The sequence below is a fragment of the Rhineura floridana genome, chromosome 5 (genome assembly GCF_030035675.1).
Source record: "Rhineura floridana isolate rRhiFlo1 chromosome 5, rRhiFlo1.hap2, whole genome shotgun sequence".
NCBI lineage: Eukaryota > Metazoa > Chordata > Lepidosauria > Squamata > Rhineuridae > Rhineura > Rhineura floridana.
This window is the reverse complement of record NC_084484.1, coordinates 184,073,922-184,145,539: the sequence shown is the minus strand read 5'-3', so window position 1 is coordinate 184,145,539 and position 71,618 is coordinate 184,073,922. Positions and strand designations below refer to the sequence as shown.

General features: G+C 44.6%; 1 protein-coding gene and 1 non-coding gene across 3 annotated transcripts; one reads left to right on the top strand and one right to left on the bottom strand.

Annotated features, from left to right (window-relative positions):
• Positions 1-8,124: 8,124 nt before the first annotated feature.
• LOC133386373 (5S ribosomal RNA) lies at positions 8,125-8,243 on the bottom strand. Its single transcript, XR_009763121.1, has one exon. It is a non-coding gene; the product is annotated as a 5S ribosomal RNA (ribosomal RNA).
• Positions 8,244-23,987: 15,744 nt separating this feature from the next.
• On the top strand, positions 23,988-65,690 carry POLD3 (DNA polymerase delta 3, accessory subunit). Of its 2 annotated transcripts, XM_061629120.1 has the most exons (12): positions 23,988-24,354; positions 26,229-26,284; positions 27,353-27,455; positions 34,127-34,166; positions 41,742-41,874; positions 42,400-42,673; positions 44,294-44,366; positions 45,221-45,371; positions 49,638-49,732; positions 59,003-59,097; positions 61,408-61,486; positions 62,876-65,690. In XM_061629120.1, the coding sequence occupies exons 1-12, from the start codon at positions 24,295-24,297 to the stop codon at positions 63,076-63,078; spliced, it is 1,362 nt and encodes a 453-aa protein (XP_061485104.1). In that variant the 5' UTR covers positions 23,988-24,294; the 3' UTR covers positions 63,079-65,690. The 2 variants fall into 2 exon arrangements, with proteins under 2 accessions (XP_061485104.1, XP_061485105.1); XM_061629121.1 differs by lacking the exons at positions 23,988-24,354; positions 26,229-26,284; positions 27,353-27,455 and having other exon boundaries at positions 34,144-34,213.
• Positions 65,691-71,618: the final 5,928 nt, after the last annotated feature.

Below are 71,618 nucleotides of genomic sequence, written 5' to 3'. Positions count from 1 at the left end.
AAAGAAGCAAAGTTTCTAGATATTCTAAATGACTATTCCCTAGACCAGTTGGTCATGGAACCGACCAGAGGGACGGCAACCCTGGACTTAATCCTCAGTGGGGACCGGGACCTGGTGCGAGATGTAAGTGTTGTTGAACCGATTGGGAGCAGTGACCACAGTTCTATTAAATTAAACATACATGTAACTGGCCAATTGCCAAGAAAATCCAACACGGTCACATTTGACTTCAAAAGAGGAAACTTCACAAAAATGAGGGGATTGGTAAAAAGAAAGCTGAAAAACAAAGTCCAGAGGGTCACATCACTCGAAAATGCTTGGAAGTTGTTTAAAAACACTATATTAGAAGCTCAACTGGAGTGCATACCGCAGATCAGAAAAGGTACCGCCAGGGCCAACAAGATGCCAGCATGGTTAATGAGCAAAGTCAAGGAAGCTCTTAGAGGCAAAAAGTCTTCCTTCAGAAAATGGAAGTCTTGTCGGAATGAAGAAAATAAAAAAGAACCCAAACTCTGGCAAAAGAAATGCAAGAAGACAATAAGGGATGCTAAAAAAGAATTTGAGGAGCACATTGCTAAGAACATAAAAACCAACAACAAAAAATTCTATAAATACATTCAAAGCAGGAGACCATCTAGGGAGACAATTGGACCCTTGGATGATAAGGGAGTCAAAGGTGTACTAAAGAACGATAAGGAGATTGCAGAGAAGCTAAATGAATTCTTTGCATCTGTCTTCACAGTGGCAGATATAGGGCAGATCCCTGAACCTGAACTAACATTTGCAGGAAGGGATTCTGAGGAACTGAGACAAATAGTGGTAACGAGAGAGGAAGTTCTAAGCTTAATGGACAATATAAAAACTGACAAATCACCGGGACCGGATGGCATCCACCCAAGAGTTCTCAAAGAACTCAAATGTGAAATTGCTGATCTGCTAACTAAAATATGTAACTTGTCTCTTGGGTCCTCCTCCGTGCCTGAGGAGTGGAAAGTGGCAAATGTAACGCCAATCTTCAAAAAGGGATCCAGAGGGAATCCTGGAAATTACAGGCCAGTTATCTTAACTTCTGTCCCTGGAAAACTGGTAGAAAGTATGATTAAAGCTAGATTAACTAAGCACATAGAAGAACAAGCCTTGCTGAAGCAGAGCCAGCATGGCTTCTGCAAGGGAAAGTCCTGTCTCAGTAACCTATTAGAATTCTTTGAGAGTGTCAACAAGCATATAGATAGAGGTGATCCAGTGGACATAGTGTACTTAGATTTTCAAAAAGCATTTGACAAGGTACCTCACCAAAGGCTTCTGAGGAAGCTTAGCAGTCATGGAATAAGAGGAGAGGTCCTCTTGTGGATAAGAAATTGGTTAAGAAGCAGAAAGCAGAGAGTAGGAATCAACGGACAGTTCTCCCAATGGAGGGCTGTAGAAAGTGGAGTCCCTCAAGGATCGGTATTGGGACCTGTACTTTTCAACTTGTTCATTAATGACCTAGGATTAGGAGTGAGCAGTGAAGTGGCCAAGTTTGCTGATGACACTAAATTGTTCAGGGTTGTTAAAACAAAAAGGGATTGCAAAGAGCTCCAAAAAGACCTGTCCAAACTGAGTGAATGGGCGGAAAAATGGCAAATGCAATTCAATATAAACAAGTGTAAAATTATGCATATTGGAGCAAAAAATCTGAATTTCACATATACGCTCATGGGGTCTGAACTGGCGGTGACCGACCAGGAGAGAGACCTCGGGGTTGTAGTGGACAGCACGATGAAAATGTCGACCCAGTGTGCGGCAGCTGTGAAAAAGGCAAATTCCATGCTAGCGATAATTAGGAAAGGTATTGAAAATAAAACAGCCGATATCATAATGCCATTGTATAAATCTATGGTGCGGCCGCATTTGGAATAGTGTACAGTTCTGGTCGCCTCATCTCAAAAAGGATGTTATGGAGTTGGAAAAGGTTCCAGAAGAGGGCAACCAGAATGATCAAGGGGATGGAGCGACTCCCTTACGAGGAAAGGTTGCAGCATTTGGGGCTTTTTAGTTTAGAGAAAAGGCGGGTCAGAGGAGACATGATAGAAGTGTATAAAATTATGCATGGCATTGAGAAAGTGGATAGAGAAAAGTTCTTCTCCCTCTCTCATAATACTAGAACTCGTGGACATTCAAAGAAGCTGAATGTTGGAAGATTCAGGACAGACAAAAGGAAGTCCTTCTTTACTCAGCGCATAGTTAAACTATGGAATTTGCTCCCACAAGATGCAGTAATGGCCACCAGCTTGGACGGCTTTAAAAGAAGATTAGACAAATTCATGGAGGACAGGGCTATCAATGGCTACTAGCCATGATGGCTGTGCTCTGCCACCCTAGTCAGAGGCAGCATGCTTCTGAAAACCAGTTGCCGGAAGCCTCAGGAGGGGAGAGTGTTCTTGCACTTGGGTCCTGCTTGCGGGCTTCCCCCAGGCACCTGGTTGGCCACTGTGAGAACAGGATGCTGGACTAGATGGGCCAGTGGCCTGATCCAGCAGGCTCTTCTTATGTTCTTTAATCTCTGTGGGACTTGCTTGTAAATAGACATTTATTTATTTAAAAACCTTTATAGACTGCCTTTCTGAGTGAGACTCTTGCAGGGTGGTTTTACATAATTCAAAATACAACATCAACAATAGAAAATATAAATACAATGTTAACTTCAGCACTACACTCTTAACATTAATAATTAGCACTAAGAATCATCATAAAACCCAAACACATTCAGCCCATAATACAAAACAATTTCCATAAATCCATCAGTTTCATAGGAGCATCACAAGCAGAAAGGTTTCATTCATGTATTTTGTTATGTGCCTTCAAGTCGATTACGACTTATGGCGACCCTATGAATCAGCGACCTCCAAGAGCACCTGTCCTGAACCACCCTGTTCAGATCTTGTAAGTTCAGGTCTGTGGCTTCCATTATGGAATCAATCCATCTCTTGTTTGGCCTTCCTCTTTTTCTACTCCCTTCTGTTTTTCCCAGCATTATTGTCTTTTATAATAAATAATAATAATAAATTTTATTTTTGAGTCGCCTATCTGGCCGAATTAACAGCCACTCTAGGCGACGTACATTAATACGATGTACATTAATAATTTCTAGTGAATCATGTCTTCTCATTATGTGTCCAAAGTCCAAGGTCAGAGGAAGGCAATGGTAAACCACCTCTGCATACCTCTTACCACGAAAACCCTATGAACAGAGTATCCAAAATGCAACACAAAAGTTGTAAGGGTTTTTTTTTAATGAGTGCAGAGGTTCTCAGAATTCAAACAAGAACTTGAGATCTGCTATGCAAAAGCTCCCCAAAAGTTCACATGTGTCCTTCAGAATGTGTGTTTAGCCACTTCTTCTTTATGGCAACCTTATATGTAATTACAAAGTGTTATAATAACATTGCGGAATTTGCCAAGTGGCTTAAAGTTAAGCATTTTTAAAGGCTTTAAAGAACAATAAACGTATCTGAAGTTAGCATTTCCAGACTATTTTCTAGAAATAAAACTTCAGCTAAAGAATTGCCTCCCCTTGAATTGTGGAATTCCCTCCCCTTGAATATTAGGCAGGCGTCATCTCTGCTATCTTTTTGGCGCCTTTCCTCTTTCAACAAGCCTTTTAAGTAGAGACCTATCCCAGTCTGTGTCTGTGTTAGAATTGCTTGTTAATATGTGTGTTTTTTAATATGTTTTTAACTCTTGTTTAAAAGATGTTTTTAAAGCTTTTTAAAAAAATGTTTTTAAAGTTGTTTTGTTTTAATGTATTTTAAGGTCTGTTTTTATGATGTTTTAAAGTGTTTTTGGCATTTCTGTTTGCCGCCCTGGGCTTCTGCTGGGAGGAAGGGTAGGATATAAATCAAATAAGAAAGAAAGAAAGAAAGAAAGAAAGAAAGAAAGAAAGAAAGAAAGAAAGAAAGAAAGAAAGAACTGCAGCCTAAACTGGTTCTGGGCTGAGCCTTGACTTCAAATGTGTCCTGAGGATGCTTCTTACAAGACTCGCAGCGTGGTACAAGATAAATAAATAGGAGCTGTGTTTAAGCATCACGCCCCAAGCAAACCCCATGCAAACACCGTAACAGCAATTACAGCAGCGGTCAGTACTCATTGCCACAGTGCAGTGATAGCCTGGTTCCCACTGGTTGGTTATTTCAGTGTGCATATGGGGTACATCTGTCCACAACTCTAAGGACTGCATGCATCATCCCCACATCCGTACACTGAAAACTTGAAACCAATCCATATATTTGAGCCAATCTAGCTAAGACTGGATTGATTACTCACATAGGGTTGCAGGAAAACAACTCTCTTGCTAACACCATAAAGCAAAGGTGCCCCTACCATAAGGCAAAGGATTTGGGGGCACCCACCTGTAACACGATTTACCAGGAAGATTTCGTGTGCCAGCCTTGTTGTAATGGAAGGGAAATGTACTCTACTGTACTCTTGCAGATCTCCCTTTCATTTCAATGGGACTTGCACAGGAGAACTTGCTAATGGATTGTGTGCTAATGGAACTCATGAGAATTCAATTACCTAACTTGGGCACCAAAGCATATTGCTTTGTTTGTATGTCCACGGCAGCAGTGGTAAGAGCATTCAGATAGCGCCTCCAGACTGTCACTATTCAAATTTAGGCTCACACCATTAAAATGTATTAAAGTTCTGTGTCGCCCTGGCACAACAATTCTACTTTAAAAAAGAAACCAACTTTTTGCTGTCAGGAAAGTGACGCGGAACTGCATTGAAAAGTGTGAGATGAACGAATGATTCACAGGAAGATGTGAATAGCCTGCAAGTAAATCAGGATGAATGCTCAATAAAGATCAGATGTAATTGAACCTCTGCATAAGCTTTGTGCAAGCAAATCAGGATGACTGGTCAATAAATAGGTTGTCGGGAGGATCCCATTTGCTGCATTCCGTAAAAGCTGCACATGATAAAGGAACTTTTGAATGCCATGCCCACTGCATATAGCATCAGAAGTAAGGACTTTCATGTGCTGTGGACTTCAGCTGCCAGCTTTTCTCCTGCTTCCTAAGATGAACCATGCCACACACGAGTATAAAAGAAGGTCCTTTTGTCCTTTGTTTACTTTCTCACTTGTTAAAAAAAAAAAAAAGGAGAAAGGACCATAGCAAAGAGCATTTATTTATTTATTGTATTTATATAGCCCCCCCCCCATAGCCGAAGCTCTCTGGGTGGTTTACAGTAACTAAAACATTAAAAACAGATATACAAATTTAAACCACATCTTTTAAAAACAATTTAAAACACAATTTAAAAGTTTAAAACAATTTAAAATAATTAAATAAGTTTACAAGACAAGTATTTTCCAGGAGAAGCACCCTCAAGGAAACACAATGTACCAAGTTTTATCTCATAAATATCAATCAGGTCATGGCCTCAGATACCTCCACTGACTCCTTGTTCAGTTCTGGATCCAGATACAATACAAGAGCCCTTGAAAAGGGGCTGCTACCTCTGTGCTGAGAGACTAGGCTGTGAGCACACTAGTCGCCTACAGCGAAACGTTTCCATTGGCCACATCTGGAGGGGGGATGGGTTTATCTGTGAAATCTTTGAAGCAGTTTTTTAAAATGCACTCAAGTTGATGCCACCAGGTTTTACAGCAAAAAGAGGCAGGGTTTGGCTAGTGTCAAGTGGCCCTGTTTTCAGAAAAGAGACCTGCTGAAACCAGCAGAACAGTGAGTGTTTCTCTGTCCTAGTTGCACCCTCCTGTAGGACCTCTTACTGAACTCCAAAGTACCATGTTCTGGGTGAAAGGAAGGTTTTGCAAATGAATGCCAGCCATTTACATATATGGAAGAAAGTAAAGGTGCAGTTATAGGTGCATTGGAAAGTTGCCTTATACCAGATCACACACGATGATGGTCAATCTAGTTCAGTATTGTCTACACTGACTGGCAACAGCTCTGCAAGGTTTCATAGCCGTAGCTGGAGATGCCAGGGACTGGGAGAAATTGTAAATGGTGGCTGGCAGCCTACACAGTGATATTTACAACAGCAGACTGTGGCCCTAACACAGCCTAGCAAGTGCAAAATCTGACTTGGGCTTAGTGGGTTTATTTTATATAAATGATTTACATGTTACCCTTTTCACAGGCGAAATGGCGGGTTACAGTAAAAACAAGGTTGATCAGAATATGTGACATTCCTAAGGAAAAAAACACAGCCCATGAAAAATGCACAGCAGTTCCAAACAGCAGCAGCAAACAGGTCTCCCCTCTTCCCAAGGGGTCGCTTGGCCAGCCACCTGAAGCTATCAAGAGATGAGGCCCCAAATGCACCTCGTAGGAAGGGAGGGAGGTCCCCGTGCAAGGAGGTTACCCCTGGTTTACTCCAGCTCAGAGAAGATTTGTAAACACACACAAGTACAAGTCAACCTGCCTAATGTTATTTGTGTGTGTTTTATTATCCAGTTGCTTCCTTCTTTCCGGAGGAAGCACTGTGTTAATTTCTGAACATCAAAGGCCAATGTTTTTCCTCTTTGACTAGCTGCTCAGGCAACAGCAGGAAGACTGCATGACAAGCAGGTCAGGGCTCCTTGTGGAAATAGGAAGAGAAGAATGTTGTGATCAGTTGAGTGCCAGGCCAGCATCCGACTCCAAACCCAGGCACGAAGGGGAAGCTTGTTATTCCTCCAGATATTGTGGCACAAACAGGACTGTGAAGAGTTCCTCCTTTCAGATAAATACTTTAAAAAAATCATCACAGAGACTTGAATTCCAAAGAAGATTCTGTATACATTCTACTGCCTTGGATAGATTTGAATATTTTGCTTGTGCCGGTTCCGGGGGTAGCAGGGAGAGCAAAGAGTTTTGCAGCCACTGAAGCCAGATCACCACCATCCAGTACTCAGTGTCCTCACCTACCTCACCAGGTGGTTGTGAGAATCAAATGGGTTAGGATCCATGAACACCACACTGAGTTATCTGGGGAAGGGGCAGGCTAAAATGTAATAAATAAGCTCACCTCCAGACTGTCAATATTTTGTGAGAGGCTCCAGGTTCAATCCCCATGGGCATCTCCAGGTAAGGCTGGGACAGACTCCTGCTTGAAACCCCCTAGAGCTGCTGCCAGTCAGTGTTGACAATACTGAGCTGGATGGACCAATGGTATGACTCAATAGAAGGCAGTTCCCTATGTTCCAAAGGAGCCCAGGGCAGCAAACAAACAAAACTATTTAACAAGAAAGAGAAAAGCATACCAAAAACAGCTAAAAACATTCCAAAACACAATTACAATTAAAACCATTATAAAATGCAGTTGAAAGCCAGTGTGGCGTAGTGGTTAGAGCAGTGATTCTCAAACGGTGCGCCCAGGCACACTGGTGCGCCCTAAGAGGTGGCTAGGTGTGCCTCAAATATTATGAAAGTATATTTTAAAAATGAGAAGAAACCCATTTGTATAGGGTAATAGTTTTCTATAGTTTAAGTTGTTTTTATTCATAGTTTAAAATATATTAATATATTTTTAATTTTGTACACGAAGTGCGCCAGAAATTTTTTATATGTTTTACAATGCGCCGCGAACCAAAAAAGTTTGAGAACCACTGGGTTAGAGTGTTGGACTATGACCTGGGAGACCAGAGTTCGAATCCCCACACAGCCATGAAGCTCGCTGGGTGACCTTGGGGAGGCAATGGGAAACCCCCTCTGAATACCGCGTACCATGAAAACCCTATTCATAGGATTGCCATAAGTTGGGATCGACTTGAAGGCAATCCATTTTCAAAACGCAGTTAAAAGTATTCTAAAACACAATTAAAGCGTTCTTTCATCAGTGATCTTTCAGTTGCCAGGAAAAGCCCCCTTAGGCTATCAAATGCCTGGGTAAAAGTAGTTAGGAAAAGAATGGGAAATGCACTGAAAAGTGGGGTGTGAACGAATGATGAATGAGAAGACGTATAAACACCAGGCAAGCAAATCAGGATGAATGCACACAAGCTCATTGTGGTATGTTCTTATATGCCTTCAAGTCAGTTATGACTTCTGGCAACCCTATAAATATTTTATCTATATCTATATCTATGGTTTTCATGGTAAGAGGTATCCAGAGGTGGTTTACCATTGCCTTCCTCTAAGCCTACGGCACCCGGTATTCCCAGGTGGTCTCCCATCCAAGTACTAACCAGGCCTGACCCTGCTTAGCTTCCGAGATCAGATGAGATCCGGCTTGTTCAGGGTAGTATGGCCATAGCATTGTCGTATAGCCTCCCCACAAACAAATAAGGAAAAATGCTCAATAAAGACTGGACGTAATTTAACCTCCACATAACCTCTGTGCAAGCAAATCAAGTTCAATGCTCAATAAACAGATTGTCCGGAGGAGCTCTTGGAGTGAGAGATAAGTTGAACATGATTAACTGATCTTGAGGATTATAGAAAACCACCAAAGGTTTGATCCCAGGATGGTAGCTCGGTGGTGAAGCATCTCAATCCCTGGCATCTCCAGGTAGGGCTGGGAGACACTCCTGCCTGAAGTCCTGGCAAGCCACTGCCAGTCAGTGTAGACAATACTGAGCTAGATGGACCAATGTTCTGACTCAGGAAAGGCAGTTTCCTATGTTCCTATGGTAGATTCCTCACACCCACACATTTCCATGGGGGGGAAATTACTTGGTGCCTTCTCTAAATGCTGTTACAAAGAAAACTGTGTGGGCCAAGGAGTAGCCAAGGCTGTGCCTTTGACATGAACCACGCAATCGCCTCCCGCCCCCGCTAGTTCCGGACCAACTTCCTTCATGTTCCTTGCAGCGCACGAAGATGAGAAGTCAAACGCAAACCAGGACTTCCGTGTGTTTCCTCTCTTCCCATCACCGTCTGGGGGATGTAATTAGGGGTCAGCAAATACGCACATGGACCAGGGGCCATCCTGGAGAGGAGCAAAATTAGCCAGGTTTTGTAAGGAATCCAAGGGCTTCAACAACCCAGGGGACTGAATGACCCTTCCCCACCCAACGCAGAATGACATGATACATGCAACGTTTTGCAGAACTGCAGGACACCAGCCCTTCCCCCTCCCCATCTCCATTAAACAGATGTTTAGCTTTAATGGCAAGATGCCATTTTGCCGGTATTTTCTCAAAGTGGCTTGCTGACACATGGAGCTGTCTGAATTTTTCAGAAAATGCAAATTATTGCTACAGGACAGTATTTACCAAATTCAGTATTTTATGGAGCAAAACCTCTACAAGCTAGGAGAGCCCCTTGGTAGAGCTAACAAGAGTTTTGCAGCGGAGTTCGGCAGGGGAGGTCAAGGGAGAGGTCCCTAACAAAAGGAAGTTATTGTAGCACACACCACATACCAGTGGGACTCTCCTGTTAACCTTTAAAGGGTACAGGACCAATATGAGTAGAAAAAAAGAGACAAAGGGTAATAGCAATTATGGACAGGAAGGGCACTCCAGTGGTGGTGACCTGGAAGGTTTGTGCAATGTTTGTTTTCTTGCCTGAGAACAACATGGTGCACATATGCAACAAGTGGCACTGTTGGAAGAAAAAGTGAGGGGCCTGGAGCAATGGGTGGCCACACTGAAGAGTACAAGAGAAGACAAAGTGTTCTTAGATAGAACGGTGGAAAAACAACAGCCAACAGAATTACAGGAGGTGGAAGAACCATGTCGAAGCAGAAGAGAAGACTGTTCTGGAGAACAACAACAAAGTGGAGGAAACTCTGGGAAAGGGTGACAAGAGCAGAAGAGCGAGAAGACACCCTTCACCAGTGGAACTATGGAACTGCTTTCAGGCACTTGAATATGCAACCGGAGGAGAGCCTGCCAAGGGAAGAATTACAGGAGATCCCACTCAACAGCAAGCAAGAGGCTGGAGCTCAGTCAAGGAAAGGCAACAAAACAACGCCCCGCGACAAGGAGAGAAGAGTAGTAGTAGTGGGAGACTCCCTAATGTGTGGGATTGAAACCCAAGTATGCCAAGAAGACCCATGGACCTGCATTGAGCAGGGGGTTGGACTTGATGGCTTTATAGGCCCCTTCCAACTCTACGATTCTATGACTCGCCAGGTATGCTGTCTCCCTGGAGGACAGATTAGAGATGTAATGGAAGGATTGCCATCACTCATAAACCCAATGACATGTATCCCTTTCTTTTCACCCATTTATTTATTTTATTTTATTTATTTAAAATATTTCTATCCCGCCCTTCTAACCCTACAATAGGGCACTCCCACGAGGAACCAATGATACTGCCAAGCAGAACTACAAAGAAAAAGCCACAGACTTGGAAGCTCTGGGAAGGAAACTCAAGGACTTTGGGGCCCAGATAGTTTTCTCGTCCATCCTTCCAGTACTTAGAGTAGGAGCGGAAAGGGAAAGAAAAATACTCTGGGCAAATGACTGGCTATGAAGGTGGTGACGAGGTGAGAGATTTGGATTCCGGGACCATGGACCAAAAGCAAATCAGGGAAATGCTCATCGCTGGTCCACAAAAAAAAAACACCCAGAATCAATGTTCAATAAGGATCAGATATAATTTAGGATAGAAACACACCCACTGTACTGATGGTTCCAGTGTGTCTCCACCTCTCTGTTCTGAAAATGAGGGCACACAAAGCTATTCAAATCCTGCCCCTTTTTACTGTAAAACCTGCTGGGAGTTGCTTGTGTTTTTTTTAAAAAAATCAGCTTCAAAGAGATTTTGCAATTGATCGGGAGATCAACCCATTCCCCCTCCAGGTGTGGCTAATGGAAATGCTTTGATCTAGTGACTAGTGTGGTTACAGCCTTAACCACTGCAGACCAGGATGAATGCTGGATAGAACAGGTCATCTGGCGGAGCCCTAAATTAGAATGAGCAAAATCAGAATCAACACTTATATATATATATATAAGACCAGGGATGAGCAAAGCCTCTTTGAGCTCCTCTCCTGGATCCCACATGTTTGCATGGTGCCAGTAATGCATAGTTTGACTTACTTTGATAACCAACCCAGGTCGCTATGAGGCCCACTCTTTAATCTGGAAAATAATGAACAAGGCAGCTATTTGCTTGGGGTGCTTCCAGACGACAGCTTAATATTGCAAACAGGTCATTGAAATATCACAAATGGGTCGTGAGCAACAGGTTTTTTAAACTTGCTGGATTTTTTCCTGAATAAAGAAAATTCAGATTAAGTGGTGTGGCATGCAGTGGGGGGGGGGCAATGTGGCCTAGCATTTTGATGCCAACAACATTGTGTGGATGCTGTGAAGAACATGTACGCATGCAGAGCACCGATTCCACAACAAACAGTTGTCTCCCAGTGCCTTTTTCTAGTCAGTGGGGCAGAATAAAGAGAAGCCGCTGATGTCCCACAATGTCCTGCTGCCAAATCCCACGAACATCCTCAGGTGTCTCTTCAGTTGGCAACTGGAGGTCTGGTGGGGCTATTCAGGAGACCAGACTGGGCCCAGGGACTGCCAGCTGCTGACCCCAGGAGCCAGAGGTTTATTGTGTAACTAAGTAATAATAATAATAATATTTAATTTGTTTGTCGCCTATCTGGCAATTAGCCACTCTAGGCGACGTACATTAAAATGAGATAAAATACAAAAATTTCAAATGCAATCACATAATAACAATAAATAAAATATTGGACAGTCATCGATACATATAAAAACAGTTATATTAGCAGCATACGACAGATGACAAATCATGGAGATTTACCCGTCCCAAGGACCTCATAGGCCTGTTGGAATAACCACTCTTCAGGGCCTTGCGGAATACGTCTAGGGAAGGGGCATGTCGGAGATCACATGGGAGGGAGTTCCAGAGAGTGGGGGCCACCACAGAAAAGGCTCTCTGTACAAGCGGCACCTGCAACAACTTTAGTTATTTAAGGATTTTTTTAATCCCACTCTTCAGCCAAAAAAGACTCCCAGAGAGCCCTACAAATCATTACAAACAAGACAGTCACTGTCCTCAGGGTGGTTATCTAAAAAGACATGACACAAAAGGAAAATGTATTGGGAGGGAGGAGGAAGTAAAGAGACTCAGGAACAAGTTTTTAGGTACAAATTCTTCTAATGACCCACTGGGGTGAAAATGCTCAAGGGGAGGAGACGCTAAAGATTGCTGGTCTCTCTGCTGTGCCAATGGTGTGGCCATAGGGTTGCCATATTGCCCAGTTAGCCGGGTTTTACCCGGATTCTTTCCATGCCACCCGGCACCCGCTTAGCCCATTAGGTGGCCCGGATTCTCAGCTTTAATTAAAAAAAAAAGGTTCTAGATGGTCAGGTTCTCAAGATATACATCAAAATGTCAGCCGCCCCCCAACTGTTAAATCTTTTTTTTAACAAATCTGTCCTGTATAGCACTTGGAAGCTCTAACCCCGCCCGTTCAGGATTGCAGCCAATAAGTGAAGCCAGGGTTGTGTTTGGTTGACCTGAGGCAGTGTCTAGAAAATCTCATTGCAATGTCAGAAAATGGTGGTTTCTTCCCGTTTATCTGAAAATCTCATAAATTGGGTAAGTACATACATTTCAGTTTTTTTCCCTCTTGTGTGCAGGAGTCAGATCCTGGGCAGTGTTTTCAAAACCTTCCCAATACTTGCTTTTGTGGGGGTAAAGGCAATGCTAATCCCATGTGCCCAGAGTAAATCCCATTGAATTCAATAGGACTTAATTTTGAGTAGACATGGTTATGAATGTGCTGCAAATTAATGGGACTTCTGAGTGAATGTAAAAAAGAATTGTGTTTGTGTTCTCAATCTTTCTGTCTTTCTCCAGTCCTGTTTTAAAGCAATTAGGCAGGGCTTATTTAGGTATTACAGTTTTTATTCTGATTTTTTAAAAACTAATACTGATTTTTCTGCAATGACCAACTGGTTTGACAATAAACTATTATATGGGCTGTATGTATTTATACATCTGCAGTGTGCGTGCGTGTATGGAGTCTTTCCAACAACCCTGTGAGGTAGGGTTGGTGATTGGAAACCAAGGCAACTCACAATAAGAAATAAATCCTTATAAAATCCAATAACCATAAAGCAAGAATAAACAGTTGGAAAACAGCCTAAAGAAGCATGATTCTGAATTTTGGGTTAGGTGAATGAAGTTTATTTATTTATTATTTGATTTATATCCCGCCCTTCTTCCCAATAAGAGCCCAGCGCGGCAAACAAAAGCACTAAAAGCACTTTAAAACATCATAAAAATCAGACTTTAAAATATATTAAAACATCTTTGAAAACATTTTTTAAAAGCTTTAAAAAACATTTTTTTAAAAAAAACAAAAGGCTTAAAAACATATTAAAAAGCAATTCCAACACAGACTCAGACTGGGATAAGGTCTCAACTTAAAAGGCTTGTTGAAAGAACAAGTTCCTTAACACTTGAGGCTGTAGTTCTCTGCACACTTCCCAGTTTGAGTAAGCCCCATTGAATACATTGGGACTTGCTTCTGAGTCAACAAACATCAGATTGCACTATAAATATCTTTACAGATTGTGTAATTAATAAACATATTTGATAGTCATGTTTATATAAATATTTCTTCATACTGTGTCCCAATAAGTATTTGATTTCACACTATGGTTGTAGATGATTTTTCCCTCTACATTTTAAGTGTGCCCTTCTTCCTTGGGGTGATCATGGTTCTCCGTTGTTTTCATCCTGAGGGGAGGATAGGCTGAAAGATGGTGAGTAGCCCATAGTCACCCAGTAAACTTTATAGCTCATTTCCATTTTTAAAATTAATTAAAACGATTTACATGCAGGCAAAGCTGATTAAGTAGATCAACACATTTAAAGCGCATCCAACTCACATTTAAAGCACATGACTTCCCCTAAAGAATCCTGGGAAGTGTAGTTTCCCCCTCACAGTTATAGTTCTCATCACCCTTAACAAACTAAAATTCCCATGATTCTGTGGTGGGATTCATGTGCTTCAAATGTGTGTTGAATGTGCTATAAATGAATGGTATGGATCTGCCCTAGGTATGATGTGCATTCAAGAGTGAATTGCAAAGAACAATTTTAAAAGATACTTTTTTAAACAGGGGGAGGGTTGTAGCTCATTGGTAGGGCATATGCTTTGCATGCAAGGTCCAAAATTCAATTCCTGGAAAAGACTATTACCTGGAATCCTGGAGAGCCAATGCTAGTCCATGTCATGAGTACTGAGCTAGATGGTACGAAATGGCCTGAGTCAGTATAAAGTAGATTCCTTGGTTCCTAAAAGTGGGAAGAGATTCAAGGGCCACAGTGACTCCAGATAGCCATCTCTGCTATCATTTCGGCGCCTTTTGAAGACATAGGAAACGGACCTTCCTCTTTCAACAAGCCTTTTAAGTTGAGACTTATCCCAGTCTGCATCTGTGTCAGAATTGTTTAATTGATCTCTCAGCGGCGTTTGATACCATCGACCATGGTATCCTTCTGGGGAGGCTCACGGAGTTGGGAGTTGGGGGCACTGCTTGGCAGTGGCTCCGCTCCTACTTAGCGGATCGTCGCCAGAAGGTAGTGCTTGGGGAACATTGCTCGACACCCTGGACTCTCCATTGTGGAGTCCCTCAGGGGTCGGTCTTGTCCCCCATGCTTTTTAACATCTACATGCAGCCTCTGGGTGCGGTCATCAGGAGTTTTGGAGTGCATTGCCATCAGTACGCTGATGACACGCAGCTCTACTTCTCCTTTTCACCTTCTTCAGGTGAGGCTGTTGATGTGCTGAACCGTTGCCTGACCGCGATAATGGACTGGATGAGAGCTAATAAACTGAAACTCAATCCAGACAAGACTGAGACACTGTTGGTGAGCTCTTTACCTGCCCAGATGGTGGATGTTCAGCCTGTTCTAGATGGGGTTACACTCCCCTTGAAGGAACAGGTTCGTAGTTTGGGGGTCCTTTTTGACCCTTTCTTGTCGCTTGAGGCTCAAGTGGCCTCAGTGGCGCGGAATGCGTTTTACCAGCTTCGCTTAGTAGCCCAACTACACCCCTATCTGGACAGTGACGATCTCGCCTCTATTGTTCACGCTCTGGTAACTTCTAGATTGGACTACTGTAATGCGCTCTACGTAGGGCTGCCCTTGAAGACCGTTCGGAAACTTCAGCTAGTGCAAAACGCGGCAGCCAGGTTGTTGACGGGGACCCATTGGTCCGCGCATATAACACCTGTCCTGGCCCGCTTGCACTGGCTACCTATTTGTTTCCGAGCCAGATTCAAGGTGCTGGTTTTGACCTATAAAGCCTTACACGGTGTGGGACCGCAATATCTGATGGAACGCCTCTCCTACTTTGAACCTACCCGTTCACTTCGTTCAGTATCTAAGGCCCTCCTCTGGGTACCAACCCATCAGGATGCCCGGAGGATTGTTATTAGATCCAGGGCCTTTTCTGTGGTGGCCCCCGAACTATGGAACAGCTTACCTGAGGAGATACACCTGGCGCCTACGGTACTTTCTTTTAGGCGCCAGGTTAAGACCTGGTTATACTCCCAGGCATTTTAACGTTCATGTTTTATATTCAATGTTTTTTTACTCTACCTTGTTGTGACCTTGTATGTTTTATTGTAACTTTGTATTTTAACTCTGCTGTTCACCACCCAGAGAGCTATTCACTATGGGCAGTCTATAAATAAAATAAAATAAATAAATAAATAAATAATATGTTTTTAATAATGTTTTTAACCCTTTTTTAAGGTTGTTTTTTAAAAATGTTTTTAATGCTGTTTTGTTTTAATGTATTTTAAGATCTGTTTTTATGATATTTTAAAGTTTTTTTTAGTGCTTTGTTTGCCTCCCTGGGCCCCTGCTGGGAGGAAGGGCGGGATACAAATTAAATAAATAAATAAATAAATAATTTATGTATTTTTATTTACAACATTTATATACCGCTTTATTGTAAAAAAATCTCAAAGTGGTTTACAGAAAGAATTAAAACAATAAAATTATTGGCAAAGGCGTTAAGGACAGATATTTAAAAACATTCAAACTAATAAAACCAACAATGAGTTAAAAGCAGATTTAAAAACACAATAGCTTCTACATGCCTGGAGAGGCTTGCCTCAAGAAAACTGATTTTAGCAGGTGCTGAAAAGAGGCATCTGCCTAATGTCAATAGGCAAGGAGTTCCAAAGCTTAGGTGCTGCCACACAAAAGGACTGATTTCTTACAAGAGCAGAACAAGTACTATGTGGCACCCATACATGGAAAGCACAGCTTGAACTTGGCCTGGTAGCAAATCAGCAACCAATGTAGATTTCAGAGCAGAGGTGTAATGTGCTGATAGGATCTCACTCATGTCAGCAATTGTGCTGCAGCATTCTGCATTAACTGCAGTCCCCAGGTCAGGTTGTGCTGCATGGGGATTTCTGTGACCTTGGCTGACTGGCTGCTAGGATATTTTAGTTTGGGTTTTTGGTTATGAATCCTGACTGGTTGTGGGATGCTGAGTTTTCTGCCTTACTCATAGGAATCTTGTTGTGGTTAGTATGGTATTGCATTTAGGAAAGTGTTACTGCCTTTTGTGTTGTTGTTTTTTCTATTTGCATTTCACTTATCTTTAACCTCACCCTGTTACAGCCATAGAAGCAACAGTAGTGGTTCCATGTGCTCAGGTCAACCCCTTAAACCCATTGATGATGCACCTTGTCGGTTGCATGACAGTTTGTTTCTTGCCCAATAGTGGTAAAAGAGAATTCACATATTTGGAAGTGTGGCTACAACTGTTGTTCCCAAGCTGCTGCCTATGAAAGTAGACCAAACCATGTGTGTTTTCTCTCTGTCCATTATTGCTCACTGGAATTGGGTTGGCTGTCAAAGTGAGTTTATAGCAGCCCACAGGGTAGACAGAAAGTGTAGAGAATCTTCTTACTCTTACTCATTTCTCAGACCTCTTTCTGAAGGGTCAAATCTGTTAAGAATTTTGGAGCAGACATGTTAAAAGATAGGGGCAGGGCACTGCAGGTAGGGGCAGGGCCGGCTCCAGGCATGCGGGGGCCCTTGGGCATCAGCTTGCCCTGGCCCCCAGTGTGTGTGTGTGCGTGCGTGTACGGCTTCCCTGTGTGGCCCCCCCACGTCCCCCCTACCTGTCTAGTCTTTACCATTGCCCTTAATGAAGATGGCGGCCGCAGTTTCCCTAAGGGGAATGAAGCCTCCGCCACCATCTTTGTTGATGGCACACATGCTTGCTACGCGCGCACATCTCTGCCATCAACTAAGATGGCGGCAGCGGCTTCAGTACCCTAGGGAAGCTGCAGCCGCCATCTTCATTAAGGGCAATGCTAAAAAGTCAGCTGATAGGTAAGTGGGGGGCGTGGGGGGTGCGGATTGTGGAAGGGGAGCAGAGGGCCCCTCAGGGGCCCCTCAGGGGCTCCTGTAGCTGTGGGGTCCTTGGGCCAGTGCCCAACCTGGCCGCCCTTTAGAATTGGCCCTGGGCAGGGGGTTGCCAACCCTGCTTGGATATGGATGTCTTTGCAGAGGACCCCTAGTCAAGGTTTACAACAGCACAATCCATACTATATCTACTCAGAAGTAAGTCTTGTTGAGTTCTATGGTGCTTAGTCCCTTAGTAAGTGTGTTTAGAATTGCAGCCTTCGGGGGCATCTGTGATGTTCCTGTAGGTTAAGCATCTGTAAATATAGTTAAGTGCGGGTCTATTAGGTGATGTATGGTAATTGACTGAGGGAGAAAGGGGGAGTACATGGGTGAGAAGCTGAAGTATGCTGGATGATGATTGGATGAGTGGCTGGCTGGCTGGAAGTATAAAGGGAGGTTTGTGAGTGATGAGGGAGAGAAGTTGTTGAGTTGGCTGGAGTGAGGTTGTTAGGTGAGGGTTGATTGGCAGAGTTCGGAGGGAAGGTTGGCTTGTATTTGGCTGATATTTAAAGAGTATTTATATGAACAGAAACAAAAAGAGTGGCCACTGGCTGCAAAGGAAGACTCCACACCCCACAAGAAGGAAGCTGATGCAACCACAGCTCGTGGCAAAAAGAGGAGGGTGCTGGTGGTTGGAGACTCGTTGCTCAGGGGGGTAGAGGCACTGGTATGCCAGCTGGACAAAATGAATCAGGAAGTCTGTTGTCTCCCTGGGGCACGCATCCGGGACGTCGCTGACAACCTGCTGAGGCTCATTGGGAAACAAGATAGGTACCCCTTTCTCCTCATCCATGTGGGCACAAACGACATGGCCAGAAACACCATGGAACAGATCACCTCAGACTATGAGGCTCTGGGTAGGAAGGTCAAGGGTTTGGGGGCGCAGGTGGTCTTCTCGTCAATTCTTCCCGTGAAGGATAGAGGACTACAAAGGGAAAGGAAGATACTGCAGGTCAACGACTGGTTACGCAGATGGTGTCGACGGGAGAGGTTTGGATTCTGGGACCATGGTCTAAGCTTCTTGGAGGGGGGACTGTTGGCAAGAGATGGGCTGCACCTCATGAGGACTGGGAAGAATCTATTTGGCAGAAGTATGGCAAAACTCATCAAGAGGGCTTTAAACTAAAGCCTCTGGGGGATGGAGATGATAGCTTAAAGACTGATCCAAAGACAGCGGGTTGTAAACACAAGGATTTGAAGGGTACAGGAGACACTGGGAGAGAGAAAGGGATGCATGGCAAAGCTCACGGTATATTAACGGAGGAATCCAATCAGGACAAAAGAGACTTCTGGTGTCTATATACCAACGCGCGGAGCTTGGGAAACAAGCAAGGGGAGCTTGAAGTCTTAGTGCATCAAGGCAAATATGACTTCATAGGGATAACAGAGACTTGGTGGGATGACTCCCATGATTGGAATATAGCCATTCAAGGATATAAACTCTACAGAAAGAATAGAAGCAACAGAAAAGGAGGGGGAGTAGCGTTATACGTCAAAGACAAATACACCTCTATGGAAATCCAAGAGAGTGAACAAAGTGGTCCGATAGAGACCATTTGGGTAAAAATAAATGGAGAAACAAATAAAACCGACATGGTAGTAGGTGTCTACTACAGACCCCCTGGCCAAGAAGAGCTGGTAGATGAGGTCTTTCTCAAACGAATCTCTGAAATCTCAAGGAGGCAAGAAGTAGTAGGATGGGGGACTTCAACTACCCGGATATCTGCTGGGAGACAAACTCTGCGAAGCACAAAGCCGCCAACAAATTCCTGATGGGCCTTGCTGATAATTTCCTCTTTCAAAAAGTAGAAGAAGGAACAAGGGGATCGGCAATCCTGGACCTGATCTTAACTAACAGGGACGAATTGGTCACGGGAATTAAAGCGGTCGGTACCTTGGGGGAAAGCGACCACGTAATGCTGGAATTTGTGATTCTGGGGAAAGCCAAAGAAGAATATAGTCAAACATGGACCTTGGATTTCAGGAAAGCCGATTTTAGCAGCTCAGGGAAATGATGGGTAGGATCCCATGGCTAGATAGACTAAAGAAAAAAGGAGCCCAAGAAGCGTGGGAGTTCATGAAGAACGTATTACAAAAAGCACAATCGCAAACAATTCCAAAGAGGAAGAAAAACGGAAGACATCGGAAAAAGCCAATGTGGCTACACGGAAGACTGGTGGAGGAGGTAAAAGTAAAAAAGAGCATGTATAAAGAATGGAAGGCAGGACGCATCACCAAGGAAGAGTACCGACGAGCGGCTCGGGCTTGCAGGAATAGCGTAAGGAAAGCTAAAACCCAGAATGAGCTGAGGCTGGCGAGGGAAGCGAGGAACAACAAAAAGGGTTTTTTCAGATATGTTCGAAGCAAGAGAAAGACCAAGGAAATGGTGGGACTGCTGCTCAATGAGGATGGCAAAATGTTGACAGATAACAAGGAAAAACAGAACTGCTCAACGCCTATTTTGCCTCCGTTTTCTCCCAAAAAGGGAACAGTGTGCAACCTTGCATCGGTAGCCATCTCAGTAAGGGGTCGGGATTGCAGTTCTAGATTGATAAGGAGATAGTCAGGAAATACCTAGTTAACCTAAATGAGTTCAAATCTCCAGGGCCTGATGAACTGCATCCCAGAGTATTGAAGGAACTTGCTGATGTACTCTCGGAACCTCTTGCCATCATCTTTGAGAAATCCTGGAGAACGGGAGAGGTGCCGGAGGATTGGAGACGGGCAAACGTCGTCCCGCTCTTTAAAAAGGGTAAAAAAGAAGATCCGGGGAATTACAGGCCGGTCATTCTGACTTCAGTACCGGGAAAGATATTAGAACAGATAATAAAAGAGTCCATTGGCAACTATCTAGATGACAATGCTGTGATTAGTAGGAGCCAGCATGGGTTTGTCAAGAAAAAATCCTGTCAAACTAATCTCATCTCTTTTTTTGATTGGGTCACTAGCTTAGTAGATGGTGGAAATGCTGTAGATGTCATCTATCTAGATTTCAGCAAAGCGTTTGACAAAGTCCCCCACGACCTTTTGATTGGCAAACTGGTCAAATGCGGACTAGATGGAAATACTGTCAGGTGGATTCACAACTGGTTGGAAAACCGTACTCAAAGAGTGGTCGTCGGTGGCTCTGCTTTGGACTGGAAGGAGGTTTCGAGTGGAGTGCCACAGGGTTCTGTCCTGGGGCCGATACTCTTCAACATTTTTATCAAGGACTTAGATGATGGGGTGGAGGGAAGCCTTATGAAGTTTGTGGATGATACGAAACTGGGAGGGATAGCTAACACAATGGAAGACAGGAATAAAATCCAAAGGGACCTGGATAGACTAGAATATTGGGCTGAAATTAATAAAATGAAATTCAATAAAGACAAATGCAAGATTCTGCATTTAGGCCACAAAAACAAAATGCACGGGTACAAGATGGGAAATACCCAGCTTAGCAATAGTGCGTGTGAGAAGGACCTTGGAATTGTAGTGGATCGCAAGTTGAACATGACCCAGCAGTGTGATGCTGCGGCAAAAAAGGCAAATGCGGTTTTGGGTTGCATAAACAGAGCTATAGTTTCCAGGTCGAGGAAAGTAATAGTCCCACTATATTCTGCATTAGTCAGGCCTCATCTGGAATACTGTGTTCAGTTCTGGGCACCTCATTTTAAGAAAGATATAGACAAGTTAGAGTGGGTTCAGAAGAGGGTGACGAGGATGATAGCCGGTATGGAGAACAAGTCTTATGAGGAAAGGTTGAAGGAACTTGGCATGTTCAGTCTGGTGAAGAGAACGCTGAGGGGTGACATGATTGCACTCTTTAAGTACCTGAAGGGCTGTCACATAGAGGAGGGTACAGATTTGTTTTCTGCTGCCCCAGAGGGTAGGACTAGGTCTAATGGTTTTAAGTTGCAGAAGTGTAGATTCAGATTGGACATTAGAAGGAACTTCTTGACAGTAAGGGCGGTTCGGCAATGGAACCGACTGCCTCGGGAGGTGGTGGGATCCCCTTCGCTGGATGTCTTCAAGCAGAGGCTGGACAGCTATCTGCGGGAGATGCTCTAGCTGTGGATTTCCTGCTGTGAGCAGGGGGTTGGACTCGATGGCCTACAAGGCCCCTTCCAACTCTATGATTCTATGATTCTATATATGAAACCATACTTGTGAAACATTCCTAAAGTAATCTTGTTATTTCCTGTTGTTAGTAAATAAATACTTATTTGGTTTACCAAAGGCCTGATCCTTGGCTGGGGGAATATACAGACCAGAAGGGAGGGCAAGGTAATTACCAAGGCTGAACAGAAACAGTATCTAATGGTGGCAGCGGTGAAGGGAGATATTGTAACAAGTCAAATATCCAGAGCAACCCAGAGTTGTATGCTTTATATATAAAGATACAAGGGGGTTGGGAACAGCATAGGCACACAGAGCCAGGTGGGAGCGGGAAACAGGTAAAGCCCCTTATTGGGTACCTTGGGACACATGACTGTACATTGTAAAAACCTATAAAAGACCCTCTATTTGAGGAAGAAGGCAGTCTCCCGCCATAGCACATGCTTGCAGGGACTCATTGCAATTGTAAGTATAATAAACAGCTGTAAGCTTCAACATGCCTCAGTGTCGTTTCCTGGAAAAGGACTCCATTTAGGAGAAAATTCCACAACAACTGCACATGCCCACTTGATCAACACATGCCGCTCCACCCCTTACCCATACACTTTCTGGTTGTGTCAGCAAGGAGAAGCAGCTTTCATCTCAGTTGCTCGAAGACTTCCAAAGTCTATGCTGCCACAAGGAGTACTTCTCTTCATACTACAACAAAAACTCCTGGATAATGTGCCTAATGTTTCTGATGCTCTAAGGATCCTTCTCACACTTCCAGTGTCAGTGGCAAGTGGTGAACACAGTTTCTCAAAGCTCAAACCTATAAAAACTTACATATGCTCAACAATGTTGCAAAAGAGACTAGTTGGCTTGGCAACTATATCAATTGAACATGCCCAAGCATCAGCACTTGACCTGAAGGAATTGGTGACAACATTTGCAAAGGAAAAGGCACACAAAGTGAGATTTTGATGTGCCTCAAATTGAAACTTTTAAGACTTAAATTTTAATATCACAATTCACAAGGTTATTCAAAATGATTTGTGTGCTAAAACATTTTCTTTTGTATTTGAGAAAGATAATCAAAGATTGTTGTATTATTCTTGCAATTTAAAATAAATTTAGCAGTTTCAAGTTTTGTGCTTTTCATTTTTTCTACAAGACATCTGTTTTTGAAAATTGAAGTTAGCCATTTTTTGGGGGGTGCAAGTAGTTGGCCTTGCCTAGGGTGCAAAATAGCCTGGCACCGGCACTGCACAGACAGAGGCAGCGCCTCTGTATGTAGCATCTATCAAAACTTGTTGAAAACCCTCATCACACCTGCAACCCACAAGGTAATTCTTGGTCACTTGCACTTGGCTTGTAGCTGAATTTAAATCAGCTTCCTTATTTTGTAGTAGCTTGCTTGTAAGATTGACTTCAAAAAGGATGTTGTACCATGTAACAAGGGATACCACAAACTTGAACTTACAAATTGCATCAGCAAAGGCCTTAGCTTCAATTTGGGAAGTATTTCCAGATAAACCTTTTAGGCTTGTGTCATCAAAGATCTTTATTAAAGCATCATATATACTACCAAGACGATATCTCAGTGGTTTCAAAGAATCAATCTGACTCTCCCATCTTGTTTTGCTCAATGGCTTAACAGTTATGCCTAAGTCTGATACGTGGCTAGTTAGAATTTGCCAACACTGAGTCAATGCAGAGAAATAATTATAGATCTGTTGAACCATACTGAAGATACTAGTTGCTTCCAGACAACACTTAGCAGCAGCATTGACTACCAAGTTGAAAGTGTGTGCATTTCAGGGCACAAAAAAGGCATGTGGGTTTATGTCCAGGACTCTGTTTTGTACACCATCTTCTTTGCCTTTCATGTTACTCTCATTATGATAACCATGACCACGCAGATTCTCAATTGGTAATCCCATTTCCTCAAGCTGTCCAAGAAGAGTTTCTGTCATAAAGGCACCTGTAGTCTCCTTTAGTGGAACAAATCCCAAGAAATGTTCTCTTATGATAACCTCAGGCTCAGACATCTCATTATCTGATGATTTGATTACATCAGCATAAAGTACAATCATTGTCATTTGTTCAATATGACTAACATCAGGTGTGCAGTCCACTATTGTGGTATTTATCTTAAAATAAAAAATATAAATTGTCAGTTGCAGTTTTACAAGGGTTAAAAACACTAATCTGTATAAAACTGTGCCCCTCAAAGGTCAGTACTGTGCCCCTCTGAGTTCTGCGCCCTAGGTGGCTGCCTAGTTGGCCTAATGATAGCACCAGGCCTGTCTCTGCATATATTCAATGCAATGGGGGGGGTGTAACATTCCCCCCTTAAGACTAATAGGAATGGTACAGCTACCACATGGAATAGGAATAGGAATGGAATGCTACCACAGCTTGCCAGGTCTCTAGAATTCACTGCATTTTTATTTTCTTTCTTAAAAAAGAGGATATGGGAGTTGTAGGCCAAAACATTCCGAGGGCACCAGGTTGGGGAAGCCGTATCCTCCAGTGGGCGGGCTTATTGCGGCTGGCCTTGGAGGGCGAACGCGCGCGCGAAGCCTTGGCTGAGGCAGGGGGAAGTCCTCAAAGCACCTTCCGTAGCGCGTGTGCGCGCGAGGCCTGTAGTTGCCAGGGAGACGCCCGCCCGGTGTGTCTCCGCTCGGTTGCCGTAGCGCGCGCTTGTGAGAGGAAGAGAAAGAGAAAGAGAGACAGGCAGGCCTCGGGTTGCCATGGAGGCGGTAGAGGGGAGCGATGGCGTGCTGAGGGGAGAGTAAGAGTTGGCCTTCCTGCTGCGGCCCGGCCTGAGCGGCTGCTGCCCACCGCCCCCTCTCCAGGCATGGACGACGAGCTGTACCTGGAGAACATCGACGAGTTCGTCACGGACCAGAACCGAGTCGTAAGTGGGGGAGGGGGAGATGTCTTAATGGATATTATCTACAGAACCAGGATAGTGTAGTGGTTAGAGCTGAGCGGGCTGGGACCTGGGAGGAGGCCGGGGTTCAAATCCCCCGCGCAGCCAGGAACCTCACTGGGCGATCTTGGGCCAGTCGCTGCCCCTCAGCCTAGTCTACCTCACGAGGTTGCTGTGAATGTAGATACAACGGGGGGAGGGGGGAGAACCAGGTATGCCACCTTGATGTCCTTGCTGCCGGGGGGGGGGATAGAAATGTAACAAATGCATCAATTTCTTTATTACTTTATTTATTTATCAAAATATCTGTGTACGGCCATTTCGTTAAAAGCATCAAAGCGGTTTACAACACGTTAAAAACGACAACCACTATAGGGGGGAAAACATTAAAAGTATGATAAAAACAAAGGTCAGCTGTTGTTGTTTTTCAGCCTTCCCCAGCTGGGCGCCCTCAGATCTTGCTGGACCACGTAATTCCTGACCGCTGGAGGTCTGGAGGGTAGCGGGACAGGGAAGGCTGGCTGTGAGGATTTATACCCTACCTTTTCAAGGTGGCTTGTAACAGGTTGCCATAGCACAGCATCTCCCCATCCCCCCACCCAAAAAAGTCATATGCACATCATCCTTAGTCCTCTGGATGGAGCCAGAGTGTGCTTCACTTTGGTTCTGTAGTCCCAGGGCAAGTGGCGGTTGGGGGAGACAGCAAATAAACAGAAAAAGCCACCTTGTGCCAAATCTGGCCATTGGTCCATCTACCTCAGTGTATCTGCTCTGACAGGCAACAGCTCTCCACATTTTAAACAGCAAGTCTTTCCCAGCCAGATATTAGGCCTTTCCTTTTGTCTGAGTGATCCTCTAGGTGGCTTAACAGATCACAGTTCTACAAAACATATGATAGCATTTTGGTGACTTCTAAAAATGTTTTTGGGTCTTTGTTAGCTGCTTTGAAGATATGTGTGTGGAAATGGAGCTTAAAAGTAATTGGTGAGTGAGATCTGTGCTTACTGAGGGACTGCAGCCAAGTGGTAAGAGCAAACGGCATGCCTGAGGAATATCCGTGGTTCTGTCTCTGCCCTCTTGAGTTAAAAGGATTGGGTATCAGGTGATGGGAAAGATCCCTCTCTGCCTGATTGCCTGGTGAGCCATTGCAGTATTGCACTACATGGACAAAAACGGTCCGATCTATGTGAGCCACTTATAAGATTTCTTGCCTGCCCTTTATCGTAAGGTCCCAGGTGGGTTTCCACAATGAAAAAATACAACTAAGAGAAACAAATGCAATCATTACAATGATAAAATACACAAAACTGTTCCAAATGGAATAGCATAATATAAAATCAGCAAAAGAAATGGGCCCTGCAAAACAAAATGCCTTAACTGTCAAAGGCTAAGCTAAAACTTAGTTTTTTATCTGCAGGAGGATTTAGAGAGGAAATCACAGACCTGAACTTACAAGATCTGAACAGGGTGGTTCATGACAGATGGTATTGAAAGTCGCTGATTCATAGCGTCGCCATAAGTCATAATCGACTTGAAGACACATAACAACAACGGTTAAAGCTCGCCACAGCTTAGCCCTGTTGTTTTCAGTGCCCAGCCTGAAGACTAGGACATGAGAAGGAACACTATCCACAACAGCCGTCCTGAGTGTCTGCAAAGGAAATGAATGGATAGTGGAAACAAAACTGTCACTTTGTCAGAGAACTGGGGTGGTGTGGCAATAGTGGTGTGTTAACAGACCCAGTAACTTGTGTGTAGAGATAATGAGGCTTGACTCTGTCTAAGTGATTGTGGTAGTGATGGGTTGGGAGTCTATTAGCATCTATTGCATGTTAAGATTGGAGTGTTTTCCATTGCAGGTAACATACAAATGGCTGAGCTATACACTAGGTGTTCATGTCAACCAAGCTAAGCAGTAAGTACTGATATATTTTGCATTCTGTACTCTGTAGTGGGTGCAATTTGACCAAGATCTGACCTTGGAGATTGAAAGAGGAGCGAGTCATCTCAACCGTAGGTTCGATTGTTCTCTTAAAGCTTAATAATTCTCAGTGGGATTAAAAAGTTAATTGAGTAAAATTGTCTGAGTTTTGGAGTCGTGAATCGTCACACCACTTTCCAAGGGGTGGACTTTGTCTTCACTAATAATTGTGAACAATTCTGCCCTTCCTTCAGCAAGTGAAGCACTCCTACTTAAAAAGAATCTGTGGGTCGTTCTGTATGTTGCTTTTCCTTTCTTGTTTAATTGATAATCAACATTCAAAAGAATTTTTTTACTCATCTTAATTGTAGCTTGTTACCAGCTTGTAAACATGAATGGTTATCACCCAGCAGGTGTCGAAGGGGTGGAGGGATGGCAGGGGAAGAAATTGCTGACAAGTGTGTTCACTTAAGAACATAAGAATGTAAGAACAAGAATAGAACTTATTTTTATATTGCATTATTTAGTTGTACACACAAATGCCTTATTTGGGTGGTGGTATTAGGACTCTCACAAACAGGAGGCAAGGAGGTAAACCTGTTTCTAGACTATTTCCTTTGAAGCTGCATCAAACTATGTAGGTGAGTGAAGGCTTATGTCACTGATTGTATCTTCATACAAAAGATTTCTTGCACACAGAAAACTAGATTTTGGGAAGATGGTCAAGCTGGAATCCTTCTCTCTGACACCTTGCTATCTATGTTGTGTAGGGAAAAATGTGTATGGAAAAGTATTCAGTTATATGAGCTGCCACTTGTAGTCTCTGGTGGAACAGTCAAGGAACAGGGTTTCCTCACATCTGCTGTTTGTGGGAACAAGGCCTGAGAGAAAATGCATTCTTTCAGCTGCTTTGCTCTGAGCTGAATCACTCAAACTAAATCACATGTGCCCTAATCAGTTCCCTAGTTAATGGGTTCCACGTTGTTGAATAACGATTTCAAGAGTTACATCCTTCTTAATATCCGTTTTTGCCCCCTCCCCCCTATCCCTCCCCCCCTCCAGGATGCTATATGACTATGTGGAAAGAAAGCGGAAGGAGAATTCAGGAGCCCAGTTGCATGTCACTTATTTAGTGGCAGGAAACCTCATTCAGAATGGACACACGGTGAGTGGTCAGCTTCCTCTGCTACAAGCACAAATGCCTTGCATTTTGGTGGTTGTTGCCCATAGCCTATGGGGAAAGTAGTTGAGTGGGGTGACCCAAGGGAAGAGGTACTAATGCGAACTGAATGATAGTCCTGGCAGTCCACTAAGTGATGCTGCCAGACATCCTCCATTCAAGAGAACTGGCTTGGTAGCTGCACATGGACAGTAAGCTTGAACAAGAGGCAATGAAGGTGCAATATTGAGAAATGTGAAACAGGGTTGTCAAAGAAATGACTAGTTAAGAGAACAGGTTGAAGAAAGCACAGGCTGTTCCTATAGTCAGTAACCCTCACTGGTACTGGGTGTTTGGAAGTGTTTGGTTAAAACCAAAGTAACTAAAAATATTTGTAACCAACTTGGCTCAGCATGTTGTCTGATACTTTTTCATACCATCTAGAGCAGAATTCCAAAGCTGTCGTACACAACGGCACAACAAAGGCTGTCGTCTTACCTCTACAGCAAGGGTAGCCAATGGTGGTGTCCTAGATGACATCAGACTACAAATCCCATCATCCCTGACCATTTGCCATGCTGGCTGGGGCTGATGAGAGTTAGAATCCACAACATGGAAGGTGCCGCATTGGCTATGCCTGCTCCCCACAGCAACAGAAGTCAAGGGTGATCAGTTTTGCATCTTGGGTTAGACATAAATAGAAGTTATTTTGGTACAGGAGCCCTCTACAGACTTTATGCCAACAGGTTAGTTATCATGTGGAAGAGGCAGTGGGCAAGAGCATGAACATAAGAACATAAGAAGAGCCTGCTGGATCAGGCCAGTGGCCCATCTAGTCCAGCATCCTGTTCTCACAGTGGCCAACCAGGTGCCTGGGGGAAGCCCGCAAGCAGGACCCGAGTGCAAGAACACTCTCCCCTCCTGAGACTTCCGGCAACTGGTTTTCAGAAGCGTGCTGCCTCTGACTAGGGTGGCAGAGCACAGCCATCACGGCTAGTAGCCATTGATAGCCCTGTCCTCCATGAATTTGTCTAATCTTCTTTTAAAGCCGTCCAAGCTGGTGGCCATTACTGCATCTTGTGGGAGCAAATTCCATAGTTTAACTATGCGCTGAGTAAAGAAGTACTTCCTTTTGTCTGTCCTGAATCTTCCAACATTCAGCTTCTTTGAATGTCCACGAGTTCTAGTATTATGAGAGAGGGAGAAGAACTTTTCTCTATCCACTTTCTCAATGCCATGCATAATTTTATACACTTCTATCATGTCTCCTCTGACCCGCCTTTTCTCTAAACTAAAAAGCCCCAAATGCTGCAACCTTTCATCGTAAGGGAGTCGCTCCATCCCCTTGATCATTCTGGTTGCCCTCTTCTGAACCTTTTCCAACTCTAGAATATCCTTTTTGAGATGAGGCGACCAGAACTGTACACAGTATTCCAAATGCGGCCGCACCATAGATTTATACAACGGCATTATGATATCGGCTGTTTTATTTTCAATACCTTTCCTAATTATCGCTAGCATGGAATTTGCCTTTTTCACAGCTGCCGCACACTGGGTCGACATTTTCATTGTGCTGTCCACTACAACCCCGAGGTCTCTCTCCTGGTCGGTCACCGCCAGTTCAGACCCCATGAGCGTATATGTGAAATTCAGATTTTTTGCTCCAATATGCATAATTTTACACTTGTTTATATTGAATTGCATTTGCCATTTTTCCGACCATTCACTCAGTTTGGAGAGATCTTTTTGGAGCTCTTCACAATCCCTTTTTGTTTTAACAACCCTGAACAATTTAGTGTCGTCAGCAAACTTGGCCACTTCACTGCTCACTCCTAATTCTAGGTCATTAATGAACAAGTTGAAAAGTACAGGTCCCAATACCGATCCTTGAGGGACTCCACTTTCTACAGCCCTCCATTGGGAGAACTGTCCGTTTGTTCCTACTCTCTGCTTTCTGCTTCTTAACCAATTCCTTATCCACAAGAGGACCTCTCCTCTTATTCCATGACTGCTAAGCTTCCTCAGAAGCCTTTGGTGAGGTACCTTGTCAAACGCTTTTTGAAAGTCTAAGTACACTATGTCCACTGGATCACCTCTATCTATATGCTTGTTGACACTCTCAAAGAATTCTAATAGGTTACTGAGACAGGACTTTCCCTTGCAGAAGCCATGCTGGCTCTGCTTCAGCAAGGCTTGTTATTATTATATTATTTTATTTTTAAAACTTATATACCGCCCGACTAGCAATAGCTCTCTGGGCGGTGAACATAGATACAATAAAATACAATATAATACAAAACATCAGTCTAAAATCAAATTTCACAATCTAAAAACAGCAAAGGCTAAAATCAAATTACAAACATTACAATCATTAACAAAAAATTAAAATGCCTCCGAGTAGAGAAAGGTTTTAACCTGGCGCCGAAAGGATGATAGTGTCGGCGCCAGGCGAACCTCCTTGGGGAGACTATTCCATAGTTCGGGGGCCACCCCTGAGAAGGCCCTTGATCTTGTCACTGCCCTCCGGGCCTCCCTATGAGTCGGGACCCGGAGGAGGGCCTTCGTAGCAGACCGTAGTGTACGAGCCGGTTCATAGCGGGAGAGGCGTTCCGACAGATATTGAGGTCCCGTGCCGTATAAGGCTTTATAGGTTAATACCAACACTTTGAATTCGGCCCGGAAGCGTATTGGAAGCCAGTGCAAGCGGGCTAAAACAGGTGTTATATGGTCAGACCGCTTCGTTCTTGTTAGCAGTCTGGCCACCGCATTTTGCACCAGCTGTAGCTTCTGAACTGTCTTCAGAGGTAGCCCTACGTAGAGCGCATTACAGTAATCCAAACGTGAGGTTACCAGAGCATGTACTACTGATGTAAGATCCTCCTTACTCAGGTAGGGATGTAGCTGGGCTACCAATCGAAGTTGGTAGAACGCATTCCGTGCCACAGAGGCTACATGAGCCTCAAGTGACAGGGAAGAGTCTAGAACGACTCCCAGACTACGAACCTGTTCCTTTAGGGGGAGTGTAACCCCATCCAGGACAGGATATGTATCCACCATCTGATTGGAAAAACCATCCACCAATAGCATCTCAGTCTTATCAGGATTGAGTCTCAGTTTGTTAGTTCTCATCCAGTCCATTGTCGCGTCCAGGCAACGGTTCAGCACATTGAGCGCCTCACCTGAGGAAGATGAAAAGGAGAAGTAGAGCTGCGTGTCATCAGCGTACTGGTGACAACGCACTCCAAAACTCCTGATGACCGCACCCAACGGCTTCATATAGATGTTAAAAAGCATGGGAGACAAAACCGAACCCTGCGGGACCCCACATTGGAGTACCCACGGTGTCGAGCAATGTTCCCCAAGCACTATCTTCTGGAGACAGCCTGCCAAGTAGGAGCGGAACCACTTTCACGCAGTGCCTCCAACTCCCAACTCCGCAAGCCTCTCCAGAAGGATACCATGGTCGATGGTATCAAAAGCCGCTGAGAGATCAAGGAGAATCAACAGAGTTACACTCCCTCTGTCTCTCTCCCGACATAGCTCATCAAACAGGGCGACCAAGGCCGTCTCAGTGCCGAAACCGGACCTGAAACCCGATTGAAATGGATCTAGATAATTGGTTTCATCCAATAGCACCTGGAGCTGGTCAGCAACCACTCGTTCCAAGATCTTGCCGAGATATGGAACATTTGCCACTGGTCTGTAGCTGCTGAAATCCTCTGGGTCCAGGGAAGGCTTTTTCAGGAGTGGTCTCACTGCTGCCTCCTTCAGACAGCCAGGGATCACTCCCTCTCGCAAGGAGGCATTTATCACTTCCCTGGCCCAGCCAACTGTTCCCTCCTTGCCAGTTTTTATTAGCCAAGAGGGGCAAGGATCTAGTACCGAAGTGGTTGCACGTACTTGTCCAAGCACCTTGTCCACGTCCTCGAACTGAACCGAACTGTTCTTCTATGTGCTTAGTTAATCTAAGTCCACTGGATCACCTCTATCTATATGCTTGTTGACACTCTCAAAGAATTCTAATAGGTTACTGAGACAGGACTTTCCCTTGCAGAAGCCATGCTGGCTCTGCTTCAGCAAGGCTTGTTCTTCTATGTGCTTAGTTAATCTAGCTTTAATCATACTTTCTACCAGTTTTCCAGGAACAGAAGTTAAGCTAACTGGCCTGTAATTTCCGGGATCCCCTCTGGATCCCTTTTTGAAGATTGGCGTTACAGTTGCCACTTTCCAGTCCTCAGGCATGGAGGAGGACCCGAGGGACAAGTTACATATTTTAGTTAGCAGATCAGCAATTTCACCTTTGAGTTCTTTGAGAACTCTCGGGTGGATGCCATCCGGGCCCGGTGATTTGTCAGTTTTTATATTGTCCATTAAGCCTAGAACTTCCTCTCTCGTTACCACTATTTGTCTCAGTTCCTCAGAATCCCTTCCTGCAAATGTTAGTTCAGGTTCAGGGATCTGCCCTATATCTTCCACTGTGAAGACAGATGCAAAGAATTCATTTAGCTTCTCTGCAATCTCCTTATCGTTCTTTAGTACACCTTTGACTCCCTTATCATCCAAGGGTCCAATCGCCTCCCTAGATGGTCTCCTGCTTTGAATGTATTTATAGATTTTTTTGTTGTTGGTTTTTATGTTCTTAGCAATGTGCTCCTCATATTCTTTTTTAGCATCCCTTATTGTCTTCTTGCATTTCTTTTGCCAGAGTTTGTGTTCTTTTTTATTTTCTTCATTCGGACAAGACTTCCAATTTCTGAAGGAAGACTTTTTGCCTCTAAGAGCTTCCTTGACTTTGCTCGTTAACCATGCTGGCATCTTCTTGGCCCTGGCGGTACCTTTTCTGGTCTGCGGTATGCACTCCAGTTGAGCTTCTAATATAGTGTTTTTAAACAACTAAATGTTTTTTAAAAATGCTTTTTTAACAAGAGCATGCTAGCTCCGCACCCCCTCTCTGTGCCTCTTTTCATTGCCTTCCAGTAGGAACCTACGAAGCTATGCCAAGTCAGATCATTGACCCATCTAGCTCAGTACTGACTGGCAGTGTCTCTCCAGGGTTTCGGGCAGGAGTCTCTCCCAGCCCTACCTGGAGATTGAACTTGGGACCTCCTGCATGCAAGGAACTCTTGCAGGGAGTCTCTTGTATCTGAGCAGGCGTCCCATACATTTTGGAATCCTGGAAAATGAACTTGAGGAAGGTGATGAAAACCGGCACCTGGGGGTGGAATCTAGCATGCTCGTCCCGCTGTGCCCCTTGTGGGTTCTCTAACAAAAAGGGAATGAATGAAATGATAAATCTCTTGCAGTAATGAGCTCTGTCCAGCAGACGGTAGTGCTGTGCTGCCAAAGATAAATTGTAAGAGTCCTGGGCTTTTGGTGGTTGAAATATAGGCTATTCAAGGTTGTAGGAGGTGTTGAACCACTACTGTTGTTTGTGATGGTTTATAATTGATTGGAGAGCCAGTGAGGTGTAGTGGTAGAATGTTGGACTACGACCTGGGAGACCAGGGTTCGAATCCCCACACAGCCATGAAGCTCACTGGGTGACCTTGGGCCAGTCACTGCCTCAGCCTCAGAGGGAGGCAATGGGAAACCCCCTCTGAACACCACTTACCATGAAAACCTTATTCATAGGGTCGCCATAAGTTGGGATCGACTTGAAGGCAGTCCATTTTCATAATCGATTGATAATTTTAATTGTTTTGAATAATGTTTTATAGTATTTTGTAAACCACACTCTGATCCATTTGTAATGAATAGCAGTCTAAAAGTTTTGGCAATAAATAAATTCAAGAAGAGTTTTCTGTAGCTTAACAGGACGCTACTGGTTCCCCCCTCGTCTCATGTTTCAGTGTGGCAAGGGTCGATCTTTCACATTGCTATTGAGAGCCATGCAGATAGGGGAGGAAAATAGAGATAGCTGTTGCAATGTAACTGATACGTCACTTTAACTAATTGTTAGGACTCTGTTGCTGACACATTTTCTTGATGTCATTTTTATGTATGCTGAACTCCATGTTTTGTTGGTTTATTATTTGATTGTTGTACATTCCAAAAAATAAAATGCAATAGAATTTTTTTAAATGTCGCATAGCTTGCATCTCCCATCAGCAGAAGGTGGTTCCTGTGGCGAGACCAGGGGCTGTGGTACATAGAAGTTAGCCTGGGGTAGGGATGGATTGTTTTCATGAATTGTGCCCTGCTGAGAGTGGGGTAAGTTGTTTTGCCTGTGAAGGCTAGGAAAGGATGTGCTGTGGACCTTTACTGCCAAGGTGTTTGCTGAAAGTTCTGTGGATATTTGGTCTGAGAAGTGAGTATTCTAGCAAGCCGTATGAGAGGACAAAAGTCACATGCGCACACACACTCACCAATAGGATCGCTATTGAGTATGACAAAGGGTAGAGGGATCCTGAGGGTGAAGCAGAATCTGTTCACTCAGTAGTCCTAAGGAAATGTTTATGGCACCGAATATCGTCTCTTATTATGTGAATTTTAAGTCCCTGGAAAATACTTAAACTGGGGGAGCAGGGAGGAGACTGGGGGTGTACTGGAAAGTGTCTTCTATTGAAATCTAGAAGATGTCATGCAGGTTACATGAGTTAAGGACCAGAGTGTAGGTATATTGGCTAACGCCATGTAAACATATTTTGCTGCTGTAATAAGTTGCTATTTCTTTGCAGTGCCACAAGGTTGCTGTAGTGAAAGAAGAAAAGCTGGAAGGTAGGTTCACTGAGAGCAGGACTTCCAAAGAAGTTTGTTCTGTCTTCGTAAGTAGTCTTAACATCCCTTCTGTGGTTTGCAAATTATGAGTGTGTGCGTAGTATTGGCAGTTTCCCTGGAAAACCTAAATTCCTTGCCCATTTCTAAAGATGTTTCCTTGTATGTTGCCAACTGACCTCTGTAGAGTGACTCCAGAGCAGTGACATTTCTGGAGACAGAAATGACAAAGACAACATTTAGCGTTAGTTTTGAATGTGGGATGCAGCTATGCAACCACAGAGTGAAGAAGGCAGAAAATATGGCTGTAGGATTTGTTGTTGTTCTGTGCCTCCAGGTCGACTACGACTTATGGCTACCCTATGAATCGGTTACCTCCAAGAGCAGGCTAAAGGAAAGTTGGTCATTTAAAAGACCAAGAAAATCTTCTGATTATTAAGCTTTGTAGACTACGCCTTTGCATCTCTTTTGAAAAATCCCCACAGCAGCATACTCCCTTACATAGCCTTATATTTGCGGAGTTTGTATTTGGGGGGGGGGGAGAACTAGCCTAGTTGAAGAACATCTGCTTGGCATGCAGAAGGTCCCACGTTCAATCCCCAACATCTCTAGGTAGGGCTGGAAAAGCTAGTTGGACCAATGGTCTGACTCTTAAGGCAGCTTGCATGCAGGTAAGGGAGTGGGATGGCAGGGAAGGAGGCAAAGTGCTCCATCTCTTCCTCCCCGGTCCTCTCTGCCCAGTACAGAAACCACTGGCTGCCACAGGAGGGAAGTCACCTCCTCCGCTGTCAGCATAGGATTATGGCCGGTCCTTGAAGGAGGATAGAAGCTCTCCATCTCTCCTCTGCCGTTCTCCAGCAGGCTTGTAAATATTTGCATGCTAGTAACTTGTGTGTGTGTGTGTGTGTGTTTTGCAAGACTGCCCCTTTTATCCATCAGTCCATGCTCCTTGCTGCTCCCTCACCTATTGCTCCTTCTCTGTTTATTTAAAAGAGAATTTTCCTCTATATAGCACCCAAGGCAGCTTACAGACAGTTTTTAAAAAAAACGCCTCACAGATTATGCGGTCTTTTCCACTACTGACATTGAGTTCCTGAGGTGTTTGGGGCAGGGATTTACACTGTAAAGCAGAGCTAGTATCATGACGGTGCTATTTCAATAAATAATTGACTTCAGACTGTTGAAGCAGCATGCCCAAATACTAAGATCAAATTATGCAAATGGAAGTCTGCCTCCACTGACATTTTGATTGCTGCTGGAGTAGTGAGTGGTTGGTTGAAACTTGAAAAACGTAAGGCAGCCTGTCCCTGTTCAGGAGGTAGCTGGAGGTTGCCTCTGGAGAGGCTTGAAATGGAGGTGGCTGTCTTAAAATCATAGAATAGTAGAGTTGGAAGGGGCCTATAAGGTCATCAAGTCCAACCCCCTGCTCCATGCAGGAATCCAAGTCTTGTCTTACGTACTTGGCTATAAACTGCCCTATCCCAAAGACTTAGGAAAAATAACATTAAAAGAGCACAAACCCCTTTAATAAACAGAACAAAACTTGATTAACCCAAACGTTAACAATGCACATGCTTAGTTCAAACCCTAACTTCTGAATGGCCAGTCCTTTTTCAATCCTAAGGGGATTCTGCCTGCACCTCAGCTTTCCCAACTCTGTTCCACTCGCCCTTCTCTCAGCCAGTGAAGGCTCTGCCTTGCCTGACCTTTCTCACTGGGAGCAGCCATGCTTCCTTATCTGCTCCTGCCTATTCCTCTTCACCAGCTCTCTCTTGAAGTCTCTTCTTCCCCCTCCCACAAGCGGCACAAACAGTATCCAGTGACCTCACTGTCAAAGAACCGACTGTGGTCACTTTCGGGCTCTTGGGGCTTCAACTGCTGCAGTCCCTGAGGTCAAACGAGGAGTCAGATGATGAGGGGGTTGCCTGGGTGAGATGTCCAGAAGCAATCACCTCAACCATAGCGGCTTCCTGGTTCTAGCACTTGCTATTTTCCAGTTACAGTCAGGGGGCCATCCCTCCCTGCCCTCAGAATTATGATGGACACCGTACCCAAGCTTGGTTGCAGGGCCTGGCTTGCCTATGTTGGGCTGTGCTTTATATTCACATGAAGCGCTTCTGAAGCACAGCGTGACTGCAGGGGCAATCCTACCCCATCTTCAAAGTTAGGCCCCTGGAGCCTCAGAAGTGCGGTGCAATGTGTACTATGTGGCACCTGGTTGGCCACTGTGAGAACAGGATGCTGGACTAGATGGGCCACTGGCCTGATCCAGCAGGCTCTTCTTATGTTCTTACTAGTCCCAGCCCTCCTCCTGAGCTTGGGAAGGGGGAGTTGTTCATAAGCTTCCACTGTGCTTCAGAAGCACTTGGAAAGCCTTTGAGGCTTGTGTGATACCAGAGATAAAAAGCCCATTCCCTGGCAGCTGCGCCTTTGGTCTGGCTGCCAAGGCCAGCCAAAATCAGTAGGCCTCTGGTTATGATTATTCTGCAAGAATTGTGCAACCTCAGACAGTCGTTTGCATGGGGGTGTTCATTTCAGGAGTGACGCAGAAAGGAAAGTATCTGAGATTGTAACCAGCTACTGCAGAGGTGAGGCAGACATTCCACTAAACTTCTGTTTTGACCAAAGTCCGCTTTGTGTGATCCAGTATGGCCTTGGCAGAAGTTCTTGGGCTGCAAGCCTCAGATTGTTATCACAGGGCTAATGTTTCTCCATCCCAAGAGAAAGGCGCGTGGACTAGATGTTTTGACTGCAAATGCTTTTTGTAACCATAATTCAGCTCTATGGTAGACAGGCATACATTGTGTGTCTCAACAGCGAAGCGTTTTCCTGCCAAGAGCACGAGAGTTTCAGCATCATAGAAACTGGCAAGGAGGTAATGCAGGCTTCTCACGTGGAGTTTTGTGTGATGTCCTGGAATTGGTTTGTTTGTTGGGTTTTTATTTTGCATTTAAGCATTATCCCATCCCAACAGCTCTGGGCAGGTGACAGTTATTTTGATTGGTCCATCCCTTCCTGACTATCAAAAGCCAACATGGCTATGCTGAGCATTGAGCAGGGGGTTGGACTTGATGGCCTTATAGGCCCCTTCCAACTCTTCTATTCTATGATTCTATGTATTTCTTATGCCACTTTTGGAAAATGCATACATTCAAGTCTTAGTGAGTTTGCAGGGATAGAGGGTTCCAAAACTGAAGTATATTGTGATGATGGCGATGTTGCTTTCCCTCCCAGAAGTGACCCAAAGCAGTCTACATTGAAACCAATTAAAACAAAGTCAACCAATAAAAACCTCAAAGCACCTGAACATATAAAGAACAGGTCTACAGATCCCGCCCCACTAAAAGAGGCCACAAAGGCCTGAAACCTTCACATTGAGAGCCAAACGCCTGGGTAAAGAGGAAAGTCTGTGCCTGGAACCTAAAAATAGATAAAAGTGGTACAAAGGATATTGTGGATGGGAGAGAGATAAGCATCCAGAGACTCCGTCACAGTACCTGTCACAGTTGAAGAATCAGTGTGGAGAGGATGTGTGTGAGGCAGAGGCAGGAACTTAGTCTCTAGCAAGTTCCTGCTTCTGCTTTACTACCCACCCTCCAAAGAGATTGGCCTCTGGATCTGGTGCAATGCTAGTGCCTCTTGGCCCTTTATTGCCATGAAAATTAACACCAGCAAAAGTGGCAGGACTCCGTGATATGCAAGAGTGTCATGGAACACAAGCACAAATCTTAAGGAATTTCCAGGACTGGACTTCTTGGGGGAGGGAGGGAGAAAACAGTTGACGTCAAATATTCTTTATTTAATTTATATCCCGCTCTTCCTCCCAAAGGGGCCCAGAAAATGGCCCTGGTCTTGAGCTCTTCACAGCTCATCAGTGTTTCCTTCATCTCTAAGGATGGGTTCCATTCTGGGTGAAGTTTCCCATGCACGTGTGTACCCCGACAGCATGTGGGGCTGCTGTTAGGTTTTGTGGTTAGGTTCCACTTGTGCAGAAGTGTCACTTCTGTGTCATAAGGGAGCTGCACATGTAGCCACTACAACAGCTGGACAGTATTAACAAGTCATGTTTTGACATTCATTTTCTAAGTACAACTTAAATTGTTTTTCTGAAACACACTGAGATGTATTTATTTTGCTTTGAAACTAGCAGATGGACCAGTGGTCTGACTTGGTATAAGGCAGCTTCTTGTTTTCCTGTGGATGCCCCAAATTGTGTGAGCGGAAGTGATTTCCAATGCCACAAATCCATCAGATACAACCTTTGTATTTGGAAAGAAACACAGGGAATGCCTTGTGGCACTCGCGTGTTTCTTGTTGCATTATCTTTTGTGCATGAAGCTTTCTCCTCAATTGGCAGATAGTGTGCAAAAGCAAATGCCTCAATCCTCTTTGTTGCATTTCCCCTGAAAGTTAAACATGGCTCCGGGATGATTATGAAGATAAGCTGCAGTAAATTGCAGTTTCTGTGGGATGTGTATGAAGGGGTTAGGTCTGCCCAGTTTAAACATTTATTTATTTATAAAAATGTTTGTATACCGCATCTGATTGTCCTGATGCGCAACCTATACTCTGCACAAGAGACTACTGTAAGGACAGAATATGGAGAAACCGATTGGTTCCCCATCGGAAAGGATGTGAGACAGGGATGTATTTTATCACCTTATATGTTTAATCTATACACGAACATATCATACGGAAAGCAGGATTGGATCAAGATGAAGGAGGTGTGAAAACTGGAGGGAGAAATATCAATAATTTAAGATATGCTGACAATACCATACTACTAGCAGAAACCAGTAATGTTGTGAAACGAATGCTGATGAAAGTTCAAGAGGAAAGCACAAAAGCAGGACTACAGCTGAACGTCAAAAAGACTAAAGTAATGACAACAGAAGATTTATGTAACTTCAAAGTTGACAATGAGGACATTGAACTTGTCAAGGATTATCAATACCATGGCACAATCATTAACCAAAATGGAGACAATAGTCAAGAAATCAGAAGAAGGCTAGGACTGGGGAGGGCAGCTATGAGAGAACTAGAAAAGGTCCTCAAATGCAAAGATGTATCACTGAACACAAAAGTCAGGGTAATTCAGACCATGGTATTCCCGATCTCTATGTATGGATGTGAAAGTTGGACAGTGAAAAAAGCAGATAAGAGAAAAATCAACTCATTTGAAATGTGGTGTTGGAGAAGAGCTTTGTGCATACCATGGACTGTGAAAAGACAAATAATTGGGTGTTAGAACAAATTAAACCAGAAGTGTCACTAGAAGCTAAAATGATGAAACTGAGTTTATCCTACTTTGGACACATCATGAGAAGACAGGATTCATTAGAAAAGATAATAATGCTTGGAAAAACAGAAGGGGGTAGAAAAAGAGGAAGGCCAAACAAGAGATGGATTGATTCCCTAAAGGAAGCCACAGATCTGAACTTACAAGACCTGAACAGGGTGGTTCATGACAGATGCTCTTGGAGGTAACTGATTCATAGGGTCACCATAAGTCGTAGTCGACTTGGAGGCACATAACAGCAACAACAAAATACCGCTATTCATTTAAAAAACAACACCACCAAAGCTATTTTCAGCAATCATACATATATACAATAAAAGCAATGAAATAATTTAAAACCAGAGATCATTGTTTAACTGTTACAAAAAGATAAGCCTGCGTAAGCTTGGCAGCATACAAAAGATTTCAGCAGACATTTAAAGGTGGAAACACAAGGGACCTGCTGAATCTCTGTTGACAGAGCATTTCACAGGACTGGGCTGATGACATTTAAGGCTTGATTTCTTGTTGCTGTCAGATGAGCCTCACCAGTTTGGGGAACAAACAGTTAAACTCCCGCAGATAATCTCAGTGCTAAACCATGGTTTAGTGCTAGAAGGATGAGCAGGTGTGAGCTTCAGGCTCATGCCACCCCCCACCCTCTCTTCCTTTGTGAAGGAAGGAAGTTTGAAGCTACCCATTATGTAAACATACAGGAAACTGGTTTGTTCAAACCATAATTAAGTTAATCAAACTGTGATTTAATAACCTGGCTGGCACCCAGTATTTAAGCTGTATCAGCTGCCCTCTGGCTGTGAAGAAGAGGCAGAAGATCATGCTGAATGCTGCTGCAGAGTTTTACCCTTCAAAGAGACAGACACAAGAGAAACAAGCCTTCTGGTGCAGTTGATTTCTTCTTTGGTTGTAAGGGAGGCGGCACTAAATTTAAAACTTTCAGAGCAGCAATGGCTGCCAAAGAATAGTTGGAAATATTGGGAAACATTCTGAATTCAGAGTAGTCAATAAGTTGTTTAGAAGCACAGTGTACAGCCTCCTCTCCTGGTCCTGTGGCTCTGATCTGGGGCGGGGCATCAGGCCAATCTGCCCTGAGTGGACTTGTGAACCACCACCCCCTGCCCAGGTCCCAAATAAGTTTGGGGGCCGGGCAAATGTTTAATTAGGGTTTTAAAACATATAGCTGAGAGAGGGGCAGACGATGGATACCCTGAAGTTCCTTCCTGCCGCAACTGAGACGGAGGTTAATTCTGCACGGTTCTGTGGTGCCCCCCCCCCCCAAGTCAGTGCCTCACTGGAGGCATTGCAGCACCCTGCAGAATCAGCCACTCTGCTGAACAGCAGAGGGGGCAATCTTGTGTGGGTGATGCTCCGCAAATACTTTCCTAAGGAAAGCACCTTGCAAACCACTCCCAGGATCGTTCTGTGTGCTCAATGGCCAACAAGCCAAGGGAGCAATCCTGTGCAAATCGGATTTGCAAGGAGCTTTCCTGCCAGAATGTGCCTTGCAAAGTAGCACCCTCTGGGGTGGCAATACTCAGGCAGGAAGGGAACCTGCGGCTGCCTCTTCTCCCTGCCTGATGCCCTGCCTCCTGCAGCCTTGGGTTGCTCTGAGTCATCCAGTCCAACCCATAGCAATCCATGTCTGTCAGAACCCGACTGGGCCAAGGCCTGAATATGTCCAAATGGGGTTGTTTTGGCTCTGTCCTTGGCTGAATTCAGAGCACAGCACTACTGCTTAGCCAGGATAACAGAAGCTTATGTTTGTCTGCCTTTGTGGAAATGCTCTAACATGTTACTGTGATTAAGCAGCCATACATTAAATCTTCCCCCACAATTGTTATTTTTACAGATATGTTGCCTTATATCTTTTTCTCATTAAACTAAAATATAAGTCCAAGTGCCATTTAAGAGATGTGTATACAAATCATCCCGGTATTAATAAAATGTTACTGAACAACTGTATTTCATATTTTATTTTGGAAATGCACTGTGGGTTTTTGCACGTATCTTTGGATTTCATATTCAAAATCTACTTGAATAGTTTTTATTGGATTTACTCAAACATAGTATTTTGCCCAGCTCTGTGCCATGATCACACACATCACCATGGCCACCTATGCGTGGAGGCTCCGGTTTGCCCAAACTGCACCTGAACAAAAGCCCAGCGCACTCCTGAATTGCTTGTGTGAGGGTTGCCATGAAGTGTGAGCCATCCCACTGTGAAATGGTAACTTTTCATAAGGTCTTTTTTCTTCTTCGCTGACCTCATGTTTCCTTTCCAGCAATGAAGTCGCAGCTGTCCACAGTTGCCGGTGTGCATGTCTACAGCATCCAGAAAGCCATGCTGAAGGACAGCAGTCCGCTCTATAACACCGACTATGATATTATCAAAGCAAACCTACAGAACTGCAGCAGGTGAGTTTTGTCTCGGCAACTGTTCTACTGTGCACCCAGATGCATTCTGTTACATTTTGCCATTATTGTAGATTGTGTGCAGGCTGTAAGAGATCTCTGGCACCCATCCCAATTTCTTTTCTTTCTGGCCTTCTGTACAAGTGAAAGTGCTGTGTTCCTTTTTAGTGCCTTGTTAGTCTCCACTTAAGGTAGCACCATGATGAAAGGAACACAACACTTCAATGAAAAGAGATTCTCGTACTTCCTGCGTTTGGGCAAGTGACTGTTAGCACAAGCTTCAGAGATGTTTACATAAAAATTAATACCAACCTTTCTTGGTCTGCTACACTGAGCAGTATCTTCTTTAGTAGCCTGCACACGTTTGAAGAATGTATAAGAAATAAAGCAGGAATGGTTTCCCTAGGACTACAGTTGTATCCCAAGGCTCTTGGAGAGCGCCTAGAGTTTGACACTTAAGGACAGAAGTGAAGTCAGATGATAAAACTTCCAAGTCTCTCTAACTACAATTTTTATTCTGGTCTCTAGGTTTAGTGCGATTCACTGTGCTGCTGCAGTTGCCAGGACAGCGGCTGAAATGGCTCAGATCAAAACCCCAGCACAGGCAGATTCCCAGCCACCACATGGTGCAAATGCAGTTGCTCCAGTGGTCAATGGCCATGCCCCAAGCACTTCTGCAAAGCAGATATCCCAGCAGGCCAAGGGCATTATGGGGATGTTTGCTGCCGCCGCCGCCAAATCTGCTACCAAATCCCAGGACGTGCCCAAAGAAACCAACCTGGAAGCTAAAGAGCCGCCAAGTGTAAGTTTCCGGGCTTTGGCACTCTTTGTCGTGAGCCTCCCATCCTTCATCTTAAGGATGCATCGCATCTTGCAACTCTGGACACTAAGGCTGCAATCTAATGCATGTCTACTCAGAAGTAAGCGCTATTGAGCTCAGTGGGACTTACTTCCACGTAAGTGTGTATTGGATTGGCATGAATGGTAGAACTAGTCTATTTTGCTCTGGACATGTGGGTTAGGAGGAGAATTCTTGCACGCAACTCTGAGGTTTCAATTTTTTCTGTGAAACTATGATGGTCAGGGGAATATGGGGGTTCCAGAATTCATCTTGCACAGACGCATTGCTTCAGAAGTAATCTTTTTGGGCTGGGTTTGACAGAGGCAAAAGTGTTCTGGATTAACTAATCCAGAATAAAGACTGCCCGGTTTCAATTTTCACCATGGCAACCTCGGAATGGAATTTCCAAGTCCTGTGCAGATCTACTCAGACATTGTTTCCACTGGCTTTGATGGGTTCACTCTCATATAAGTATTCAGAGACATTTTAAAAAGAAACAAAAGTAGTCCGTCCCCCCTCTCTCTCACTCACACACACACACACACACACACACACACACATACAAACATGCACTCATAACAGAAGTCTACCAATTCATTCTCACACAACTAGGGAAGTAAATGTCTTTTTCCCAAGTCGTACAATGAGTGAAAAGGTTTCTTAAAATGCATTTATTTTTATCAGATAAAATACTGGCCCTTCTGATTTGTTCTGAAACTACGTAGAAAGAGGGAGAACGTATTTAAAAGCCAGGAACAAATGAGGAGAAATGAAAACAAAGGAAGGAACTCTGATGGGTAGAAGAATTAGGTAGCTGCAGGGGATGTCAGAGGCTTGGAAGGAGGGGGTTGTATAGGGCTATTAGTTTGGGAGGTCATCAGGTGTGAGATCAAGCAAGAGAGAGTGAGAAACTGCAGTTACTTAATGAGGAAGGTAGGTCAGACTGCTGAACCAGCCTAGAATGAGGAGCTTTCTAGGGCCTGATACTTCTTTGTTGGTTTGGGAGGTCAGTTGACCATCTTCAGGCTGTGTAAGGCAGCCGATGGCATTCGAGTCAGCTCTGCAGCCTAGAGGGCGCCCTTACCCTATAAAACTTAACCTGACTGGCTGGTTGAAGGCCCAGAGCACTGGTGGCACAGGAGGCGAGGCATCAAAGACAGTTGGTTATTACTAAATTCTGTGTTGTAATTTTGCTGTCTTATACTTTGATTGACAATAGATTTATGGTATTTTGTTGTACTTTACAGTATATTATGTTTTAATATCGCATCACCCTTTTGAGGGCCTTTGGAACGCTAGAGAGCCCCAGGACCGAGCTTCCGTTCACCCTCAGGCTTGGGGGAAGGCTTTTCCTGAAGCAGCAAGACGTCTCACTATGTTCTAAGTGCCTCTAAAGCTTAGTATGACACCAGGGACTAGACTACATCTAGCAGAGGGGAGGGGCAGCAGTGTCCAGCATGTTTTGACCTCTTTCGTTTTGCTGTTCTTGAAATGGGAATGTCAAGAAGTCGTTTTTGGAGGATTGTGGCCTTTTGCTTCCCATGGTTTCTTCCTCCTGAAATGTCTCTTAATTACTTCCAGACCTCGACAGCAAGCGGCAAGGCACCTGCTAAAGGAAATCTGCTGAACAACTTCTTTGGAAAAGCTGCTATGAGTAAGGATTATTAAACTGCTACTTGTATTACCTGCCCCATGTCAAGGTGACTACACCTAGGTGGGGGATCACACTTTTGAATGCTTCAGTACGTCAGCTTGGCTGAGCTAGAGCCTTTCTCCCTGATGTGCTGCTGTTTTTACTCACGGGGATTTTCAAATATATTTGTTTAGAAAATTTATAAACTACATGATTAAAGGATTCTCAAAGAGGTGTACAAATATAACATGGCTAAAATCTACAAACCAAACCCAAACGTATATGTAAAAGCAGCATCATTAAAAGCCAAGATAAAATCAATAAACTTTTAAAGCAAATATAGGCAACAAAATCTTGTGTCTGGAGAGGGTTGTCAAAATTAAAATTTTCAGCAGGTGTCTAAAATAGTAGAGTGAGGGTGCATGCCTAATGTCAATAGGCAGGAGGGAGTTCCAGAGCACAGGGGTGCCACCCTGCAGGACTCAACACAAGTCCAGAGTGGACATTAAGTGGCACTCATAAACATGCAGGCTGTGCAATCAAAGTGGTCAAAAAGCACGCATGGGGTATGGCAATCCCTAAGTAAACTAGTCCTAAGCCATTAAGGGCTTTATTTATCAATAGGAACACCTTGAACTTAGCCCAGTAACAAATTGGCAGCCAATGCACATCTTTGAGCACAGATGTAAAATGATGACAGTCTACTCTGCCAGTTTGTCCTGCTTCATGTATAGGATCGCTTTGCCTTCTGTCATTTTGCACATACTTCTCTCCCTCTGCGTGCTCTGCTCCTTGTGAAATTGGAGCCAGTTCTTGTAGCCAGATTTTAGCAAACTGAACTGCAGCCTTCCTACTTTCCCCTGTGACAAATGCAGGCAAAGTCAGTGCTGAACCTGAACAGCGAAAGGAAGATAAAGCGGCAGACAAGTCCCCGCTGGAACCCAAATTGCCGCCAGATGTGCCAGGACTTGAGAAACCTGCCAAGAAAGCTGATCCTGCAAAAGGACAGCAGAAGGACAAAAAAAGGTACACCTTCATCACCACCACCACCAAAAAAATGTGTGGTTGTCCAAAGCATTTGAGCTGCAAAGGGCCAGCTTGGCTCATTCATTTGTATGGGTTAATTGGGCTATAATGGAGTGTTTGGAAAGGAAGGGAGGAGACACACAGAGACAAAAAAGGCCAAGTCAAGATTGAGTTGCGTCGGAAACCTCACACTCCGTTGGTTCTCATGTGCACTGGCTGAACTTTAAGGGCTCAGAAACCGGGTGGGGGGAACTGCACATAACTTGTATATTAGGGCAGAGGGTCCCGTTTATCAGTGCTCATTTGCTTTTCTTTTTTAACCCGCTCCGCCATAGACTTGAGTAAAACATGCACACCAGGGATGCACTGCAACGTTTTGGTACGAGACCCCACTTGGATATCATATAAATAATACAAACAGTCCAGTGATTCAATTTTAAACTTGTTGCAGTGCTGTCATTTGCCTGTTTCTCATTTTGGTAGCAACAAATTAAACCAGAACTGTCACTAGAAGCTAAAATGATGAAACTGAGGTTATCCTATTTTGGACACACCATGAGAAGGCACGATTCACTAGAAAAGACAATAATGCTGGGGAAAACAGAAGAGAGTAGAAAAAGAGGAAGGCCAAACAAGAGATGGATTGATTCCACAAAGGAAGCCACAGACCTGAACTTACAAGATCTGAACAGGATGGTTCTTGACAGATGCTACTGGAGGTCGCTGATTCATAGGGTCGCCGTAAGTCATAATTGACTTGAAGGCACATAACAACAACAACATTTTGATAGCAGCAGAGCAAAACTTGATAAATATTCTGTAGCTCCACATGCCGCAGAAACCAAAATTCTATACACGGAATGAATTTTACCAACTGGGTAGACTTATGTAAGTTCCCAGAGCTCAGCTACAGCCACATTCACACCATACATTTACAGTAGGGCCCTGCTTTTCAGCGTTCCGCTAATATGGCACCAGCAAGATGATCAGCTGTAGTGTGGGGAGCTGCAGCTGCAGCGCTTCAACTGACAGTGCTTGGCCTCTGAAGCTCCCCTCGCTACAGCTGATCAGCTGGAGCGCAGGTAGCTCTAGCCGCCGTGCTATAGCTGACAACGATCTGCTGGAGTGTGCGATCAGCTGTACTGTACAGCTGATCGTGCACTATGTCCCCCTTTACAGCGAGTTTCACTTTTCGGCGGGGGTCTGGAATGTAACCCGCCGTATGAGTGGGGCCCTACTGTATTCTTTAACTTTAAATAGTTATGGCTTCCTCCAAAGAATCCTGGGAACTAGTTTGTGAAGGGTGCTGTGAATTGCTAGGGAATCCCTATTCCCCTCACAGAGCTACAGGTCCCAGAGTTCCCTGGGAAGAGGAATCGGTTGTGCCCCATGATATTCTGCATCTGTATTGGAATTGCTTTTTAAGATGTGTCAACTTTTTTAAAGAAAGATGTTTTTAAAGATATTTTGTTTTAATATATTTTAAAGTTTGTTTTAAAGATGTTTTTAGTGTTTTTGTTTGCTGCCCTGGGCAACTACTGGGAGGAAGGGTGGGATATAAATTAATTAAAGAATAATAATTTGATTAGCAAGCTAGCTAAATGTGGGCTGGATGGAACAACTATTGGGTGGATCCACACTTGGAAACAGAATCGTATCAGAGTGCTTATCAATGGGTCCTTCTCAAACTGGGGGGAGGTAATGAGCAAGGCACCACATGGCTTAGTCCTGGGCCTAGTGCTGTTCAACATTCTTATTCATGGCTTGGTTGAGGAGGTGCAGGGAATGCTTACCAGATTTGCAGATGATACAAAATTGGGAGGGATAGCTAATACCCTGGAAGCCAGAAACAAAATTCAAAGGGACCTTAATAGGCTGGAGTGTTGGGCTGAAAACAACAGAATGAAATTGAACAGGGGTAAGTGGAAAGTTCTACACCTAGGAAAAAGAAACCAAATGCACAATGAGGATACTTGGCTCAGTAATACTAAATGTGAGAAGAATCTTGGGGTTGTTGTTGGTCACAAGCAGAATATGAGCCAACAGTGCGATTATTCTGCATTAACAGGAGTATAGTTTCCAAATTGTGTGAAGTACTAGTTCCTCTCTGTCTGGGCACGGCACTTTAAGAAGGATGCAGACAAACTGGAACAGGTTCAGAGGAGGGCAACAGAGATGATCAGGGGACTGGAAATAAAGCCCTGTGAGGAGAGACTGAAAGAACTGGGCATGTTTAGCCTGGAGAAGAGAAGACTGAGGGGAAATGGAACAGCACTCTTCAAGTGCTTGAAAGGTTGCCATACAGGGGAGAGCCAAGATCTCTTCTCGGTCATCTCAGAGTGCAGGACATGGAACAATGTGCTCAAGCTACAAAAAGCCACATTTCGGCTGAACATTAGGGAAAACCTCCTAACATTGACAATGGAACCAATGACCTGGGGAGGTGGTGGGCTTTCCAGCACTGGAGGCCTTCAAGAGGCAGCTGGACAGCCACCTTTTGGGGATGCCTTAAGCTGGATTCCTGCACTGAGCAGGGGGTTGGGCTCAGTGGCCTTAGTCTCCTGTTCCAACACTACTATTCTGTGGTTCTATGAATAATGGAATAAATATATGGTGTGAATGTGGCCTCTTTCTCTTCAGTATGTGTATAAAGTTCAGAAAGGAAATGGGGTTGTTGAAAGACAGGAGAGCGAGACAAAAAATAGACATGTATACACCCACCATAACATACTGCACTGTATACTTTAGCTTGGTGCCAAATAGAAATCTGTCACAGAATGCCAGGACTACCTGCTTCATAGAACGTCACTAGGAGTTTGGACTGGTTTTCCCAGTACAGTTTTCAGTGCCCTTCTGTGTTTACTCTTGATTTTAGCCCATACATTTGTCTGCAGCCTGGTGGTAAGTCATGGATGGTCTGGGCAGTTTCCTGTTGTGGAGCCTCCCTCATCACTTGACTCCCAGCTGATGCTAACTGGCCCCCTTGTTTTCAGCCCCAGAGGCCTGGAGGAAAGGATGCCCCTTGGCAGAAGAGCAGAGCAGAGGCTGCTAGGCCTAGGCTTGGATCTGCCACCAATGCTAGCTTGCTGGCACCTCCCCGTCTATGCTGAAAGAAGACATTTAACTTACTTTTTCCACTTGCAAAAATATGACCATGTTGAAGTGTGCTTGAAAGCTGCTTCAGAAATCTGAGACACTGCCTCATAGTGAGGGTGACTCCATTAAAAGAGTGCTGATTGACTGTTTGGGATGTGAGTTCTTGGAAGAACTGTAATTTGGGGACAAGCTTTTTTTAGACCCGCAAGGCAGGATGAGATCCTAGGTGTAGGGATGCTATCTTCCATAGCTCTGCGGTCACTTGCATAAAATGGAATTTTGTATCCAAGATGCCTTTTGCCTTTTATATCCTGCCCTGTTCAAGGGCATGGAGCAAGTTGTTCATTTTGGGGGATCTTGGGTGAGCTGCGAGTGTTCTTTGCTTCAGTGGCGTTTGGTGGCTGCGTGTCAGTGCAGCAGTAGAATCCTCTCTGGGTTTTAGTACGAAATTTCAAGTAGCTGTCCAAGGTGCTGAAACCTGAAGCAGAATCCGCTTCCCCACTGAAACGGACCCACCAAAACCCACTGCTCTGCTTGGTCCATCACCTCCTCTGTCTCTGTTCTTACTCTTGTTTCCCAAGCTCTCTTAATGGCAGGCCCTGCATATCTGCAGCCCATTGACCTTGGTTCCTGACTACTGGGCTGCAGTCTGACTCCCAGAACTCTAGCTCCCGTTGCACCCCCACCCACCCACACACTTGTCTTTTCTTCCTCTAGCGAGTAGCATGTCCTGTCCAGTTCTGTATCTGGCTGTCTGCCGAAGCATCACACGCAGGCCCCATCGCATCCTATCATGGTGCTGAATTATTATCTTGGGTTTGTTTGTTTAGTGTTTAATTGCAAAATATATGTGACCCTGCGGGCATCTCTTCAGGTCGCTTCTTCCTTGGAATTCAGTCATGTGCCCATTATTGGGGATGGGAATTCAGTACATGCAGCAGTTTTTAATTATAGGAGGTATAAGTGGAAAATACTGCATTGTTCCTTTGCTCTATTTATTTATTTAAAATATTTCTGTCCCGCCCTTCAACCCTATAAAGGGCACTCAGAGCGGCTTACAAAATAAAATCTAAATTACTAGTCAAGCATATTTTACATTTGGAGAAACTTTCTTCCTCCTCCTCCCCCCCCCCAAGTACATTTGAGGTGACATACCTCATTTATTTGCAGAACAAAGAGGCTAGATGAGGAGGAGGAAGCTGAAAGCCTGACGAAAAAGAGGCGTCGAATCAAACTGCTTCAGTCCAGCAGCAGCGATGACGAGGGTGAGTAGGATCTGACGGGGCAGTTGATGGTGTTGCAGTTATATTGAAGTGTCTGGTAGGTCATGGCCTGTTTGGAAGTCAGCAGTTACAGCAGTGCTAAACATCTCTCAAATGGGCACAAAGCTCCACCAAGGTGGCTTCGCTTTCTCCTTGTGTTTTTTCTGTGAATGGCTAGTGTGCACGCAGGCATACACCCCTTCATCTTATCATTAGGGAAACACAGATGTGCAAAGTAATTGCTTCTCTGCAGAAATGTCATTTTTAAGTTTCAGATTTCTGTCCTGCCACTTCGTTTCAAAAAAGCCCACAGAGTGGCTTAACGAAGAATGTCCAGTAAGACGCAGCTGATATAATGGAAAAGCAGCAGCAACATTTGAAAAATAAATAAATACACAGCTATCTAAAAGCTGTTGAACATTGTCAATAAAACGTCAGCACTGTGAAGGAACACTAAGTAGAGTTTCCAAATGAACAGGGTGGTCTCCATTGATCTTTCAGAATTGCTTAAGGCCCTGGGCAGGCCAGTCGTCTCTAAGCTTTGCTGTGGGGTTGCCTTTTCCAGAAAGGAGCTGCCACTCCTTGTCTTGGCCAGTCTTAACATCCAAGAGGAAGTCCTTCCTATGCACAGGGAGTCTCATGCGCTATTTCTGCATTTTGTTCAGAACCTGGTATTTTCACCTGCCGTGTGACTTTAGATAGGCAGTTGTTTTTAAACAGCTTCAAACGCCATTTCACACAAGCTTGTTCTAGAGCTCTTTCAAGATTCACTTAATTGCTCAAATATATATGGTTCTATGATTAACAAAGCGTATTTAATTTCTGTTGCAAAATGTTTCGGCTTCTGTTTTGCAGCAGAGATTAAATCTCTTGCTAATAGCAGTATCATTCATTTGTATATACGGCACGCACTCTGATGCAGTAGCAACAGAGGTCTGTGCAGTCCTGTGAACATAAGAACATAAGAAGAGCCTGCTGGATCAGGCCAGTGGCCCATCTAGTCCAGCATCCTGTTCTCATAGTGGCCAACCAGGTGCCTGGGGGAAGCCCGCAAGCAGGACCAGAGTGCAAGAACACTCTCCCCTCCTGAGGCTTCCGGCAACTGGTTTTCAGAAGCATGCTGCCTCTGACTAGGGTGGCAGAGCACAGCCATCATGGCTAGTAGCCATTGATAGCCCTGTCCTCCATGAATTTGTCTAATCTTCTTTTAAAGCCGTCCAAGCTGGTGGCCATTACTGCATCTTGTGGGAGCAAATTCCATAGTTTAACTATGCGCTGAGTAAAGAAGTACTTCCTTTTGTCTGTCCTGAATCTTCCAACATTTAGCTTCTTTGAATGTCCACGAGTTTTAGTATTATGAGAGAGGGAGAAGAACTTTTCTCTATCCACTTTCTCAATGCCATGCATAATTTTATACACTTCTATCATGTCTCCTCTGACCCGCCTTTTCTCTAAACTAAAAAGCCCCAAATGCTGCAACCTTTCCTCATAAGGGAGTCGCTCCATCCCCTTGATCATTCTGGTTGCCCTCTTCTGAACCTTTTCCAACTCTATAATATCCTTTTTGAGATGAGGCGACCAGAACTGTACACAGTATTCCAAATGCGGCCGCACCATAGATTTATACAACGGCATTATGATATCAGCTGTTTTATTTTCAATACCTTTCCTAATTATCGCTAGCATGGAATTTGCCTTTTTCACAGCTGCCGCACACTGTGCTGTCCACTACAACCCCGAGGTCTCTCTCCTGGTCGGTCACCGCCAGTTCAGACCCCATGAGCGTATATGTGAAATTCAGATTTTTTGCTCCAATATGCATAATTTTACACTTGTTTATATTGAATTGCATTTGCCATTTTTCCGCCCATTCAGTCAGTTTGGAGAGATCTTTTTGGAGCTCTTCACAATCCCTTTTTGTTTTAACAACCCTGAACAATTTAGTGTCGTCAGCAAACTTGGCCACTTCACTGCTCACTCCTAATTCTAGGTCATTAATGAACAAGTTGAAAAGTACAGGTCCCAATACCGATCCTTGAGGGACTCCACTTTCTACAGCCCTCCATTGGGAGAACTGTCCGTTGATTCCTACTCTCTGCTTTCTGCTTCTTAACCAATTCCTTATCCACAAGAGGACCTCTCCTCTTATTCCATGACTGCTAAGCTTCCTCAGAAGCCTTTGGTGAAGTACCTTGTCAAACGCTTTTTGAAAGTCTAAGTACACTATGTCCACTGGATCACCTCTATCTATATGCTTATTGACACTCTCAAAGAATTCTAATAGGTTACTGAGACAGGACTTTCCCTTGCAGAAGCCATGCTGGCTCTGCTTCAGCAAGGCTTGTTCTTCTATGTGCTTAGTTAATCTAGCTTTAATAATACTTTCTACCAGTTTTCCAGGGACAGAAGTTAAGCTAACTGGCCTGTAATTTCCGGGATCCCCTCTGGATCCCTTTTTGAAGATTGGCGTTACATTTGCCACTTTCCAGTCCTCAGGCACGGAGGAGGACCCGAAGGACAAGTTACATATTTTAGTTAGCAGATCAGCAATTTCACATTTGAGTTCTTTGAGAACTCTCGGGTGGATGCCATCCGGGCCCGGTGATTTGTCAGTTTTTATATTGTCCATTAAGCTTAGAACTTCCTCTCTCGTTACCACTATTTGTCTCAGTTCCTCAGAATCCCTTCCTGCAAATGTTAGTTCAGGTTCAGGGATCTGCCCTATATCTTCCACTGTGAAGACAGATGCAAAGAATTCATTTAGCTTCTCTGCAATCTCCTTATCGTTCTTTAGTACACCTTTGACTCCCTTATCATCCAAGGGTCCAATCGCCTCCCTAGATGGTCTCCTGCTTTGAATGTATTTATAGGATTTTTTGTTGTTGGTTTTTATGTTCTTAGCAATGTGCTCCTCATATTCTTTTTTAGCATCCCTTATTGTCTTCTTGCATTTCTTTTGCCAGAGTTTGTGTTCTTTTTTATTTTCTTCATTCGGACAAGACTTCCATTTTTTGAAGGAAGACTTTTTGCCTCTAAGAGCTTCCTTGACTTTGCTCGTTAACCATGCTGGCATCTTCTTGGCCCTGGCGGTACCTTTTCTGATCTGTGGTACGCACTCCAGTTGAGCTTCTAATATAGTGTTTTTAAACAACTTCCAAGCATTTTCGAGTGATGTGACCCTCTGGACTTTGTTTTTCAGCTTTCTTTTTACCAATCCCCTCATTTTTGTGAAGTTTCCTCTTTTGAAGTCAAATGTGACCGTGTTGGATTTTCTTGGCAATTGGCCATTTACATGTATGTTTAATTTAATAGAACTGTGGTCACTGCTCCCAATCGGTTCGACAACACTTACATCTCGCACCAGGGCCCGGTCCCCACTGAGGATTAAGTCCAGGGTTGCCGTCCCTCTGGTCGGTTCCATGACCAACTGGTCTAGGGAATAGTCATTTAGAATATCTAGAAACTTTGCTTCTTTGTCATGACTGGAACACATATGCGGCCAGTCTATGTCCGGGTAGTTGAAGTCACCCATTAGTACCACATTTCCTAGTTTGGATGCTTCCTCAATTTCATATCTCATCTCAAGGTCTCCCTGAGCATTTTGATCAGGGGGACGATAGATCGTTCCCAGTATTAAGTCCCTCCTGGGGCACGGTATCACCACCCACAACGATTCTGTGGAGGAGTCTGCCTCTTTTGGGGTTTCGAGCTTGCTGGATTCAATGCCTTCTTTCACGTATAGAGCGACTTCGCCACCAATACATCCTTCCCTGTCCTTCCGATATAGTTTATATCCAGGGATAACCGTATCCCACTGGTTTTCTCCATTCCACCAGGTCTCCGTTATGCTCACTATATCAATGCTCTCCTCTAAGACCAAGCACTCCAGTTCTCCCATCTTGGTTCGGAGGCTCCTAGCATTAGCGTACAGGCACTTGTAAGCAGTGTCTCTCTTCAAGTGTCTTTGGCACTTGTGGTTTGGCCTGTGGTAATTTTGCTCTTCTGAATTTATATCCTGTGCCCCTGCTCTCACAATGCCTACTTCTAGGCCTACCCCTTTTAAAATTTCATCATTTCTTTGGTTTTTATCCCAGGGGGGAGGTTTATTCCGAACCGGACCTTTCTCAGCTCCTGTCGGGTTTCCCCCCTCAGTCAGTTTAAAAGCTGCTCTGCTACCTTTTTAATTTTAAGTGCCAGCAGTCTGGTTCCATTCTGGTTCAAGTGGAGCCCGTCCCTTTGGTACAGGCCCGGCTTGTCCCAAAATGTTCCCCAGTGCCTAACAAATATAAACCCTTCCACCCGACACCATCGTCTCATCCACGCATTGAGACTGCGAAGCTGGGCCTGTCTGGCTGGTCCTACGCGTGGAACCGGTAGCATTTCAGAGAAAGCTGGGCCTGTCTGGCTGGTCCTACGCGTGGAACCGGTAGCATTTCAGAGAAAGCCACCTTGGAGGTCCTGGCTTTCAGCATCCTACTTAGCAACCTAAATTTTGCTTCCAGGACCTCACGGCTGCATTTCCCCATGTCGTTGGTGCCAACGTGCACCACGACCACTGACTCCTTCCCAGCACTGTCTACCAAACTATCTAAACGACGGGCGATATCCGCAACCTTCGCACCAGGCAGGCAAAACACCTTGCGGTCTACACGCCCATCACACACCCCACTGTCTATGTTCCTAATGATCGAATCACCCACTACAAGGATCCCTCCACCCCCTGGAGATATATCCTCGGCACGAGAGGATAGCTGCTCATCCCCCAAGGAATGGGTCCCTTCTAAGGGATCGTTTCCCTCTTCCTCAGCTGGATGCTCTCCTTCCCCGAGACCATCGTTGTCCATGATAGCAGGAGAGCTATCATCGTTGGAGTGGGACACAGCTATAACGTCCCTGAAGGCCTCCTCCACACACCTCTCTGCCTCTCTCAGCTTTTCCAGGTCCGCCACCTTGGCCTCAAGGAAATGAAGTCGTGTCCGGAGAGCCAGGAGCTCATTGCACCGAGAGCATACCCACGACTTCTGTCCAACAGGCAGATAGTCGTGGATGCTGTGCATCTTTCATGCTTACACTCTTGCCTCACACAAGTTGTAGCATTGAGAAAGAAGTCTATTAATGTGCAGGCCCTTCACTCTTCCTAATAGCTGCATCAAAGAGAATTAGCATTGTATCCAACTAGGTTCTACTGGCAGCAGACCTGTTTAAATTAATGGATCTAAGTTAGTCATATCCATTAATTTTAATGGGTCTACTATGAGTAGAATTGTTATTAGATACAACCCTTAGTCACACCAAATACAGAAATATCCATCATTCACTGACTCTGTGAAGTCCATTATCTTGGTTTTGCAGAAAGCTCGAGCTTTTTGTTTGTTATCGCAGACTGTACTATGAGTGTAGGTAAGCGAAGAGCGGTAAGAAATGTATGGAGGGCAATCTCCAGGGCAAAAGGCAGGATGTGATTTTAAAAATAAATAATATGATTGCTAGCCCTGCAGGAGAGGCAGATAGCCAAGCATGGCACAGTAGCTCCTTGTACTGTCCCCACTCCAACACTGGAGCCTTCTGCAGGTATCAGCAGCTTCTTTTCCAAGTGTACCTCTACAGCCCCTATGGGCCAGCAGCTTGATGCATGATTTTAAAAAGAAAGGTAAGATTTTCAGAAATTCCTTGCAGCGTAATCCCAGTTGGTACCGTTTTGGAGCTGCTTTTAGCTTCTTGGCAAGAGCTTGCCACCAGTCTCCTTAAGACTTTTGTGATATCTTATGGGAGTTGCAGCATCTAGCCAGGTTTGTGTAACTCATCCCTGCCACTTCATTTTAGTGAATAACCCAGGATTTGTTTTGGGACTTGTAGGATTCAAAACGTTTATAAAATTATCTGAATGATGGCACGGAAAGCAAAGCTGCCAGGACAGCAGTTGCACCTTCAGGATGCTCAGCTGCCGTATTAAGGATCTTCATTGATTCGGGCGGCTGCAATGCAGCCTTCTCTAGTAAATTACTCTATAATAAGTTGGGAACCAAGTGAGATGGGATTGTGCCAAACGAAATGGGCATCCAGTAAGCTGGCTAGCAGAGGAACTTAGAGGCCACTTAATGCATACCATCCATTCAGCCCAGAAGAGCAGAGGAGAAGAAAGCCAAATACTGTGCTTGTTTGTCCCAGGAAGTCTGGGAAGACACAGTGAAAGCCAATATTTGGCCTTAAGGGCCACATCGTGTATATCACCAAGTGGAGGCTGCAGCTGTACCCTTTGCAGCTGCTAGTTTGTTTGTTTGTTTATATTCTTATACCACTATATCATTTTTAAAAACTCAGTGGTTTATACCACCTCTACATAAATACAATAAAAACCACATAAACATTGAAAATTATAGATCAGCAGCTATTACAGAAAGACGTTTTCTTAACTCCCTGCCTAAGCTTGGCAGCATAGAAAAGTTTTCAGCAGCCGTGTAAAGTTTCAGACCAGAAGGCGCCTGTTGGATCTCTGTTTGCAGAGCATTCCAGAGGACTGGGCCAATGACACTGTATACCAGCATCAAGATAGAAATGGTACTTGCTGCTTGATTGTCCACAACTGTGAGGCCAGCGTCATTTAACAGCTGGGCATCTTGACGTGTGTATATCTGTGTCATGTCCCGTATCCTGCCATCTGTCTTGCTGCTTGTGTTTTCACTCTCCCCGCCCCCTCTGACGGAAGAGCACAATTCATGGTGGTTGGAAGCCAGCCACCAGTTGATTTCAGCTCCTGCTTCACCTGCAAAAGGTTGCTTGGCCTCCCGCCTGGCCCAGCAACATTCCCAGTACTGACCTAATAGGCTGGGCTGGTTTCCAAACTATGTGTTGAGGCTACAGTGGGAGCACAAAGCTGTCGCCCAAAAGTGGATTTAAAGGGAAGCTTGGCAGGTTTTCTGCCCAACATTCCCATGCTTTCTGTTAAGCAGACAGGTCAGCTGGGCAGGTTTCTCTCTGTGGGAGCTCTCCCTTGAACTTGGCAGGGCTTCCCTGCAACCTTTCAGCTAGACAGGGTGATGGGGGTTGCGTGATATGGGTGCTGCTGCTAACGCAGTTTCCAGGTCTCTGCCAGCCCAGAGGAATATTAAAAGTAGATCTGCCTTGTGATTGTTGTTGGTTTTTGCCATTCGCTTTGGCAGAACCGCCACAGTTTGTGACTTAACTGTCAGCTGAACCAAGTAGCATTAATTTATGCTGGAGATTGTCAGAATGACTCTGTCTGCAGGTGGGATGGGAAAAGGCACTTCCGGCTGTGAGCTTGTCTTTCTGTCTAAAGGCAAAGAGTACACTCAACACAAAATGTCCATGGTTAAAGGGTTTTAGCCAAGGCAGGATTTGAAGAGGGATTCAACAAACATCTTTGAAAGCATTTTTATAGGTCTTTTGGAAGTGGGGAGAGGCTAGTGTCATTGGTATCAACATTGTTTTTAGAACTGCTTGATAGTATCCAGGTTTATTTTAAAGCTGATTCTACCCATTTTTAAATGCACTTTGCTAAAGCTAGTATTGATGCCACGAGTTTCTTACATGAAACTGCATTCATGAATATGGTTCAGGTGGAACACACTATTGATAGGTTTTGCATGCTAGTAAAACTGAGGGTGGTGTGGTGCAAGCAATGGACAGGTGATTGAGCTGCCAAGTGCTTCTATAATAGCACTGCAGGCCTAAGATGCAATGGGCCTGTCTTCTCAAGATGGGAAGCAGGATATTCCTAGGAGTCTTCAGAAGTTAGTCTTATGATCCAGAACATGTAATACAGCTCCTGCAGAATCTCAAATTGGGGCTTTCATTACTAAAGAGCAAGTTTTTATTGGTACTTGTGGTAGAGTACATCCTAAATGTGTGTGGGTTCTGCTGCAGCCTTAGGCTACATGCTGATGGCACTTCCTGCGCTGCTGGCTGTTGTAACTTAGTGCTAAACTTGAAGTCTAGGAAGCAACAGTGTAGAAACAAAACAAAAGGAAGTAGTAGTTTAAACTGACACAGTCCTTCAGTTGGACTATATAATTTGCACCAATCCTTTTATGGTGAGGGACTGGTTTGTCTCGTGAGTGTCCCTTGCCTTGAATCAATACAACCAACACCTAAGAAAGCTATTGCCTTGAAGCAGCCTTAGAAAGTAGCAGAGGGCCCGGTGGAGTTCTCTTAAGGAACAGCACTACTTGAATCCCAGTTCTCTGTTTGGCATCTAGTATCTATTGTAATCTGCCTTTCCGTCCGTCCTTCCCTATTAACAACCAAAGAATTAAATTTCTTAAGTTTTATCCAATTCCCATTTCGTCAATCCAAATTCACCCAGATGTGTATAATTTATTTCAGTGTACTGTAGAAACCCATATATACATTGAAATCATTGAAGAAATGTAGGCTGGACCTACACGTTGCCCATCTCCAACACAGGATACAATCCTGTGTGTAGATTTACAGGAATGTTGGTTATAGCATGCGAAGTTTGACGTGAGGTTTGGTAGCGTGCAAAGCAGACCTTAATTTAGTGTTGCTAGGCCCAAGCTGTGGACCACTCTTCCAGAAGAGATTCGGCAGGCACCCTCATTTTTTTACCTTCTTGAAGACCTTTTTATGCTGGCAGGCCTTTGTACCTGTTTAATTTTTAATTGTTTGATTAGCCAGCCACTTTTAATGATTATCTGCATTGTTTTTAATGGTGCTTTATGTTTTAATGTTGTACACCGCCTTGATATTTTATTATATGGTGGTACAGAAATGTTTCTATAAAGTAGAAACCCATAAAGTTGCTTTTTAGTCACCCCTCCAAAACTCATTGTCTCCTATTGCTTGAAGAATTAAACACTTCTAAGAGCCTGTCTTGGCTAATCAGAATGGAGCGTGTAAGTGTCTGCTTGTCAAGGTGCCTTACTGCTTCATTTTCCAGGCTGGTCATCAGGAGCCCTGAAGTGGTGGCACCTTTTCAAAATCAGACCTCAAATACGCATTTCAGTGGCTAATTTAGAAATACTTCAGGTGTGAAGTGTGTGTACCCCTGGCTTTAACTAGAGAAGCAGTAATAAACAGCTAGTGTGTTGTGTGAAGGTACATGAAGCAGATCTGGGCTTGGGCAATGCCAGGTGGCCACCTGGGAACCACAGGTATGCCACTTTGGGTTCCATGATGGAAGAAAGGCAGGATATAAGTGTCATAAAATAAATGAAATGGCGCGATAATGCTGCAAATTCTTGTTGGGCTATAATGCTAAAATTGCAACTTAATTCCTCTTTTTTTTCCCTGCAGATGTCCCAGAATCACCTGTAACTCCTGAAGTGAAAGATGTTTCATCTGAGCCAGACCTGAACCCAGAGTTGGACCCCATGCCTATACATGCCCATGTAATGGCTCATTTTATGTTTCAAACATTCATGCGTGAAAAGCCTTCTTAATGGTGGATTTGAAACTAAGCCATTGGAAAGCCCAAATTCTGAACATGGGATTATGCTTTATGCGGACTTGCTTAGCTCATTTGGCTTGCATAACTTTTTGCCAACAGTGACAGGATTTGGAATGGAAGATGTGTGATTCTCAACCCAGCTCCAAATGCTTACAATGCCTTCTTTGAGACTGATAGACTTAGTAAGAAATGAATTTTTAGGGTCTTCAGAATGGTGAATTGTTTCCTCTTTCCACAGCCTCCATGAACTGATCTAGTCATATAGTCACAAACAGATGCCACTTTGCTCATAACGCCTAGTGAGAAAATGCAAATTTTGGCAAAGAGATACAACTTATTTGCATGTATTGTCAGTTTGTTAACATTTCCAAAGCCCAAAAAGTTTTACTTCAAAAATTGAGTGAATGTCTCCATTCAAAAGTGAAGTGGATGAAAAAAATCTGCTGTCTTTCAATTATAAAACACATCAGCCACAATGCAATTTTTAGCTTTTGATTAGAAATGCAGGCAATCTTATAAAGAACTTCTACCACTTAAACTTCTAGCCTGAAGTCGGAAGCCCCTCAAAGAAAAGGAGAGAAGTGTCCACCTTCTGCTTGATTTGTTTCTTTGCTCTCTTTTATTTCTATTTCGGTTTATTTTTAGTATTTGGTCCCTTGCAGTTCAAGCTAGTAGTTTGAACTGTTAGAGTGAATGATTGCAAAAATGTTTGCAGGCTGAAAGAGAGGGCAAAGCTCTATGTTGGTCGTCGCTCTGAGTTTCTGTGAAAATAGAGCGGCTTATAAATATTTTTAATAAATAATAAATAAATAAATAATAAATATCATCCCCTTCCCCAGCTGGAGTTAGTTGGAATCTCTCCTTGCACCAATTGAATGGCATAAATAAGATGGCTAGTATTCTCATATAAACTAAACCAGTATTCTCCTTCATTTGACTCAATCTGCAGCAGCTGTGAAAAAGGCAAATTCCATGTCAGGGATCTTTAGGAAAGGGATTGAAAATAAAACTTCTGATATCGTAACGCCATTGTATCAATCTGTGATGAGGCTGCATTTGGAATACTGTGTACAGTTCTGGTCGCCTCACCCCAAAAAGGATGTTGTAGAGCTATTGTTCAGAAAAGGGCAACCAAAATCATCAAGGGGATGAGCAACTCCCCTGTGAGGAAGAAAGGCTGCAGCATTTGGAGAAAAAGGGTGTGTAAGGGTGTGTGTGACAGAGGTGTATAAAATTATGCATGTTGTGGAAGAAGTATAGGCCACTTGCGTAATAACTAGAACCCAGGATTATCCAGTAAAGGTGAACGTTGGAAGATTCAGGAAAGACAAAGTACTTCTTCATACAGTACATAGTTAAACTATGGAATTTGGCCCCACAAGATGTAATAATGGCCACCAGCGTGAATTTGAATTTCAACTAATAATTGCACACAATAATAAAAAAATTAAAAGCCAGAGCAAGAAAGGCCTGTGCTATAATGACTCCTCTCCTTTCTAGTCATATAGTATCTTGGTAGCGCATCTGCTTCTGCTTGAACCCAGGAATGGTGAATTGAAATGGCTGTTTCTGTCTCCCTGCAAGAACCAGTTTATTTATTTAGTTAGTAGTTGTAGTTATATACTGCCCCATAGCTGAAGCTCTCTGGGCGGTTTACAATAACTAAAAACATTAAAAACAAATATACAAATTTAAAAACACATCTTTTAAAAACAATTTAAAACACATGCTAAAATGCCTCGGAGAAGAGGAAAGTCTTGACCTGGCGCCAAAAAGATAACAGTGTGGGTGCTAGGTGCACCTCGTCAGGGAGATCATTCCATAATTTGGGGGCCACCACTGAGAAGGCCCTCCCAGTTTTGGGTTAGGAGGAGGGCAATGTCAAGGAAGACTGTGCATTCTACGATGGGCCGTGGGCTGCTGGTGGGCCAAGGAATAGCACCTGGATTGCTAGTTGCTGGCCACTATTCTGTGGAATAAAATCCCTCTTTTCGCCATTTTTTTATAAGCCCACTTTTAACGGTAGCTTGAAAGAATCTTGTTGTGAGTAATCCATGATTGCTCCAGTCAGATGAGCTGAATGTGGTGCGGTCTCGTCTTGTGAAACCTGCTTTCCAACTGGAGGGAACTACCTCCACCTCGGGTCCTAGGTGGCCACCAGTGAGCAGCAAGAATAGTTGCTGCTTGCAGCCCTGGCTGTGGGATCTGTTCACTACGTGGCGTTCTCATTTCCTGTATTGTCCTCTTTCAGGCTTCAGCAGGAGAGAAGAGGCGGAAGCGGAAGCGAGTGCTGAAGTGCAAAACGTTTGTTGATGAGGAAGGCTGTATAGGTAAGGCTTAGCAGTAGGGTTGTCATGTGGTTAAATAATGAATTGTGTGAGTGTTGATTAAATCTTCACAAACAGTAACAATAAAAGAGAGCTGCTGTTGTTATTTTTATTGTTTATTGGATTTCTATCTGCCCTTCCCTCCCGAAGGAGCCCTAGGGTGTCTAGGAAAGGGGAATGCGTGATTATCCCTGAAATCTCTTCAGACTCTGTGTGATTGTTCGTATGAATGAGTGCTATGTTGTTGGAGTAGCATTTGTTACCACGCAGGACATTTTGTGCCGGACCCCTTAATCGAGGCCTGTTGCAACTTGGAGTTGGGGGGCTTGGGGGTGTGGAGGGGAGGGCCTGCCCGTGTATTGAGAAACCCATACTGCAACTGGCCACATTAGTCATGCAAGCCTCTAGCCTGGGTTTTGTCAAGTTAAAAATGGATTAAAGTTCTGGCTTTTCAAGTTTGGCTAAGTGCCTTACTGCGGAGAGAAGTGCTCTGGCCTCCAGCTCAGACGCCTCCAAAGAAAAAGACTCTCTCCTTTCTATCTATCCCCAGCCAACCTTCCCTTCCTCCCCACCGCTTCCCAAGGATTTATCCAGATTGTGCAGTAACAAGGATGGGCATTTTGTTTTTTACTCTCTCCAGCAAAAAGTGTGGGTTTATTCTTTAATTTCAGTGTTTTCTAAAAATGTCAAGAGTGGGAAGCTTTCCTTCCCCCCTTGGAATAGATGGTCTTCGGTGGAATGCTGACTTTATGGATTTGCAGTCCAGATCCGGTATAGTTCATCAGGGAGCTTCCCACACCTCTGGCAGATGGTTTGGTGTAGCAAAGCAAGGATGTAATGGAACTGTGGTGAGAAAGGTCTGGATAAGAGAGGAGTCTTGCCTGTACATTCAAGTCCAAGGTCTAAATGTTGCCTTTGCAGAACTTCAAAAATGCTTGGATTTTTTTGGTCAAGGGTTAGGACCCAGGGTATTTAGGTGACAGATATGTAGAGGAAGAGGTGTATTGACTTGGAGGTCCTATAGGACCTGTCCTGGGATTGCTAGATGTCCTATCCAGAGAGATTTCCCACTCCTCCCGTTTTTAATGCTGTGTTCCTTTCAGGAGCCGGTCCCTAATGAGCTCCGGGATGGCACCTGCATTATGCATCATTGGCTCCACACTATATGGAATCAGTCTAAGGCCTGTGGGCCATGGACACAGTTCTGCAGAAGGAGGAGGAGGAAGGGAAGATGGGAGTCGGGTTGGACAGCAACCAGGAGTCTCCGTGGTTGCCTGCAGAATTGGGGTTGATTTAGTGTGGCTTCAGAAGGATATCTGATAACCCAAATGCTGACAGAATTGAGGCCTCTCAAGCTGTAATGGCTTATTCCACCCTCTTTCCCCCCACCAGTGACTGAGAAGGCATACGAGAGCGAATCCTGTACAGACAGCGAAGAGGAGTTCCGCTCCAAGCCCCCTGCGACTCACAGGCGTCCTGCTGGGGCTGCCAAGAAGGACCCCAAAGAGGAGAAGAAGGCCGCCAAGAGAGGGGGAGCTGCAGCCAGCAAGGCCAACAAGCAGGCGTCCATCATGGGCTTCTTCCAGAAGAAATGAGCCTCAGCCGCCACCCAGTCGGCAGATGCCGCTTCAGAGCAAGCCCCCTCCCTTCTTGAGGCACCGTACTTGCCATGGAAGCGGGCTCTCTCTGGAATCGGAAAACAAGCCCCATTCGCCCTTGTGGGAGCCTTTTTTTGCCAAACTGTGTAGAAAGCAGCCGCTGGAGGCAACAGAGTCGCTATTTGAGGATCACTTGACTTGCTGTGCGATGGCCTTTGGAATACATGGCAAGGCTGACGGTTCCTTTTTGCTGCTGTTGTGCTTTGAGGCAAGCCCTGCGAGTGGACTGGCTTCTCCCACTGCCTCTGGTCAATCCAATGGAACCCGACCGAGTTTCCCCACCAGCTCCCTGTCCCACCCATCCTGCCTTGAGGCCTTTCCTCTTCACAGGTGTGGATTTGGAGTACCTGACAGAGGTTTTAAGGCTGCTCTGAGCTCAAGCAGCTATCGGGAAGGAGACTGGTCTTCAGTCCTGTTTAGCGTTACTTTTCCTTTGGTTAAAATGTTGTGGGCCGGCGTGCTGTTGCCTGCTTTTCCAGCTGCTCGGAAGGGCAACTATATGGTATTTTTTCCTCAGCAAAGAAGTGTGAACAGCATGGACACAACATGAGCGTTACAAGCCTCATTGGTTGTTGGCAGAGGCTGCCTCTGCTATGATAAATACTTGAACCGGTAGCAATAGATTTCTGCTTAATTTCAGAACGAGCCTGGACTGTCCTCTTGACTCCTCCATGTCTGTGGAGAGACTTCTGTGGTGTTTGCATGGGGCTTTTGCCCAGATCTACTTTTGACACGTACCCATCCCAGAAAGGCAGCTTTTCTTTTACAGCCCATCCAAAGGCAGCCTGTAGCTGCTTGCTTGCATGGGGTCGATATTAGCCCCACCACAAACACGGGGCGCTGCAGTCCCAGACTGGTTGGCTTCCTTAATCCCCTACCAAACGTGCTTTTTACTTCCTTAAGAAGAGAAACCAAATGATGAGCACCCCCGCTTGGGTGGATCCAACTCTAAAAAAGCTGAGTTTGAATGGGCCCCAGCATCTCCACCTGTAAGCGCCTTAGTGGAACTTGTCCCTGACTGTCCTGCTCTCCTGTTTTGTGTCTTCAGCTCATTGTGGTGGAGGAATAACAGGCAGCCTCTACTGGATCATTTCTCCCCCCGCTTTCTCTGCTCGCTTCCAGTCTCTCTCTCTCCTCTGGGAGAAATGGTCAAGGTCACTTAGGAGGGCAACAGCATTGCTTAGCTCTTTCCTCAGAAGCAGGATAGCTCATTCTGGAGAAGACGCAGGGATGGAGGCTGGATGTTTGCTGCTATCTGGGCAAATCCGTTCGGTGGCGAGTTGAGAGCGAGCGAGCGAGCAAGAACTCGATTCTGCCACCGCCCATGGCAGGTTTAGGAGCTGGTGGCCCCCTGCAGTCATGCCTAAACCATAACCAAAATACAGCTTCAAACTGAGCTATTCTGAAGCTGCTGGTGAGACAGGAGAGACAGAGGGGCCCATTCAAATCATATGCTACAGAAATCATTTTTATTCTGAAGCTCAGCACTGGTGTTTAAACCACCCCAAGCCCCCATCCCCAACTCTCCTTTTTTCTAAAAAAAAGAGCTGAAATCCATTGGCTGAGCTATCAGAATCCATCTACACCCTTTCCATATGTAAGAGACAGTATTTGAGCAAGTGCAGCCAGGCCTTGTAACCCTAGGTACCCTCTAGCCACAGAAAGAGGGGTTTGGCATCATTCCCCACAATAGCCTTCCTCACCCTCATGACCTCTAGATGTTTTGGAGCATAACTCCCAACACCCTTTGCCAGAACAGCCATGCTGGCTGGGCTGGGGGGAAGTTGTTCAAAACATCTGGAGGGCACTAGGCTAGAGACAGCTACTCTACGGAGGTCAGTGCTAGGCCTCCTGTCCTTGGGACAGTGTTGGTGGTTTTTTCAAATATGAAGTAGGAGGCCTCAACTGGAAGGGGCTGGGAAACTGTAGTTTGGCTTTTGCCTGTTTTTAAAAAAAACTTTCTCAAAAAACCACACTTAAATTCCCTCCCCTTTGTATGCTCGGATGTTTATTCTAGGACAAAACGAAATGTTAAATAAAGATAGTCTTCTGTTAAATCTTTTTTTTAAAAAAAAAATCTTACTGAAGAGATGTTTTGTTTTTGAACTTGTGATGCTACTGGTTGGTTTTCATTGGGCTTTGACGATTTTCCATGCAACTAAATACTATATATAAAAAATTGAAAACCAAGCTGGAATTCTTCACCTGTCACTGACCAGCCACGGTTTTCAGAAGAGGCTTTTGAGCTACCCAGCCTGTCGCCTTTTGCATCAGTTTGGGTGGAAGAAGCAGCAAAATGGCAGCAGCGCTCATGGTCTAGCTCAGCATTCACCAACATGGTGCCCTTCAGCTGTGCTGGCTGGGGCTGTTGGGAGCTGTGGTCCAAAACGTCTGTAGGGTGCCATGTTGGTGAAGGCTGCTCCAACACTTAGTCACTCTCTGTGACAGCGTTGCATCCCCTTTTCATTGTCTTTACTGGTAGAAAGGTGGAGTCAGAATCAACCACTTGGTTAAATAAACTCAATTTGGATGGATTGCAAAATATGAAACAGTCTACTTTTGTCATTTAGGCAGACGTTTGCAGTAATTTACAGTCTTGTATACACCGGTGCAGGAACTCTGGCCATTATTCCATTTTGCCATGGGAGAGAAGTGGAAGAGTAGCTGGTGCAAGGCTACACAATGGTTACATTCACATGTAACATTAAACCATAGTTTAGTGTTACATGCAGTAACATGTGCTCTCCTTTGATCTTCCAGTGTGGCCCTGAGGAGATCAGAAGCATTCCCTACTATTTTCAACTACCAACAGTTTGTTGTTAATGTTTATACCAGTAACTGCAATTAATGTTTAACTGTGGGGTTTGTCAGAACAGGTCAGCTTCAAACCATGGTTTAAACACAGTGTCAGGTGTAATCATGTAAAAACATTGCAGTTAGTTGAAAACTCTGGAAGGCTCACACACAGGACTTTAAACTGAGGTTTAGCATTGTGTACAAACCAGACCGTTGTGTTTGTCATCTGGAGACCACAAATCATGCTTTTCAGCACCCCAGGGCTCTGATACTCCACTTGTTTTCCTGCATAGGCAACCTATTTAAATCACTTGCAGCTTACTTTTGGGTGAAAATGGAAAGTCGATCCTGACTTAATGGTGACTCTATGAAGAGGGTTTTCATGGTAAGCAGTATTCAGAGGTATTTACCATTGCCTCCCTCTGAGGCTGAGAGGCAGTGACTGGCCCGTGGTTGCCCACTGAGCTTCATGGCTGTGTGGGGATTCCAATCCTGGTCTTCCAGGTCGTAATCCAACACCTTAACCACTACACCACGCTGCCTGCTCTTTTCTCTTATCCCTTCTACATATTAACCAGAAAGGAGTAAAATAAGTTCCCATCCTGTACCAAAGTAATCCTCTGGAGCTGAGTCTCTGGCAGAATGCAGCCAGTGAGCAAATGACACACTGCTCAAATGGGCCCAAGTAGCTGCTAAAGTCTTGAGGTGCAAGGTTTTGAGCTGCAGAGGTCTCTTCTTATGGTTGACATGTTCAAAACTAGGGGGCCTTGGGACTGTGGTGTTCATAGGCTGGCATTTAAGTAGCAAGAGTTGCTGTTAGCTGCTGGGAGTTATAAGTCCAAAACATCTGCAGAGCACCAGCTTGGGGAAGGCTGCTTTAAAGAAAGCATTGGGCCACGTGACAGTATTATTTATGCAGGCTTATCAAAGCACATGGTGCTTCACAACGTTTTGTATGCAAAAGCAATAGGGCTCTGCCCCAAAGAGCATCCAGCCTAAATGCTGATAGTGGGGAAGGACAAGAGGAAAGCGAGCTACGAAGGATGAAAGAAGCGCAGTTACACATGCTTGGGCTTTGCTGGCGATGAGGATGAGGGGGTTCAGCCTGAAGCTCAAGAAAACTGGCATTTAATAAGGGGATTGAAGGGGGCAGATGATGGGCAGTGGAAGGGGGTTCCAGACATAAGAGGCAGCAAAAGTAAAAAAAAAAGGGGGGGGGTTGTTTCAGAGAGAGGAAAGGCCTCCAGGAATGCTATTGCTACAGGAGCAAAGGTCACTAGCAGGGGCATAGTAACAGATATGAGTGTCATGGGATCCAAGGTTAGAGGAACCTCTCCAGGAGAGTGGGGGGATGGAAATGGGGTCTTTTAGGAGTATAGCACAAAAAGTTCCCTCTCTTCCCCTCCCTCTTGACCAGCAGACTTGAAACCCACTCCGCAGAGTGGCCATTGGCCCATCTAGTGACTCTGCAGGGCTTCAGACCGGTGGGGTGTGTGTGTGTCTTCCCCAAGACTCCCTGGAGCTGCCAGGAGTTTGCAACTGGAATGGACCTTCTGCATGTAAAGCGTTGCCCCACTCCGGAGCCCAAAAGCTGAGGAACTGGAGGGAGAGAAGCATGCAATGTCTGTGTGTTTGTTTAACTGCATCCCTCCATGGATTTTACATAACTAAATGGGTGTGTGGATGCTCATTTATTCGCTTATCTCCCTGTGTCATTCTAGGTCAAGGGCCATAGCTGGCTGCCACCTGCTTGGCTGCGGAAGGTCCCAAGTTCACTCCCTGCCACCTCCAGTTAAAATGGTCATGTGACAGAAGACGAGAAAGACCCTTCTCTGCCTGAGATCCTGAAGAGCTACTGTCAGTCAAAGCACACTCAGTAGGACTCAGCCCTAGAGCGTAGTGTTTCAGTCCTCAGCTCCACCCTTGGGCTGATGGAGTTACAGAATGTCTCTGAGCCAACGGGGAGTGCCTTTACAGATGGCTGGAGTGTTCAGAGCAAGTGATTTTAAAAAGTATACTAACCACAGTGAAAGTGAAAATAAGGGTGCTCAGTGCGTCTAGGCCTGGCCGTTCACCTGAAAGGAGTTGGCTTTCTAATTAGCAGAAAGGTTGGGCTGTTTTGCTGCTTAAGAGATCTGAGAATTGCTACAAATTAACCTCGGGGCATGATATTGATAGGAAGAGAAGGAAAACCACCATCCCAACAAAGATGGAATAATTACAGGTTGGCAGCGGCTGAACCCCAGGCTGGGAACAGCAGGAGGCTCAATGGTGGATCAGGATTGACATATGTTGACCTTGACAGCCCGGATCTGGCTACAAGAGCAGTGAGAGCTGGTGGGTCAGGGCTGAGGAGCTTAGTCAGGCCAGGGTGGGGGTCTCAGGTCACAAATCAGGTGCTCAGGCCCAACTTGGGTCAAATCCAGCTCTGGGATGGCAACAGATGCTGACAGGAGCTCAGAAGTGACGTATGTTGGCAGAAGCTAACCCAAAGGGGAGTTATAGGTCAAGATGGTAAGAGGTCACCTAGAAGAGATGAAGCATCATAGATGAGACAAAGAGGTCCACTTGCAGATTAGGTTTGCTTTTTTGGGCTGGAGTGGAAGTGGGGAACCTTTGCCTCTCCCCAGATGTTGCTGAACGACAACTCCCATCAGTTCCAGAAAGCATGGCCAACGGGCAAGGATGATGTGAGTTGTCATTCAGCAACATCTGAAGGGCGAAAGGTTCCCTACACCTGGGTATAGCTCCACAACCTCTAACAGCAATAGCTGGGTATGCTGGAGAAAGTGATGGGGAATGCCTGCTGCTCTGCTTCTATGGGCGGGGGCACAATGCCCCTGAATACCAGCTTCTGAGCATCGCAAGAGGGGGAGAGCACTGTTGTGCTCAGATCCTGCTTGCAGCCTTCTCATGGGCATCCAGCTGGCCACTATGAGTGCAGGATGCTGGGCTAGGTGGGCTTTGACCCTGAACCACGAGCCAGTCTTCTCCTGATATACTAGTGACAGGCGACACCCCTGTCCTCATTTGGCCCCAGAGCCTTGCACGCAGCTATACCTCCTCTCATCTATGGAGGCTTCATTGAGCTGATGCCTCTTCTTCACAAAACTGAGGATGGTGACATAACTGAGTTCAGATTGTAACAGTTTTGGGTCTTTCTGTGGGTGTCTTCTCAGAAGTAGCATTGTAAAAGGTTAGCAATGCAAGGAGCTGCCTTCTGCTCCACTTCTTTTCCCAGCACGGCTGATGTAACAATCCCAAGATTGCCTTTCTGCTAGTTCAGTTCTTGGAATGGGGGGAGGGGGGGAGAGAAGTGAGACGTGATGATGGTTTATTTTACAGAAAAATGGTGCTTGGTTCTAAATGTAAGCAACTCTCCTTACTGGAAATAGAGAACAGCATTCAGATTATACAGCCACAAGAGCCAGCATGGATTTTTTGCGTTCTGCAATGTTAAATTGAAAATACCACCCCCATGCCATTCTGCTGCTTCCCATAAGCTCATTTCAAAACAAAACCTTACAAAACTTATAGTCCTGAACTCAGAAACACTTGCTTAACAACGCTTTAAGTATTCATGACGATACACAAAACACTCAGAGAGAATCCAGAGTTCAAAGTATAAAACAAGAGGGGGGAAATCCAGATGCCTGTTGGACTTTTTTCTGTCAGTGGTTTGTTGAAATTAATTAAAAACCAGCCATGTTCACAGAGTACCCGTAATCCTATTACTGCCATTGCCCCATACTCTGATTTTCATCTTCTGCAGTTTAAAAGTTTAGAAAGGCATAGCTGATTTTTAATTAATTTAAGAAATTTAACTGGGGTCAATGATAGTGCGGGCATGCTCAGTAAGTACCAACTGTCAGTGTTCTAAAAGCCAGACTCACAGCTGCTGGGTTTGCCTAATCGGGGCCACACCCACGCCAGACCTTTATTTCACTTTAGACAGTCATGGCTTCCCCTGAAGAACCTTGGGAAGTGTAGTTTATGAAGGGTGCTGAGAGATGTTAGGAGAGTCCTAAGAAGAACACCAAGAAACACAAAAATGTAATTCTCCATCTTTGGAGGTGGCAGGTTTTGCCACCACTCACCATATGCTCAGAGGCACATTATCAAACTCTTCTTACACAGGAAGTGGATTGGACAGTGAAAGACCAACCCAAATTGTGTTTGCATTTTTACAAATTTGTAGGGCAGTACAACATCTCAGAGAGGAGGTCAGGTCTCCTGCTCCCCTGATACATTCACTATAGCTGCCCAGTTTCCCTGCTTTTTAAAGTTTGATAGAAATATCTGTTGGCTATAGGTATGTTCTTAAACCACAAGGTTTTTTTGCCTATTAATGAATTGAATACAGCAGATCTTACTGAATACAGGATGTACATTTGTTAAATGAATTCTTCTCTAGATGCACCCAAGCAAAAGTTTGCTATACTTTTTACTGTTCCCAATTATTCAGATTTCCTTGATGAACATATACTCTGTATATACTCTGCTAATTCTAAAGTGCATACCCCATAAGACGCACTGTGGAGTTTAGTTAAAAATGTAACCAAAAGGAGGCTCTAAAATAGAGTAATTTGCTTATTTTCTTACATTTTTATATCCCACTTTTCTTCCATCATGGAACCCAAGGCAGTGTACATGTAGCTTACAGGTGGCGACCCATTTAGGCACTGACCAGACCTTACCTCCAAGTGAGGTGGTGCCTTCAGATCATTCCCGAAGACTAAAAAGATGGAAAGAAATGGGTTGGTTCCAGGTCCAAATTAGACTCCTATGAGAAGAAAGAGTTGTGTATGTTATGGGATTTCTCCTGCCCCCCATAACTAGCCTGCTGATCTCAGGTGTGGTGCAGAACATTATTCCATTGTCAATATTGAAATAAGATTCAACTGGCAGCCCATTCAGCCCCTGAACATGGAATTTTGTCTGTGGTGCATAAGCCTGGACAAATAAAAATGTCTAGAATGTTTCAACTCTGGGGGCCATCCAGACATCATCTGGGAGAGAATTCCATAAGTGCAGTGCCATCACCGAGGATGCCCTGTCTCATGTCACTGTTCAACCCATGCTTCAGCTGAGGGGACTGCAAGCAGGGGTATCCTGCACATATCATATTGCATGGGGTGGAAGGTAATAGGGAAGATGCTCCCAGAGTTCCTTTACAAGTGGGGTGTGCTGACAGTGTCAGTCAGTGTCAGCAAGCCCCCAATCCAGAACTCTGATCCCAGTGGGGCTCACTGTTAGTGTTAATCAGCTGATTGGCACTGACAGCAAGCCCCACTTGCAAAGGAACAATCACGAGCTCAGTTTAACCTCCCTGTTCCTTTGTAGTCGTGTCCTATGTAGCCACATCGTTATGTCCTTACCTGCCCTACACCTGATCTCATGGCATTGGATGTGGAGCAGGCGTATGTGGTTTGGAGAAGACCAACTGGGATTCATGCCAGACCTCATTAGACCCTCAAGCCACAGGTTCCACAGCCCTGCTGTAAGGACTTGGGCCCCAAGTCATTCAGGGCTTCATATGCTAACATATGCTAATTTACTGAATAATTTATTCAAGGGCTGCAGCTCAGCGGTAGAACATCTGCTTTGCATGAAGCACCATATGCAACATGCTTTGCATGAATGAAGCATCCTCCATAGACATCGTTTGGAAACCCCTGGGC

Excerpts from the sequence above, each read along its gene's own strand:
- POLD3 (XM_061629120.1), top strand. The coding sequence starts at position 24,295 with ATGGACGACGAGCTGTACCTGGAGAACATCGACGAGTTCGTCACGGAC. Across the intron at positions 24,355-26,228 it reads TCACGGACCAGAACCGAGTC|GTAACATACAAATGGCTGAG; the intron begins GTAAGTGGGGGA and ends TTTCCATTGCAG. Across the intron at positions 45,372-49,637 it reads CAGCAGAAGGACAAAAAAAG|AACAAAGAGGCTAGATGAGG; the intron begins GTACACCTTCAT and ends ATTTATTTGCAG.